Raw genomic sequence first — 60,948 nt, 5'->3', positions numbered from 1 at the left:
GCATTCCAATTCCAGACTGTAAAGTGTAGGAGCACAGAGCTAGTAGTATGGAACCATTAGAAAAAGGGCACAGAATAGAAATTTAATTGAACTTAGTAGGTCACTGCATCTAGTACCAAACACTGTGCTAAGAAGAATAAAACCAGACACAGTTATGTGATCAGTATCTTTTGCTTGAGAGAGAAAAATTCTACTTCACCTTTATTAGGACTAAACTTTAAGGCCTTAATTCACTATACATTATTCACGTTGTTACATTTTAATTCAATAGAGAGGTAATCAATCAGCTCATTAGCTCTGAAATGCATTTAACAATATACTTTTCTATGACTTCATATAAAAATAACTGAGCTGTTACATCCTTTAATTATCAGTTAAGAAGTAACAAATCTAAGACATTGTAACTGCTGCTTTTTCAAGAAAAACAAGAGCACTTCAAGCTTTGCCATTTTATACTGTTCTTTTGTGAACAATGCCCAGTAACAATTCTCCCTTAGACCAGTCTGTCAATATGCTTCTGGAATCACATCCAGCTACTAAAGGACTTCCTTTTTTGAGGACAGCAGCCCATGTCCAGTTTGGCACTGGTTTTCCTTTTTTAAGTTCACAGGTATAAGATACTTCCTTTGCCCTGCCACAGGAGGCTATCCAGACAAATACTGTGGCTGGATTTAGAACGAAAGACTCCATAACTTTATGGCCATCATTAATGATTCTAGCCATGGAAGTTGAGACACTATTATATTCAAAATTCATCCTTTAGGAGAGAGATGCCAAAAATGCCGCTCGGCAGCCAAATATGACTCTGCGAATCCTAAAATGCAGCTGTGGTCTTCCCTCTGCCACTTACTGCAGGGTGGGGGCAAAGCTGATCAACCACCGGTTTTTATTGCTGGTGAACTAAAAAACAAAAAGACTTCTCGTAATCAAACAGGAACAGTGCACACACAGGCAAATACTATGGTTGTGTTAATTTAATTTTGATTTAAAAATGTATACACAAGTGTAGCTCTTGAACTCCTGGCAAGTTGCCAAAGCTGATGGCATAAAGTTTGGGCAGCTTTGATTTAGGGCATTATGCCAACTGACCACCGGGAAGAGTCAAGAATGAATCTACCCATTTAGAATTGGGGAGGCACATTTTGGGAGGGGATTTGTTTTTCTCTGAAGCATCAGGTACTGATCACTGCTGGAAGCAGGATACTGGAGTGGCTGGTCTATTGATCCAAATAATTATGGCAACTTTTATGTTCATAAGCTTTCTTGTTCTCATGGCTTATTTAATATTTGTAACAGCCTGAAACATTAGAAAATAAACAACGTTAAAATGCACACTATTTAGAAAGTGGGTCTTGGCTTCTATATTTGCTCTTGCAAATACAATTCATCTTTACTTTTTAATTAGTTTTCCTCAAAGTCTCCCCAACAGTCCTTCCGAGTTTCTTGTTGGGATCTATGCTCCACCTCAAGTTTTCAGACAACATACAAACTTGGAAGTTAACAATTAAAAAATGAACCATTATGTGGCCTGATAGACCAGTAGTAAGTACAGATAACACCATGACACAAAATAAAAACAAACGGCCTCTGGAATCCGCCCTTTTTGGATAGGACTGAAGCTTCTGTCAAGTTAGACTCATTTTATGTGTATCACAAAAAACAGCATTAGCTCAGCACAACGATTAGAGAAGCCACAGAGCAGACTCTGGATGTCTTTTGCTTGTCTAGCGCATCATCGGTTTTTGGTCCTATGTCCGCCTCTAGTTTTCATAGCCCGTGAGAAACTCCACATTTCTTTTTATAAGCATCAGGTCCCCTTGCATTTCACAAAACTGGTATCTTTACGAAATGCTTTACAACATTTTACATTGCATTCTATTTGATGTTCTTTTATAGTCTAGTGGTTTCTTCCTCTTTTTCCTTGGGAAGAGGGGATAAGTACAGTATATATGTTGGATGAGACAGATTTAATTCACAATTGAAGATTGCAATGTCATATGTTGAAAACATGGTCAGTGGCTAACAGTTAGGAACCCCTAATTGTTCGTGTTACAAATATTCCACTGAAAAATGGAGCAACATCAAAAAACTAGAAAACAGTGGTACACTACTGTCAATCCCAGTTCTGTCAGTGCTTCAGCTGGTATTCATATGCTTTAGTTTAATCTGATAGACATGTCTTCACAGTTTCTAGACATCAGTTTAGCAAAAAATCTGGTTCCCGATATCCAAAGAGTTTAAAGTCTCCTTCAAAGCGAGTATATAGGCGTCTTATATCTCTCTTGCTAATTCCTGAGAAATAACGCTCTACCTTTGTTTTGTTGTATACCGTTATTCCTGGTGGAATTGTGGGATATGATACCAGATGGTCTATTCCTGCTTCTTTCAAAATATATGGAGCATCATCCTCCAGGGTTTCATGGTGTCCAATCACACTATAAGTTATTTCACATGGGGCACAAAGTTCCACGTATGTTACCCAATGAATTATGTGATCACCGAACTGAACATCTAGCCATCGGTGGTTAGGGTCCCCCAGATAGCGCACAAAGTCCTCAAACTGCAGCCCCTTGGTCTCTGTGCGATTCTTCCTGTATTTCCGAATAATGCCAGGAGCAATTTCATGCCTGTACCAAGGTTCAAATCGAGGATTGTGGACAAACTTGTCCTTAAATGCAGAAATAAGTCTTTCAAATGGATCTCTTACAATAAAAAACTTGAAGTATAAATTCAGTCTAAAGGCAAACAGAAATGGAAGGGATTAAACAGATAGAAAAAGTGAACTACGTACCGAAAAGCTACAAAACTGAGATAAAATACGACCTCTGAAACACCAAGAATATGACTTTTAAGGAGGAGCTCACTTTTCATCTCTCTCTCAGACACTGGCTCAAATGAGCTTTGGACCTGGCCTCAAATGAGATGTCACCTTTCTGTTATGGAACTATCCCTTCTCAAAACCAGTTCTTCAAGGTGGCTTATAAAAACCTTTAGTCTTATACTCAACAAAAAACTGTATTTTCATAACCATCTGGGCACAAGTCTCCTAAGTGACCACAATCATTTTGTTCCTATCCTCCCACTTCCGCAACCCTTCTCAGGGCCCAATTGATTTCAGTAGCATTACTTACGAAGTAAGGCACTTGTTGATGTGAATAAAGGTGGCACAATCTGACCTTAGATTATAAGTTTTTCTAAGAAAGGAATCTTCGTCTATCTTTTATTTAAAACACCCTGAGCACTTACCGTGTTATATAGGTAACAGATGAACCAGAGAAATCCTAAGCACATCTAAGCACAGCCTGGGTTTGATTCTCCACTCCATTTCATCAGTAATGTTGGTTTTACGCCTCTGAAGTCAACATGAGATGGTAACACCAACATCAACGGAATCAGCAGAGTTATACCAGTGGTAACACCTCCTAATTTTCCTCTTTGGTTCAGAAACCTATTTATCTCCTTGGGAAATCACATCTTACCGTTTTTGAATTTCAGAGTCACTGAAGGAGGATAAGCGTGGAAGTCCGTTCTTCTCATGGTCATGTACAATGTTCTCTGGAATCTCTTCTATGGAAGAAAATGCTCCTAGATAAAGAAGACAGACAGAAAAGGTTATCTTTAAAAGAGGTGGGGAAGGGTATTTGTGTCTCAGTGGTGTTTTTATTTATTTTTTCTCTCTTCTGTGGCATTAATATCTATGGTTACTAGGTACAAAAGCTGTTAAATAAGGGAAGATTCAGACTGCAACACTAACGGCTGTTCAACACTCAAAAGAATACAGATTTGGAGATTTGTAACATAACTCCTGTCTAAACCAAACAAGCGTTCAAGTTTCTTAATAATGCATGTTAAACAAGCATTATCTATCTGTCAGCCCTGCCCTCCCCTCCCTTCCCACAACTTTCCTCCCACATAACCCATCTGAAAAGCTTAGCATTACAGGAGGGATTGGCTTTTTTGGTTTAGTTTCCAGCAAACAGGGAACACTGTAAAGCGTCTACTTGAACCATGTTAACTCAAAAACACTTCACTGTCAAGCTCCTGGCAAGCTTTCTTTGCTTGGGTCCTTTTTTAATTAAACAAAAAACTATGCTGAAAACTACCAAACTTCAGATCCTTCTGTGTTGCATAAGAGAATAAAATACATAACACATTTAGAATGGTGAGAGTCCAGGTGTTAGTTTATCAGTCTTTCTGTAGGCATGTGAGGGTGCAGGAAAGAGTAACAGCTAGTTTAGGACCCCAGTCCTGCAGTGACGTGCCAATGTAGAGCGCCATGGAACTCAGTGGGAATCCATGTGGGCGGAAGGACAAGCGCAGTGTCATCAGACTAGCAAGTCTCCATGAAAGCCACCAGTGCCCATCTATACACAAGTGCTCCCACTGCTGGAGTCGCATTGGTGCCAGGAAACATGTTTCAGAAAAAAGCCTAGTGTCGATAAGGCTGCAGTGACTAATTCACACAGCTTGGAATCTTAATGTCCTCAGTCTTTCCTGTTTTATAATTAATGCTTTTTGTCCTCCCCTTTTCTTGTGTGAATTGAATGCTGGCAAAAGCCAGACTTGACAGCCTAGGACTTTTGGTCTTTGCTTACGTGTTGGTTGAGCAGTCACTCAGAAGAGCTGTGTCGTTAACACTATCTAGATCTTCTGTTGTACTGTTGTCGAGCCATGTGAGGCCTGTGTTGTATCCATCTACATTTTTTCTCAAATTGAACTCAGTGGCAATACCAAATAGGAGAGATGAGAGAATGCATCCTTGTTTGACATCAGTGATTACATTAAACCATTCACCCAAGTTTGCATTTACTTTTACTGTGCAAACTGCACCTTGAGATATAGCCTTGAAGAGGTTAATTATTTTTGTTCACAGACCATAACACTTCAGAGAGAGAGAGAGAGAGAGAGAGAGAGAGAACATGCACCTGTCAGAAATTTATTTTAACACAAATCACAACATTGTTCCTTTTCTCCTGTTTTAAGTCATTCTACAATTTATTTTCACTGACCAGGCTACAATTCTACACCCTTAAGTGTATGATTGATTCTTCATAACTCATGCCATGGCCCATTAATAATGTATATACAAAATCCCAGTGTTACAGACCTGCAGCAGCTGCCAAGCTGAAAACTGAGAACTGCTGTCAAGACAGAAATTCCAGCTTCATGCCACGGAAATCTTACAGTACTGCTGAAAAATTGAACTTTTTCTTATGGCTAGACACTTGAAATCACAACTGTTCCTTTTGTTGTTGGTTCAAGTCATAGGTTTTAAATTACCCTGGTTTAGGGGATTGTGATCCTTTATGATTCACTTGCTTAAAAATTCTACTCACAGGGTGTTCGGCCTGCAGTGAAAATAAATCCACCAAATAAATCCTCAATGGCTCAGATAAATCACTCTTAGGTAAGTTACAAAGATATTTATTCTAGCAGAAAGAAGGTAATTTTTAATTTTTCAGACAGGGACATTTAAAAAGGACTAAAAGGAACTGCAAGGAATGAATGAGTGGAATTAAGTATCTGTTTGTAAAGAAGAATGTTAAGAAATTAGTTTTAATGTTTCCCTCATTCTAGTGACTCAGCCCTTTCCCCCTCAAACAAAAACCTTACACTCATTAGAGTAAGTAGGTACCATTTAAAACAATCAAGACTTTTTTCCATTGAGTGTTGCCCACTTTTGGAGTCTGACAGAATAGGATCTTGTGCTTGTCACAAACAAATATTCGGTCCAAGACAAACTTGGAAACAGTAGTATGAGAGAGATTTCTCAACGCTGCATCTCTGCACACATTCCTGAGAAGCTCAATCCTTTTCACATGGACCAGGGGTTGGTGCATCGGATCTTCAGAAAAAACTCTTCCAGTCGGCTTATTAAAAAAAAACAAAAACAAGCAAAAGTTTAACTTCTAGATCAAATTTTAGAGAGTAAGAGACCAACCAGTCAAATTCAGTATCATAGTAAAGTATATATTATGTTCCGCCCTTGTCTGTATAAAAAATACTGTTAAATTTACATCATCCCAGTTGGTTTCTGTTGGCTTCCTCAGTGTTGCTACTACAGAGGCTGGTGATTTTCAATCACTATCTAGGAGGGTAAGAACTTTTCTATACAGCAATTTTTATCAAGTTTGGCCTTGTCTGTATAGAAAGGAACAAACCATGCTTTTACCAGAACTTAAAATTCCTTGTCTAAGTGCAGTGGCAAGTAGGAACTTTTCCAGGTGGTGGGAAGGCAGAGCTAAGCAATCAGTTTCAGCAGAAATGAAGTTTTCATTTGAAACATAAAAGATTTTTAGCCCTTATGGACAGGAAGATAACCTTCCAGATGCAAAGTGATGCTGTGCTGACTTCCCGTATCTGCACATGCAGACAGCCCTAATGCATCCGTTTCTCCAAGCTGCAGCAAAGTAAGGTTGACCAAATTCTGCTCAGTTTCACAAGTGCTCTTCAGAGCCCAACGGGCAGCAATGAAGCAAACATTAATGGTCCTTTCACTCTGCAGTTGCTTGGGAAAGTTTTGCACAGAGGCAGGCCCTAGCACAATTCTGGATGAGGAGGAGGAACTACTTAATCAAATAGCAACCCAATAATCAGAAAGAGAAGCAAAGATGATAGAGGAGCAGTAATATCTCAAGAACACATCACGGTAAACAGCTCAAGCTCTGTTTAATGGAAATGGTCATTGTGACGTTGCACCCCACAATGCTTTATGAGAAGATGCTTATGAATGTACATAGGACATGACTGGAATATGTTTTATGCTACATATGCCATGTAACAATCTTTGTAAAGGTTATGATCTACTGAATATATTCATCCTATTTGTATGCATGTGTCGTTGTTGTATTCGAAGTTATGAATATTGGCTGTATACTTGTTTGACTTTAAGTAGCCTTAGTAAGGCATTTGGTCAGCTTCTTTAGAAAGGAATGTGCAACTTAAGTGCCCAATCAAGAAACGCTTAACAGACAATGGATCTTGGAAAGCTCCAATCCACATAAGAAGTCTATCTGAGGACGTTCAAGGTAGCATGTGAACAATGGCTGCTACCTGTAAGGACATGTGACTTGCCCATGTGACTCCAAAACTCCATCTTGTAGCTGGGATTCTACACAGGGGGAGGGAGGGGTGTCCACCCACAAGAGAAAGTCTATTTAAACCCCTGGGAGACCCCTCCATTTTGTCTTCAGCTGGCTCAAGAGATGGCCTCTCCACCCCCAAAGGATACCTGAAAGAAACTGGAACAAAGGACAATAACCACGGGGGTGTGAGTGATTGCTGGACCCAGACTAGAAGGAGGCTAGTCTGTAAAAGAGGCTTATTGGAACATCTCTGAGGGTGAGATTTTATCAGTATTCAGCTTCTTACTGTATTAGGTTTAGACTTGCGTGTTTTATTTTATTTTGCTTGGTAATTGACTTTGTTCTGTCTGCTATTACTTGGAACCACATAAATCCTACTTTTTGTATTTAATAAAATCACTTTTTACTTATTAATTAACCCAGAGTATATACTAATATCTGGGGGGGCAAACAGCTGTGCATCTCTCTCTATCAATGTTATAGATGGCGAACGATTTATGAGTTTACCCTGCATAAGCTTTATACAGGGTAAAACGGATTTATTTGGGGTTTGGACCCCATTGGGAGCTGGGCATCTGAGTGTTAGAGACAGGAACACTTCTTAAGCCACTTTCAGTTAAGCCTGCAGCTGTTGGGGAACGTGGTTCAGACATGGGTCTGGGTTTGCAGCCGGCTAGCATGTCTGGCTCAAACCAGGCAAGCTCAAACCTGAAGTCCCAAGCTGCCAGGGACAACAGACTTAGAAGTAGTCTCAGCACATCAGCTGGCAGTTCCCAAGGGGTTTTCTGTGATCCAACCTGTCACAGTCATATCTACAATTATTTCATTCAGTGTTAGGTGTTGGCTTTCCAGAAAGCATACAGAGCATTCTGATTCTGTTAAAGTGAGACATTGGAATGCTTAGGGAAATTCCCTGAAAAAAGACCCACAGATTAACAGTTTAAAGTAAAGCAGCTTGGGTTTATGAGGCTGAAAGCTGCTACAGCCTTAAAGATCTTGCAGGGTAATAAAGCTTATGGCCTTTCTGCATTAGCCTCAGAACAAGGGTTACTCCATATAGAGACTTAAAGTCAGGCATGTGACAGACGATCTAAACTTAGGTGATTTGATCCTCTGAAGGAGGGCGTCTGCACAAGCACCTTAAATCTTTCAGAGAGTGGGTGACGTCTTGGTGAACAACCTACAGCTTACAGGGAAGGGGAAAGAAGAAACCTAAGGCTTGAAATACATTCTGGCCCCTTCTTCAGTGCTTCTTATGCTTTCCTTCTGCACTTCTGTTCTCCTACCCAACCTCCAGTTTTCCCCTGAGGGATACAACGTCCTCACTCTGCTACCCCTCTCCATGACCCACTTCCCCACTGAACCTCCACGCTCCATGCTCTCCTTACCCCACGCATCTCCACTGGGCCTCTTAAATCCACAGGAAGTGAGCACCTTAGGAGGTCTACTGAAGGGAGTACTGGGGTTAGCAGGGACTTGGCAGGGGCAGGAGGAAGAGGATCAACAGCAGAAGGTGGCAACATTCACCCTCCCCTTGAATAGATGAATTAGGATCCTTCCATTTTAATTGCCTCCCACTTTCTGGTCTCAAGCAAGGATCTGGCAGAACTGTGGTGACCACCAATCTTAAAAAGGGAGCTCTTTAGGTATAAACAGCTTGCTGGATTAACTTCATTTCTGGTGGGGGAAAAAATCTATTTTTTCTACTAACAGGCTTCCCCAGTAATTGGTTTACACGGTGAGGCCGGATTCTTCGAGGAAAAGGGCTAGAAGCTTTCATTTAAAAATGGGGAGGAGGGATTAAAAGAAAAAAGAAGAAGTGTGCTGACACCTCCAGCAGTCATTTTAAGGGAGTCTAAGCCAATGAGCTATCTTGATACTGCTATTTAAAATAACCTTTGAAGTTAGTGTTCAATCAAGTAATATTTGGTCCTGTGCACTAGATCTCATCTAGATGAGTCCAGCGAACTAAATTTTATATAGAGTGGTTAGATCATGAAGAAAAACACACATTTTCACAAACTAATTTTCAGTCAAATTTTCCTCTCGTTTTTCCTCCCTTTTCATATATATAATATCAGAGTTGGAAGGGACCTCAGGAGGTCATCTAGTCCAACCCCCTGCTCAAAGCAGGACCAATCCCCAATTTTTGCCCCAGATCCCTAAATGGCCCCCTCAAGGATTGAACTCACAACCCTAGGTTTAGCAGGCCAATGCTCAAACCACTGAGCTATCCCTCCCCCCTTCATATTGCCTCTTGGTGCAAAGTAGTAAAAAGTTGGAAAGCTTTGTCAACTCTGCTAAACACCTCCATTTCTAGGCCATCAGGCACCATTTATTTCAAATGAGGGAGAAAAATTTACCTTTTCCCCAGGCCTGACTACCAGCTTTTGGATTTTAGTAGAGGGATGGGCCAAAATCTGATTTATAAGGAAAATTCAGTTACAACCTTAACTATGGTGTGGCTACCGACAGCCCCGATCCCCCATGTTATTGGTTCCAGCTGCATTCTGTCCTTATAGATTTCTTATTGTCACTGCCGATCTCAGCACAAATGTTAGAAACATATTGTGAAAGAAGAGACCCTACTTCTCTTATTTTCTTGAATAAAGTCCGTTATTCACTTTGACCTCTCTATAACTCACTGTTACAAAGGTAAAGTTCAGAAGGATTTGATTAAGGGAGCTTGGAAACCCAAGCACTGTCATCCATGCATTCAAAATGTCAAAAGCTTCAAGCATGTGTCTGTGAAACATACGTAAGGAGGCTAATTAAAAGCCTTCTTGTTTTCCACCCCAATTCTCCATGGGAAAACAGTATCTTGCTTTCTACTGCTACTCCTCTCCAATCTCTCTTGGCCATAATGAAATCTGAAAAACCTAGCAGATTGCTTGTCTGACTATAAACATCACCTTTGCATGTATTCTGGATTAACGGCTCTCCTCAGCACTTCAAGCTGTCATAAAGTCATGGGGGAGATAGTACTGTATTCTGGCACTTCATTATTCTTTCCCTGATATGCAAGGGCAGATTTTATACACTTACAATATTGCCAGCCTTACATCAAAGTACTGTCCAAAACCCGGGGCTTTCTCAGTTTGAGCATTCTGGTAACGACTTCAATTTCAACCTCTACATGCAAAAAATCAGCCATAAAATGACTTGAGACAATGGGAAAAAGAGCTTCCCTCAGAACATCACCAAAACAGCCTCCCTCATCAATTCTTTATTCCATGACATGGGGTTATCGGCTTGTCTCTGTAAATTAGAGAGTAGCAGACTTGTTTTGCCTAATTTCCAGTCACTCAAAATTGCATGCTAGAAAGTTCAACTTGTAATGAAATCTATTGGGTTCATGTTCTGCTTAGGTGAAACCTTAAGATGTGGAGCAGAGAGTACACGATACATGCAGAAGGGGAGTGTGGGGGGATATGGAATGGAACAGGCAGAGCAAAAGACAAAAACAGAGAGACTGCACAGAGGACTAAAGGAACCAAAAGTGGGGAGACACAGTCTAATTACAAAAATAAATATAGTGGGCTGGAACCGGGAGTAGCGGCTGGGCCTGAGTTGCCCTACCGGCTACTGGGAAAGTGGCACAGACTTGGCAGTGGATCAGAAGACTGCCTGAAACAGCTTGTCCAGTGGGACTTTGATACCGTGGAAGGTGAGAACTAAATAGTGACTGGCCGGAAGGCTGAGACATGAAGAGGGAGCATCCTGACTCCAGAAAGAGACCACCGGGCAAGTCACAAAGAGGAAGTAACTTGAGCGGAGAGAGAGAAAGAGAGAAACCAGGGGCAAGCAACTTAAGAAGGGTATGTCAGACCAGTTCAGAACTAATTCCCAGGTGCAGCCACAAGGAGGCGCCCCAGCAGTGATTGAACCCCATGACAACTCCAAGAAGAACAGTATGATGTTCACCTAACTTATTCTAAATAAAAGGGCCAAGTACATATTTCTTGCCCAGCAATTCCTGATGCCCTAAAACAAGACCTTTCTTTCATTAACTCCATATTTTCACACATTTTTCAGCAAACTGAACAGTTATCTCAAAAGCAGGCACCTGGAATTCTTCAGGCAAACATTTCTCCTCTGGCACTTGTATCTTTTCAACTTTTGTCATAGCTGTCAGCATTAATGGCTCTTGCTTGACACCATATACTAGATAAGAATGAGAGAGGAGAAAATTATAGAAAAATGGACAATTATTTCTGCATTACAGCCAACTACTGGTATCAGTTCTTGAATCAACACACACATGTTAGGGCTTGCTTCAAAATGGAAGGTTACTGAAACAAACATGGCACAATATGGCTCACTAATATTTTAGAGGATGTCCCATTCTGGGATGTTGGTTGCTAAAGGCGTAATTCACCCCGGTATAATTTCAGTAGGATTACACAAGGGATTAATATTGTGCTATGTCTTTATTAGGCTTTTATTAACAGAAGAGCAAAGAAACATAAGAATTCATAAATCCAGCCTGTAAAAAAGATTCATCTAGTCATTTCACATATTGTTCGAGACATTAATGTATGATATTTAAATTATATTCAGTAGACAAATGAGCATAACTATATGGGTTTGACAGCAGGAGATTTTTACTTTCGGTAAGCTCAGCTAAGTATAGCCAAAAAGAAAATTAATCCATCAGTGTTTGCGCATCTTAGTATGCAGGTTTGTCCTGTTGTAAATGTCACCGTTCAGGGCAACCGCGCCTGTATTCCTCCTTATGGTTCATAAGGGCACCCACTCCAAGCTCCCAGCTCCTCAGCCATCACCTCTCTTGGGCTGACATCCACTTCTCTCTTCTTCCTGAACAGGGTTTTTCCAGGCTGCACAGTTCCCTGCCTACACCGTGATATTCCCAGCAAGCTAGACTGCCCAAAAGGCCAGTATCTGCACTTTGCTTTCTCTCCAGAGGCTAGAACCAGTGTATTATCTGTAGTTATAAGTTAACAACACAACTCTTTTTAAGCAAGCACATACTATTTTTAAGGTGAAAGCATTACATAGAAAACATATTAAAAATTAAAAAAAAACAAAAAACCTACACACATGCTAAAAATCTTCTCAGAGGTCACCCTAACTTCAACAAGGTGTCAATCCTTCAGAACTCAGAAATGGTTTTTCCCCGTGGCAACAAATTTGTGACAGTCTCACATTCAGACTCTGAACCACCATAAGCATTTCAGTCTTTCCTTTATACAGCTTCGGACTTTGCTCTTGGCCTTATGTAAAAGGTGATCAGCTCACAATGGCCCACTCCTCAGGGTGTACCTTCAAAAAGCTTTTGCATAACCAAGGGTGGGGAATTTGCATTTACCTTCCCCTAGACCCCGTGTACTCAGAGGAATATTTGGTCCAGGGCAGAAGGGAAAAAATGCCATACTCATAAAATATGGAAAACAAATAATTGATTTAAAGAACAATTGCTAAACAAAATAAAGTAAAATAAACAAGCCCCTTGTCAACTGAGTACAATATTTTTGAGGATAATCCTCACTATGAGTATTAATCGTAAAGGGTTGGGTCATACTGGTCCCCCCCCCCGCAGTTTAGCACTCTATATTTTTTTTCTTCTGTGAAGATAGTTACTTGTCTCCATTTGTCCTAGTACAAAGAGAAGCACCCACCAGCACTTGCTGCTTCATTCATGTGCCTGTAGTGCAAAGTGAAATTTAGAAGATCTTTTCACTTTAACTTTACTATTTGCACAGGGAGCAAAGTAGCAATCTGAAATTGGAGTAAAGAGGAAGTAATCAGATTTTGCCATTTCCCTTCATGGCAACAGCAAAATGAAATTTAGGGAAACCCCTCAATTTCCTGTCAATTCAACTCTGTTCATACATAGAACAAAGTAGCACAGGAGGGAGAGAGAAGGGGAAGTGAGCAGGAAGACAAAACGGGGAAAAAAGGAAGACTGTTCCCTTGTGTTCCCCATCTGCTGGCTGTCTTCACCTGGTCTCTCGTCTTATACTGCAGTAGCCTTTACTCCAAAGAGCTTACAGCCTTTTTGTTCTATGTTTGTCGTGCTATCGTGTCCTGATCCATGACTGGAGCTACTAGGCACAATCCACAGTACCAATGATAAATAAATGACAGTTGCAAAGATGCTTCTGGGACACACACACACGCCACACACGCAAAGCCTTCCCTCAAAAATAAAATTCTATTGTAGCTTTCAAACAAACAAAGATTCCCAACCCTCTGCCCTACGGCTTAAGATGTCTCCTACAATAATAATTCATCAAGACAGTATGTGGCACTTCATTACATTACTCTCACATTTTTACAGATACATAAAAAATACTTGAAAGAGCAAGCCACCCGCAATTTAAGGACAATCATGAATCTTGGTGAGAATTTATTATTGCTGAAACTAGAACAGAAGTGTCTCAAATTGCAAGCTAAGCCATCTTCCCTGCCAAGTAGGTTTATTCTTCTTCAAATTAGTTCAGGAGTAGTAATAGGAAAATTAAGTAGTGGTAGTGAAAAAAAGTTACGTAACTTAAGCATACTGAGGTGCAGGAGGATAATCAATGCTTGCTAAAAGCTTGTATATCATAGCAGGAGGAGATTAAACAAAATGGAAACTACCACTTCTATAAAGACAAGGGGAAGGAAGTCAGTTATTTATTTTTGAGGATACACGCAGATAAGACAGAAAAATCAAAGAGAAGGCAAAGCGAATCATGTCTCACTGGAGACCAGATTAGAACCCAAAGAATCAGTTCATCTCTAAGGCCCCAATCCTGCAATGAGCTCCTGTAAGCAGGAGCCAAACTGCAAAGGTGAGCCAAACTTCTGAGCCAAACTGCCAAGGTGAAGCAGTCTGTCCAAGCACAAATCATTGCAGGACCCGGACCCAAGTTGCAAAAACATGAGTAAAAATAAGCCAGGGAGTTGCCTACTTAATCACAGGAGCAAATAAAGACCTAAAAAGCTATCCATCAAAAGCAATTTGGACAAAACATACACCTTATGAAAACTGGTTGAGTTAACTCAAACAAATAGTATTTTCTACCTTTAAATTGTCTCACAAGAGTTGACAGCATGTCATTTAGGAGGGTCAGAATATTTTTTTATAAGTAATCAGTAATTAGACAGTTTTTCTATCACTATTAAATATTTCTGGGTCAAAACAGTTCGGGGCCAAAATTACTCTCGCTGTTCCCCCTCAGCCATCATTTTGATAAGTCATACACAAAACTAATGTTCATGATCCCTTTCCAGAAATCTTTAGCTAACAAACACTGTTCTTACAGCTGTCTACATTCTACACAATATCACTGGATGGCAGTTACTTAGCACAACAAATAAGGCTCTGATTCTGCAGAGGTATGTACATAACCTATGTGAATACTCCCAATAAAATCAATAGGGCTACTCGCAGTGTGTAAAGTTAACTATGCGCTTAAGTCTTTGCAGGATCGGAGCCTAAGGAATTACATTGTCTTTTGTTCCAATAGCAATTCTGGGAGGAAAGGAATCAGCTTCGACCCAAAAAACTGGCAGGTACAAAAAAGAAAAGGGGTGAGTGGGTATTCCAACAAAAAAGTTAAAAATAAATAATTACATCTGAATTCTCTTGACATTTCCTGATGGAAAGCTGTGGCATGCAGCCTCATGTATAAGATGCTTATAGCAATACATTGTTATTGTGGAAATCAGTGGTCACTTTTATTTCATTTACTGCTTCAAGAATAAGCATAGTACAAAATAATAAAAGTTATCTAACTAAAGTCAGATCAGCTCATCTGCAGCCATAACAGAGCACAGAAATAGCCTGCAGTGACAACAGCTACAAAGGGTTCACATCTGTAAGCCTTGCTGAATAAGACTGCAGACCCTACCAAGCATGCCATTTAAGTGAACTTAACTGTGCCATTTATCCATTGACAAGTCATTGAAAAGAACTGAACTGATGACCTTACTCTTTAAGTGTCTTTAAAAGATACAAGAATAGAGGTATCTTCTAACATCTCACACTCACACTCTCTCTCAAAAACACTATCTGCATGTCATGTCAGTGCTTTCATCACACGCTCCCTGCAGGTCTGCTTGTTAACAGCAACACATCAGTATATAGAGAATGCGCCATGCGGTGTAGTGTCATCAAGTGGCTTTAAACTCCTTATCAGTCTAATACCATCTGGGCTACTTAGGCTAAGCAAAAGCTATAAGCTATTTGTCAATCAAGCAGCAGAGGATAAAATTGAAAGTAAGGAGCAAGACAGGGGAGGTTAGGGTACGTGCACTGCTAATCAAACTTTATACAATGTCTCTTGAATGCTGTAACTGGATGGCAAGTATTTAAAATGGTGCAGAAAATAAAGACTATGTAGTTACTATTTAGTTACTGTGAAATCTTCCTTCTCTCTAATAAGGAACGAAACAATTCAGGGGATTGTTCTGCACTGCTTCAAACACGCACCATTTGTTTACTGACTAAGATGTTGAATTTGAATTGGTTCAAGAACTTCTTTATTAAAAGGCAGACTTTCAAAATGTAACCCCCCCTCTGTTCCCAAATGTATGAATCTGGTAGCAATGTCATTTTTTCAGATTGTTATAAACAAGAATGTAAACTGTAGACGTATTAGCATTGTCACTTGCTAGCAATTTATAAAATGCACTGCTCCAATCTCTAATCCTCTAAAATACACAAAGAGATAACAATGTGTTGGGATCTGCTTTGGGCACAATGATTACACTGTCACTTTTGGACAGAACATTGTTCAAAACTCTGTATTATATCAAATTTAATTAAAGGTGAACTTACCATCTGGGTCTTTAAAAGTCAGTGTGATGAACTTGCTAGCAACCATGAACATGAATATCACCCAAAAGCATGCAGCTAACAGCAGCCACTGATGGTGCATGTTGTCAGATGTGAGCCATATAAAACTTTTGTATCTTCCTGCTTAAAAAAAAAAAGTAAAAATTACAACATACGAAATATATTTTCTTCTATTTTATAAAACCAGTACTTTGTATAGCTGACATTAAAATACACATATTATATTTTTGCCTGAAATCAAATACACCTAGAGGAGTAAACTTTATAACAATATCGCCTTTAATATATATAATACTTCTACAGTTATGATATAATTTTATTACTAGTGTTCTAGTAGCTGCTAGAGACTCTAGCCTGGTCAAGGCTGCCATCATGCTCGGGTGCTGTATGAAAGGGAAGTAAAAGAATATTCCTGCCCCAAAGACATGACTATTTTGGGCCCCCATCCTGCAATCAGATCCACAGGGCAAGCCCTTTTTCTCTTACAGAGCCCCATCAAAGTCAACAGGGCTTCAGGAAAGTTAAAAGTTTCACCTGGAAAGATTGCAGGATCAAGTTATTGGTTTAAAAGCAAAGTACAACAGGTGGTGAACCAAAGAGGAATGGGAGAGAGGATGGAGTAACAGTGGTAGGCTACTTATGCATGCAGTTTGCAGATATGCTGGGGTAGGAAGGCTGCATGTCGGTTTTGTTTAGTTTTGATCAGCAGCTGACATCTTAGCAATTGACTTCCATGGGAGCAGCTAGGCCAATGTTGAGTGCTTTTGCAAATCCCACCCGTAAAGGTTAAGTCTATACAACTTTTTAAAATTCTAGTTCAATCTCCATTTACCTGCTAAGACCTGAGATCCCTCAGGTGTTGATGTTTCATTGCAAGAATGAAGCAGAAGCTGTATTCCTAACCCTGCTTTCAATATCAGTACTGCTTCAACTGGTGCTGGATAAACACAAGATACCCAAGGGCCTGAACTTGGGTATTTGCACTTCACCTCTAAGAGAACTCTTCTCCGTGAAGATAAATATGATAATGAAACTTTGATAGCTCTTAACGAGGATCTAACATACAAATGTCAAACATTAATATTACTTCACAATAACGTAGTGAGGCTTAGCTAAATTATTAGCTCCCCCACCCCTTCAATGTATCATTTTTAATTTGGCTGTTGAAAGACAGTTTCCTTCATTATCATACTATGAGTATGTCTACACTACGGAATAAGGTCGAATTTATAGAAGTCGGTTTTTTAGAAATCGGTTTTATATATTCGAGTGTGTGTGTCCCCACAGAAAATGCTCTAAGTGCATTAAGTGCATTAACTCGGCAGAGCGCTTCCACAGTACCGAGGCTAGAGTCGACTACCAGAGCGTTGCACTGTGGGTAGCTATCCCACAGTTCCCGCAGTCTCCGCTGCCCATTGGAATTCTGGGTTGAGATCCCAATGCCTGATGGGACTAAAACATTGTCGCGGGTGGTTCTGGGTACATATCGTCAGGCCCCCGTTCCCTCCCTCCCTCCGTGAAAGCAAGGGCAGACAATCGTTTCGCGCCTTTTTTCCTGAGTTACCTGTGCAGACGCCATACCACGGTAAGCATGGACCCCACTCAGGTAACCGTCACCATATGACTCCTGGGTGCTGGCAGACGCGGTACGGCATTGCTACACAGTAGCAGCAACCCCTTGCCTTGTGGTAGCAGACAGTACAGTACGACTGGTAGCCGTCATCGTCATGTCCGAGGTGCTCCTGGCCACGTCGGCTGGGAGCGCCTGGACAGACATGGGCGCAGGGACTAAATTTGGAGTGACTTGACCAGGTCATTCTCTTTAGTCCTGCAGTCAGTCCTATTGAACCGTCTTATGGTGAGCAGGCAGGCGATACGGACTGCTAGCAGTCGTACTGTACCATCTTCTGCCAGGCAGGCAAGAGATGAGGATGGCTAGCAGTCATACTGTACCATATTCTGCCGAGCAGCCATGAGATGTGGATGGCATGCAGTCCTTCTGCACCGTCTGCTGCCAGCCAAAGATGTAAAAGATAGATGGAGTGGGTCAAAACAAGAAATAGACCAGATCTGTTTTGTACTCATTTGCTTCCCCCCCTCCCCTGTCTAGGGGACTCATTCCTCTAGGTCACACTGCAGTCACTCACAGAGAAGGTGCAGCGAGGTAAATCTAGCCATGTATCAATCAGAAGCCAGGCTAACCTCCTTGTTCCAATAAGAACGATAACTTAGGTGCACCATTTCTTATTGGAACCCTCCGTGAAGTCCTGCCTGAAATACTCCTTGATGTAAAGACACCCCCTTTGTTGATTTTAGCTCCCTGAAGCCAACCCTGTAAGCCGTGTCGTCAGTCGCCCCTCCCTCCGTCAGAGCAACGGCAGACAATCGTTCCGCACCTTTTTTCTGTGCGGACGCCATACCAAGGCAAGCATGGAGGCCGCTCAGCTCACTTTGGCAATTAGGAGCACATTAAACACCACACGCATTATCCAGCAGTATATGCAGCACCGGAACCTGGCAAAGCGATACCGGGCGAGGAGGCGACGTCAGTGCGGTCACGTGAGTGATCATGACATGGACACAGATTTCTCTGAAAGCATGGGCCCTGCCAATGCATGCATCATGGTGCTAATGGGGCAGGTTCATGCTGTGGAACGCCGATTCTGGGCTCGGGAAACAAGCACAGACTGGTGGGACCGCATAGTGTTGCAGGTCTGGGACGATTCCCAGTGGCTGCGAAACTTTCGCATGCGTAAGGGCACTTTCATGGAACTTTGTGACTTGCTTTTCCCTGCCCTGAGGCGCATGAATACCAAGATGAGAGCAGCCCTCACAGTTGAGAAGCGAGTGGCGATAGCCCTGTGGAAGCTTGCAACGCCAGACCAGCTACCAGTCAGTTGGGAATCAATTTGGAGTGGGCAAATCTACTGTGGGGGCTGCTGTGATGCCAGTAGCCCACGCAATCAAAGATCTGCTGATATCTGATGGTAGTGACCCTGGGAAATGTGCAGGTCATAGTGGATGGCTTTGCTGCAATGGGATTCCCTAATGTGGTGGGGCTATAGACGGAACCCATATCCCTATCTTGGCACCGGAGCGCCAAGCCGGCGAGTACATAAACCACAAGGGGTACTTTTCGATAGTGCTGCAAGCTCTGGTGGATCACAAGGGACGTTTCACCAACATCAACGTGGGATGGCTGGGAAAGGAGCATGACGCTCGCATCTTCAGGAACTCTGGTCTGTTTCAAAAGCTGCAGGAAGGGACTTTATTCCCAGACCAGAAAATAACTGTTGGGGATGTTGAAATGCCTATATGTATCCTTGGGGACCCAGCCTACCCCTTAATGCCATGGCTCATGAAGCCGTACACAGGCAGCCTGGACAGTAGTGAGGAGCTGTTCAACTACAGGCTGAGCAAGTGCAGAATGGTGGTAGAATGTGCATTTGGACGTTTAAAGGCACGCTGGCGCAGTTTACTGACTTGCTTAGACCTCAGCGAAACCAATATTCCCACTGTTATTACTGCTTGCTGTGTGCTCCACAATATCTGTGAGAGTAAGGGGGAGACGTTTATGGCAGGGTGGGAGGTTGAGGCAAATCGCCTGGCTGCTGGTTACGCGCAGCCAGACACCAGAGCGGTTAGAAGAGCACAGGAGGGCGCGGTACGCATCAGAGAAGCTTTGAAAACCAGTTTCATGACTGGCCAGGCTACGGTGTGAAAGTTCTGTTTGTTTCTCCTTGATGAAACCCCCCGCCCCTTGGTTCACTCTACTTCCCTGTAAGCTAACCACCCGCCCCTCCTCCCTTCAATCACCGCTTGCAGAGGCAATACAGTCATTGTTGCTTCACATTCATGCATTCTTTATTCATTCATCACACAAATAGGGGGATGACTACCAAGGTAGCCCAGGAGGGGTGGTGGAGGAGGGAAGGAAAATGCCACACAGCACTTTAAGCACAGCACTTTAAAAGTTTACAACTTTAAAATTTATTGAATGACAGCCTTCTTTTTTTTGGGCAATCCTCTGGGGTGGAGTGGCTGGTTGGCCGGAGGCCCCCCCACCGCGTTCTTGGGCGTCTGGGTGTGGAGGCTATGGAACTTGGGGAGGAGGGCGGTTGGTTACAGAGGGGCTGCAGTGGCAGTCTGTGCTCCAGCTGCCTTTGCTGCAGCTCAACCATACACTGGAGCATACTGGTTTGGTCCTGCAGCAGCCTCAGCATTGAATCCTGCCTCCTCTCATCACGCTGCCGCCACATTTGAGCTTCAGCCCTGTCTTCAGCCCGCCACTTACTCTCTTCAGCCCGCCACCTCTCCTCCCGGTCATTTTGTGCTTTCCTGCACTCTGACATTATTTGCCTCCACGCATTCGTCTGTGCTCTGTCAGTGTGGGAGGACAGCATGAGCTCGGAGAACATTTCATCGCGAGTGCGTTTTTTTTTCTTTCTAAGCTTCACTAGCCTCTGGGAAGGAGAAGATCCTGTGATCCTTGAAACACATGCAGCTGGTGGAGAAAAAAAAAGGGACAGCGGTATTTAAAAAGACACATTTTATAAAACAGTGGCTACACTCTTTCAGGGTAAACCTTGCTGTTAACATTACATACATAGCACATGTGCTTTCGTTACAAGGTCGCATTTTGCCTCCTCCCACCGCGTGACTACCCCCTCAACCTTCCCCCCTCCCTGTGGCTAACAGCAGGGAACATTTCTGTTTAGCCACAGGCAAACAGCCCAGCAGGAACGGGCACCTCTGAGTGTCCCCTGAAGAAAAGCACTCTATTTCAACCAGGTGACCATGAATTATATCTCACTCTCCTGAGGATAACACAGAGAGATAAAGAACGGATGTTGTTTGAATGCCAGCAAACATACACTGCAATGCTTTGTTCTACAATGATTCCCGAGTACGTGTTACTGGCCTGGAGTGGTAAAGTGTCCTGCCATGAAGGACGCAATAAGGTTGCCCTCCCCAGAAACCTTTTGCAAAGGCTTTAGGACTACATCTAGGAGAACCGCGAATGCCAGGGCAAAGTAATCCTTTCACATGCTTGCTTTTAAACCATGTATAGTATTTTAAAAGGTACACTCACCAGAGGTCCCTTCTCCGCCTGCTGGGTCCAGGAGGCAGCCTTCGGTGGGTTCGGGGGGTACTGGCTCCAGGTCCAGGGTGAGAAACAGTTCCTGGCTGTCGGGAAAACCGGTTTCTCCGCTTGCTTGCTGTGAGCTATCTACAACCTCCTCCTCATCATCATCTTCTTCATCCCCAAAACCTGCTTCCGTATTGCCTCCATCTCCATTGAAGGAGTCAAACAACTCGGCTGGGGTAGTGGTGGCTGAACCCCCTAAAATGGCATGCAGCTCATCATAGAAGCGGCATGTTTGGGGCTCTGACCCGGAGCGGCTGTTCGCGCCTCTGGTTTTCTGGTAGGCTTGCCTCAGCTCCTTCAGTTTCACGCGGCACTGCTTCGGGTCCCTGTTATGGCCTCTGTCCTTCATGCCCTGGGAGATTTTGACAAAGATTTTGGCATTTCGAAAACTGGAACGGAGTTCTGATAGCACGGATTCCTCTCCCCAAACAGCGATCAGATCCCGTACCTCCCGTTCGGTCCATGCTGGAGCTCTTTTGCGATTCTGGGACTCCATCATGGTCACCTCTGCTGATGAGCTCTGCATGGTCACCTGCAGCTTGCCACGCTGGCCAAACAGGAAATGAGATTCAAAAGTTCGCGGTTCTTTTCCTGTCTACCTGGCCAGTGCATCTGAGTTGAGAGTGCAGTCCAGAGCGGTCATAATGGAGCACTCTGGGATAGCTCCCGGAGGCCAATACCATCGAATTGTGTCCACAGTACCCCAAATTCGAGCCGGCAACGTCGATTTAAGCGCTAATCCACTTGTCAGGGGTGGAGTAAGGAAATCGATTTTAAGAGCCCTTTAAGTCGAAATAAAGGGCTTCATTGTGTGGACCGGTGCAGGTTTACATCGATTTAACGCTGCTAAATTCGACTAGTGTAGACCAGGGCTTTAAGAGTTTTCTTCTTAAAAACCATGCTCAGTCGCATTCAAGTCAACTATCCTTTGGATTTTTATAGACACTGTAGAATATTCAACTCCGCTACCCTCACAGGAGGACAAATACCTTGTCTTCCATTTCTAGGTCAATTCCGATCTCCTAAGCACAACATTTCTGAATCAGGCTTTACTCCATTATGGAAAACTGGAGTCCAGAAAGGGCAAGTACTATGATTGGAATTCTAGAGCAAGTTCCCACTGATTTCTTTCCAGACTCAAATCAGCAATAGTTCAAAATAGGTTTCATTCTAGCACAATGTGTTACAGCCCTTTCCCTAAGATTCGTGCTAGAGTCTCAAGTCTCAGAGGTGACCTTTTCCAGTTTATCACAACACCCACGACAGCGACATCTTCTAGCAATTGAGCCAAAACTTTTACTCTTGTTTACAGACATCCTAGTAGTTCCACCAGCACTTGAAAAATTTATTAGACTCTTACTGATCAGAAGTAGATACAAAATATGAGCCAGGAGGCCCTTCACCAATTTAGCACCATTTTTTGGAATTCTTACTCATGTTTAATGGTACCTCATTCCTTGAGTAGCTCTTCAGAAAATAACAGGATTACTCAGAGTAAGGTCTACTAAACACAAATAAGGGAGGCAGAATTCATCCTTTAATATTCATAACATATCTGCTAGGAAGACAAGTTTTGTTATTGTGACGAATATGTGGGTGCTCAGTAAGGATTATTAACCTGTATCCCCAAATGTGATTTATGTATTCGATTTCTAAGATGGTGTGTTAGACTATTAGAGAGGAGCAGACAGTTTCAATGTACTGTACTCAGATCTGCAGGGTAGTAGCAGTTGGTATATATAGGAAACCACAGCCAGATCCTGTCTAAGGGTGGAAGAATGATTCCACCCCAAGATAGGAAAACACAAGAGGCCTATCACCTGAGGGGGTGCACTCAGAGACTAGAAAGGGGACAGAGATACAGCCAGCCCCGTAGCCATGACTATTATCATTCTCATTTTACACATGGAGAAGCTGTGGCAGAGAAGTTATGCGATTTTCATCTAATCTTTTGGTAGACACATTATCTACTTTCTGCAACCACAGATGTATATTGATCATATAGCTTTCACACAGGATTCACCGTAACTTATATATTAACAGTGGGCCCTGGAGTTTGCTCCCAGGCAGCTAACCAAGCTCCCTCAATATTAACCAGCTCTTTAACTATCTCAGGAACCACGACTACTCAGGATTCTAAATAAAAGTAACTAATTTCAAAAGTAAACCCTGTTTAGAGATTATGCTCATTCAAAATAATGCCCCTTAAGAACTTACAAAAAGCAACACCTTACATTTTCCTTCTCTCTAAATCCTTCTAGGGGGATGCTCTACTGCACTCCAAACCAGGGTTCCTGAATATCAAGATATTTCCAATCTCTCCTCTTCATCTTTGTTTTCCATCATGCTGCTAGTTCATTCATATATTTACCTGCTTCCTCCGTCTCTTTAATTTTGTTTGTTTCTGAAGTGCTTCTTTTATTTAGAGATATTTTTCCTTTTTAAGCTCTTCTGCTTCCTTCTGCATTTAGTTTTAATCCCGTTATTTTTTTCTTATCTGTAGTTTTAAGTTTCTTCTGAGTCTTCTCTTTCTGGAGCACATAGGGACTTTTCAGCCTCTTCCCTGTCTCTCACTTCAATACCACCAATTTGTTCTGTAGGGTGGTGAAATCAGAAAAGCTTCCTCACCATCTCTTTGGTTGCCTCCTGCTCCCTGTGCTCAACTATCTGCCCTAACTTCCAAGGAACCCTAAAGCCAGCCAGCTATAATATTCTGTCACCAGTTCTAAAAGTACTTATCACATTTTTGCTCTTTAATACATTTAATAAAGAGGGTGCAACAGGGGAGGCCTCCCGATTCATACTGAGAAAGTAGGACAATTGGCTTGTTATCTTAGATGCCTGTACATGAACGTAAGAAGCCTGGGAAACAAACAGAAGAATTGGAAGTCCTGGCACAGTCAAGGAACTATGATGTGATTGGAATAACAGAGACTTGGTGGGGTAACTCACATGACTGGAGCACTGTCATGGATGGGCATAAACTGTTCAGGAAGGACAGGAGTGGGAGAAAAGGTGGAGGAGGTGCACTGTATGTAAGAGAGCAGTATGATTGCTCAGAGCTCTAGTATGAAACTAGAGAAAAGCCTGTTGAGAGTCTTTGGGTTAAGTTTAGAGGCAAGAACAACAAAGGTTATGTCAAGGTGAGAGTCTGCTATAGACCACCAGACCAGGAGGATGAGGTAGATGAGGCTTTCTTTGGATAACAGAAGTTTCCAGATCGCAGGCCCTGGTTCTTATGGGGGACTTCAATCACCCTGACATCTGCTGGGAGAGCAATACAGAAGTACACAGACAATCTAGGAAGTTTTTGGAGAGTGTTGGGGACAACTTCCTGGTGCAAGTGCTGGAGGAACCAACTAGGGGTTGGTCACAAACAGGGAAGAATTGGTAGGAGAAGTAGAAGTGGGTGGCAACCTGGACAGCAGTGACCATGAGATGGTCGAGTTCAGGATCCTGACAAAAGGAAGAAAGGAGAGCAGCAGAATACAGATCCTGGACTTCAGAAAAGCAGACTTTGACTCCCTCAGGAAACTGATGGGAAAGGAGTCCAGGAGAGCTTGCTGTATGCATGCACCGCTACAGGCTGGGGACCGACTGGCTAAGCGGCAGTTCTGCAGAAAAGGACCTGGGGATTACAGTGGACGAGAAGCTGGATATAAGTCAACGGTGTGCCCTTGTTGCCAAGAAAGGCTAACGGCATATTGGGCTGCATTAGGAGGAACATTGCCAGCAGATCGAGGGAAGTGATTATTCCCCTCTATTCGGCACTGGTGAGGCCAAATCTGGAGTATTGTGTCCAGTTTTGGTCCCCCCCACTACAGAAGGGATGTGGACAAATTGGAGAGTGAAGGGCCAAAATCCATTTGTAAGATCTTAACTATAGTTTCTGCTAAGAACTTTTCATATAGGCCCGGATGAAGACTAGCTAACAAAGAACAATACATGGCTAAGAGAAAGCTGAGGTAAACATATAATTTTGTGTGTTTCTAGTCAGTGAGCAGAGTCAGCATAACTCCGAACGTAACTGGGCATCCTTATCGTGACTTATAGACACATGAAGCACTGAGAAAGGCCTCACGGTTACTCCTTAATGCAGGAAGGAGATAGTGGTATAATACCCCTCAGATCCCAGACAGAGTTCGGGTAGAGGCCTAATATGATCAACATGAGTTATGACACCCTCCCCTCACAGATGTATGCCAATCCTAGCCCACAGAAATGCAAGGGTAAACTTAAAACGATTGTTATTCTTAAGTACTAATTACTGCTTTTTTGCTTTAAATCTCCAGTAATGTACCTGTTGGTCAACTGGGAGAGCTGCTACCTCACTCCCCTGGACCCCAAAATTAGGATTTAACCTATATACTTTAATAGACATAGTTTGGGGGTAATTACCTGTGTGTCAGTAATATGTTAATTTGGTCCTTGGGCAGAACCATTATGTAATCTTTTAGACCATTGGCTTATTGTGCTTATCTTGTCTTGCTGCTGGAACCTATCCAGGGGTTTGGGAAAACCCATCCCCGTCGCGTCTCTCCGTCCAATGAGCACCATATATAATCTATTGTAACTAATTGTTTTGCAGCGTCTCTGAGCCCAATAAGCAAAGTGACACTCCGCCAGCGCTGTGCATAATAAACTCCTGTGCTTGACTCTACACGGTGTGGATTATTGTTCCTTCAGAGAGAGTCCTGCTGAATTGGAATTAATTTGCAAACTGGATACAATTAACTTAGGCTTGAATAAAGACTGGGAGTGGATGGGTCATTACACAAAGTAAAACTATTTCCCCATGTTTATTCCCCACCCCACACCGTTCCTCAGACATTCTTGTCAGCTGCTGGAAATGGCCCACCTTGATTATCACTACAAAAGATCCCCTCCCACCCCCCCGCTCTCCTGCTGGTAATAGCTCACCTTAAGTGATCACTCTCGTTACAGTGTGTATGGTAACACCCATTGTTTCATGTTCTCTATGCATATAAATCTCCCCACTGTATTTTCCACTGAATGCATCCGATGAAGTGAGCTGTAGCTCACGAAAGCTTATGTTCAAATAAATTTGTTAGTCTCTAAGGTGCCACAAGTACTCCTTTTCTTTTTGCGAATACAGACTAACACGGCTGCTACTCTGAAACCTGAAAATTATTAGGGGGCTGGGGCACATGACTTATGATGAGAGGCTGAGTGAACTGGTCTTATTTAGTCTGCAGAAGAGAAGAGTGAGGGGGGATTTGATAGCAGCCTTCAACTACCTGAAGGGGGGTTCCAAAGAGGATGGAGGTACGCTGTTCTCAGTGGTGGCAGATGACAGAACAAAGAGCAATGGTCTCAAGTTGCACTAGGTCTACGTTGGCTATTAGGAAAAACTATTTCACTAGGAGGGTGGAGAAGCACTGGAATGGGTTACCTAGGGAGGTGGTGGAATCTTGTATATCACAGCAGGCAAAGGTTTGTCTGCTGCATGTAGCCGACATGATCAGTTGAGCAGTTACACTTAACAATGGACAGTTGCTAGGTGTGCTCGCCAAGCCAGGCAACCAGGAAAAGGAATTTCAAAAATTTGTGGGACTTTAAAGGGGAGGGGCAGCTTTCTATCTGCCTGACCAGAGAAATTCACAACAGTGACCAGAGCCATCAGTGTGGGGCATTGTGGGACAGGTGCTGGAGTCCAGTAACAGTTTATGTAAGCATAGGGTGACCAGACAGCAACTGGGATGGGGCGGAGGGTAATAGGTGCTTATATAAGATAAAGCCCCAAATATCAGGACTGTCCCTATAAAATCAGGACATCTGGTCACACTACTTAAGTAGCAAAGTGTCTACACTCTGACTGCATTGATCTAACTACATCAACTGTGACTCTACACTGCTCGGGGAGGTGGTGTTATTAAATCAGTGTAGTGGGGTGCTTACACTGGCAGAAGCCAAATTTAACTGAAGATGTGTCCACAGTTAGGTCAATATAAGCTGCCTTGTGTCGACCTAACCATGTAGTGTAAATTAGGCCTATATTTTTTCCATTCTTAGAACGTTTATTGAGGGGGCCCACAATATCCACCGACACTCAGGCAAACACCTATTTAATAATGGGCGGAGGTTGCAAAAGTTGTTTGCAGGGTCCCTTTGACCTCTTATGCTTCTGACATAAGGCACAACTCGCACAGTATCTATTACTGTCTCAAACAGCTGAGGCCAATAGAAAGGCATTTTGGGACGTATAAGTAGGGGCATTGCCAGCAGATCGAGGGAGGTGATCGTTCCCCTCTATTCGACATTGGTGAGGCCTCATCTGGAGTACTGTGTCCAGTTTTGGGCCCCATGCTACAAGAAGGATGTGGAAAAATTGGAAAGAGTCCAGCGTAGGGCAACAAAAATGATTAGGGGACTGGAACACATGACTTATGAGGAGAGGCTGAGGGAACTGGGGATGTTCAGTCTTCAGAAGAGAAGACTGAGAGGGGATTTGATAGCTGCTTTCAACTACCTGAAAGGGGGTTCCAAAGAGGATGGCTCTAGACTGTTCTCAGTGGTAGCAGATGACAGAACAAGGAGTAATGGTCTCAAGCTGTAGTGGGGGAGATTTAGGTTGGATATTAGGAAAAACTTTTTTACTAGGAGGGTGGTGAAACACTGGAATGTGTTACCTAGGGAGGTGGCGGAATCTCCTTCCCTAGAAGTTTTTAAGGTCAGGCTTGACAAAGCCCTGGCTGGGATGATTTAGTCGGGGATCAGTCCTGCTTTGAGCAGGGGGTTGGACTAGATGACCTCCTGAGGTCCCTTCCAACCCTGATATTCTATGATTCTATGATTCCCAAGACAGAGCCCTAACATTATTCACTGTGCTATGCACTTCCTCTGCTGTTCCCTCTGGGGCCACTGTAGTAGCATTGGGGGTGCAGGTCATGGGATGACCTTAAGTTTGGGACAATTTGGCTTTATATGGCCAGGAGATCCGCAGTGATGGCAGACTACCTGCCCTCCCTTAGGGCAAGGGCTTTTAGAACCTGGGGTCCCTTGAGGTGTTTTTTTTAATCAAAGTTGAGATTAGGTTTCTTCCTAGACCCCTTTTTTCTCTTAAACTGGTTAACAGAGAGATTACCCTTCCCCTGAGGTTTGCACCCCCGATGAACCCTTGACTCAATATATTCATCAGCAATTTCTCCTGTCTCCAAAATAGTGGAAGGTTTTTCCCCCACACAGATGGTTGCTTTTGTTTCATCAGTCACCATTCACAATAGTTCTTGCACCATCAGAACAAACTGTTTTTCATAGTTACCTTTAGGCTCATATTCAACATGTGTGATATTGTCAGACATTTTAAGATTTCTACACTTCAATCAATAGGACTCAGGGGTAATCTTAAACCCTTTCAAAATATTCTCTTTAAATCTCTTATACACCTTTAGCACCATCTTGCTCCATATCATTAAAAACTTGTCTTGCCTTCCCAGGTAATCTGGTCAAAAGGACTGGCATCCACTTATCCTCTGGAATCTTGTGGATCCCAGTCTGTCAAAGGTGGACAGGAATTCCTCAATAGTCAGTCTCTTGAGTGGGCTTTCTCCCCTGGAGTAATGCTTTGGGTGGGGTACTCACTGGCTGAGGCTGCTGCTTTTTGCTGCTCCAGTACTTTGAGCTGCAAGGTGTGGGCTTCCATCTGTGTCTGGTGTGCTCTCTCCTTAGCTTGTAGTTGTTTCATGCATCTGCAGTGAGCTTCTATCCCAATTTCAGCATTGGTTTTGCATCTTTCATAGGCTCTCTCCTCCACCTCCCCAGTTTCTTCCTTCTCCTTGATCTGGAGTTCCACCATCAGTACCTGGTGCTCACATTCTTCCTGGGCTGCCTGGTGCTTCAGTTGAACCAGTTCCACTGCAGCAGTCTCTGTGGCATCTGGAATAGGAGGGTGCTCAGACCCTGCTCCTTAGTCAAAGTCTATGAGTGCAGCTCTCAGTTCTTGATCTGAGGCTTTCTTTTGGGGATATTCCCCTATTTTTTGCATAATTTTTCAATGTTGTTTGTTTCAAGTTCCTCATCTGACTGTGATTCACTCTGACTGTCATTCAATCTGTGACTAATCTTTAAATACTTAAATACTCAATATAAAATTTAAACTTTTAATAGCAGTGGGGTTGTGAGCTATAAACCCAATTGACCAGTGGAATGTGAATCTTGCCAAGACTACACCAATTGTCACGCTGTCTGGAGTGACTCATGACCGCAAGCGTCAACTTCAGGACAGACTGTAAAAAACTGGGCAGACATCTCAAACTGGTGGTGTGTTCTATACTTAGACTTTACCAACCCAGTAACAAATGTGAACTCCTGGATCACTATAACAGCCTTACCATGGAGTACAACATAGTCCCACTAGGCTCTGCAGTCTATCTTATCACCCAGGCAAGTTGGGAAATGGTCACTTACACCAAAAATCAAAAAATATTCAGGTTGCTTCCAGTCCCAAAAGATCAGTCACTTACCCCAGATCAATTGGTATCCTAGATCTTACACAAAGACAACACATGTAGCCAATTCTGTAATAAACTAACTAAAGGTTTATTTCTTTTTCCTAGTTAATAAGAGTTATTTATAGGTTAAAGCAAGCCAACATATACACACACAAATGAGTTGCAATCTAAATCCTAAGGGAAAGTGGTAATGATCTGTCAGTTCAAGATGTCTCTTTCAAGGCAAACCAAGGGATAAACCTCCTGGAACTCCTGCCTCAGTTTAGAGTTTCTGGCCCTGTGAGAGTTCAAGCAGCAAAGAGATGAAAAATTCTCTTGTGACTCCCCGTTTTATCTTTTACATTTAGTCTTCAGGTCTGTGAGATGAATGCAGCATTTCCAAGGTGTGATAGGGACAATCACCAATCCTTTGTGTCACAATGTTCGTTAATGGCTCGTTTAATCTCGATAGGCAAACATTTTCCAAGTTATAAAGCAAAACTTACATATTTCCTTATAGCGTGGAATACAGCATTACAAGTGAGATTAATGCATGCAGCAACTTACAAGCATTTCATAGAGACTAAATGCTAAATACACTCTTATAAGACTAATACCTATTTTGAACAAAACTAACATACAGTGAGCTGGTTTGGTTCCAGCTATGAATTTGTCAGTTCTTAGTTAATCTCTATGGCCTGGCACTTGGTTCACCAGCGTCATACATTGATTCCCAGATGTATGTCTACCCACCCTTTTAGAGCTCTCTCACTTATTCTTATAAAGGGAAGAAAACCTCACAAAGCTCAGCAAATTTCCTTCATTTTGCTTGCTAGACAAGTCTCTACGGAGTATACCTCTCAATTCTGACAGTGACCCTTGACTGTCAACAAGAGAACTGAATGTACTGACATTACTTTTAACCTCCAGGCATTCTTAATAGAACTAGTAGGCATGGAAAAACTCTCCCACCATGCATTTTAATCTTGATTACTCATTCATAAGAAGTTACAGATATTCAGGATATTTTTGCTTTGGATCCCTTCTTTGGGATGGATGGGCTCACTCTCTCGCTCACCAAAATCTTATAAGGGAACCAACCCTCAGCAAAAAAGGATACATGAATTTCAAATAAGGAACTTGAAGAAGAGCTCTCTGTTGTTCGAAAGCTTGTCTCTCTCACCAACAGAAGTTGGTCCAACAGAAGATATTACATCATCCACCTTGTTTCTCAAATAAGTGAGTATAAGTGATCTCCTGGATTCTAACCCTTTTTAGGGACTCCTCACTCTCCCCGACTGTCCTTTGCATTGCATGTGTCTAAGGGTAGGTCTACACTAAGGCTACATCTACACTACAACCGGATTGACGCGCCGGTGATCGATGCACTGGGGGTCGATTTAACGGGTCTAGTGAAGACCCACCAAATTGACCACAGATTGCTCTCCAGTGGACCTAGGTACTCCACCCCGAACAAGAAGAATAAGGTAAGTCGTCAGCCCAGCACGGTGTAGACACTGCACTAAGTCTACCTAAGCTACCTCGACTCCAGCTATGTTATTTACGTAGCTGGAGTAGCGTAACTTAGATCGACTTATCGCGGTAGAGTAGACATAGCCTCAAAACGCTACATCGCCGCAGGCCGCTGGAGCACTTAAATGAAAATGCTCCTACACCCACAGGAGAGAGCTTTCCCATCGGCACAGTTAATCCACCTTCCTATGAGGCGAAAGCTATGTCAATGGGAGAAGCTCTCCCGCCAACATAACGCTGTCTACACGGGGGTGGGTTGGTATAACTACGTCACTGAGGGGTGTGGATTTTTCACACCCCTGAACCAGAGAGTTATACCGACATAGCTCTGTAGTGCAGACCTGGCCTGAGTTAGCCTATGTCTGCGCTGTCAGGGAGACGCTCTCCCACCGACATAGTGCTGTCCATACTGGCACTTTTGTCGGTGAAACTTATGTCTGTCGGGAAAGCGGGGTTCACAACCCTGACAGACAAAAGTTTTCCCAGCAAAAGTGCTCGTGTGGACACAGCACTACAGCAGCCTGCAGGCTGTAGTGTCTTTAGTGTAGACCTACCCTTGCTCCCTGGACTTTTCTGGGTTTGGAAAGCCCCAGGCATGGCTCTGGCCGCTGGGCTGAGAAGTGCCAGTGGGTTATTGGTCTTTAGTACCTAGGAGTTTTGCATTAATCCAGGAGCGGGGGGCTTTTTCGCAATCCCTCATCATCCAACGCCCCAGGAGGCTGGAGGGGCCAAGCGGGAAGCGCAGCCACAGCTCCGGCCCTCGCGGGAGATGGACCGTCTGCCCTGCCTGCGGCATCCGGGCTGCAGGGACGAGTCTCCGGCGGCGCAGCATCCCGCCCTGCTCGCCGGCCCCGCAGCCGGGCCTCCCCCCGCCCCGGGCGGGCTCGGCAGCGGCGGCACCGCCTCCGCGGGGTGGGCGCTGCGCACGGAGCCCCGCCGCGCCCGCGCCAGCCCCGCCTCCACCTACCGGGCCCTGCAGCGCCGCTCACCGCAGCCTCGGTCTCCCCGGGCGGAGTGGCAGCTTCGCGGCCTCCCTCAGTCGGCGGCGCAGGCGGCCCGGGGAAGCGGCTCTAGCGGCTGCATCGCGCCCCGCCCCGGCTCCTCCCCGCCCCGGCTCAGCGGCTGCCCTGTCCGGCCCGGCTGCCTCCTCCACATACCGCCGGGCCCCGCGGAGCTCGCTTCCCGCCGCCTCGGGGTGGGGAGGCCGGCCCGGCCCCGCAGGCGGCCCCCGCCGCGCTGGAGCAGCCCCTCTCCCTGCCGGGGCGCGGGAGGAGGCAGCGGGGCTCAGGCGAGACCCCACCTCCAGGGCGCAGCAGCGCCTCCCCTGGCAGCCTCTCCGGCCAGCTCCCTTCCGGGGCCCGACTCTGTCCCCAAGGGGGCGGGCGACACCAGCACAGCCCCCACCCCAGAGCCGCCGCCTGCCCTCCCGCCCTCCCTGGCCCTGGGGAGCGCGCTCCTCGGGCAGTCGGGGGGAGGCATCCTAAGGCCGGGCTTCGCGCCCCGCTGGGGTTTGAGGATAGCCGAGGATGTGGCCGGGGATCCTGTTTCAGTGAGACCTTCTAATTGCAGCCCTTTTCGTTTAAATCCCCACGTTCAGGCTCTCCAACCTGGTTAGCATTTATCTAATAATAACATCATAACCAAGCCCCAGTCCTACGCCCCTGGACACCCACTTCCATAGGATTATGGACCAGTTCAGGAATCTGCCCATGGATCACATTGAAGAATCCAGGCCTGAGTGCAGGGCTGCTAATTCTCACCAGTTTATTGTGAGTCTGACAATGTTTGTTAGAGCCCAGCTGCTGGGGTCATCTTCCTGATTACATGAGAGTCTCAGCTTTCTTTCTTAAAGTTTCTAGCCCTCCCAGTTGCAGGGAAAAGCTTGAAACTGTGATCTTGTGCCCCAGAGGCTGAAACACACAAAAGTCATATAAAACAGCCCCAAATGTATTACCTTTTAAAATCTCATGATTTTAAATGACAGGTTTCAGAGTAGCAGCTGTGTTAGTCTGTATCCGCAAAAAAGAACAGGAGTACTTGTGGCACCTTAGAGACTAACATTTTTTACACTTGGGATTGGCAATAAATCTAGTAAGACATGGTTCCCAAACTGCACTCCACACTGTCCACAATGCCCTTGCTAGGGGTTCCTGGAGAACGACTCGGAGAGCTAAGCATAGCGGGACTGCGATGCTGGAAAAGGAGGTGTGTATGTGAGACAAGTTCTTTCTTATGAAGTGGCCAAACAGAATTTAAAATTTTTTGGAAAACCTCTGCAATACAAATGATTAGAGTGCATGGTCATGTGTGGTACGAAAATAGAGATGATAATTATTAATGTTTGAAGACATAAATGGAGATTTTCAAAGACATCTGAAAGAATTTAGCCAGACAATTCCCATTAATTTCAGGGGTACTTCTGTGGCTAAATCCACTAGTATACATTGAAAATCTCAGCCACAATCTTATAAGAAATATAAAGAAAAAAATTACAATCTAGAAAGACAAAGAGTGTCTGCAATGAGGCCAGACACTGTGCCTCCAGAGAACCCTAGTGAAGTCATTGGGACTCTGCTCAGGGACAGGAGTCCTTCTCCACAAAGTTCACTGCAGGACTCACATTTTAATGGGATACAGGAAGGCCCGTCCCTAGGGGGCTGCGGGGCCCAGGACAACCCCCCTTACCTCTGGCCCAGGCCCCGCCCCATTCCACCCCTTCCCCCAAGCCCCTGACCCGCCTCTTTCCGGCTTCCGCCCCCTCCCCCAAGCGACACCTGGAGCCAGCGGGGCGGGTTGCTTGCTGCTGCCGGCGCCAGGCCCCCCATTAACCCCCCAGGCTGCCCTGGACCCCACATCCCGAAGCTCTGGATACAGGGATAGTGGAGGAAGGGACCATGGTTGTATAGTGCCCAATACTGGGGCATAATAAGTATTGCAAATATCCATTCAAGGAACATGGGTATTAAGAATGCACACATTGTTACATAATAGAGAATAGAACCACAGCATTTAATTATATAAATGTAATTGTGTTGGGCTGCAAAATCTAATCCCTTTACAAAATGCACATGACCCTTTAAACTGATCCACATGGGCAGAATCCTATTCCTCTGACATCTTTGGGAGTGAGAGTGCAGGTCTCTGCCGACAGGGATCACCTTACAGGATCAGGGCTAGAGTGATTGTTCCAGACAAAGGTTCAGATTCAGAGAGAACAGAGCTGTAAAAAGAGGTTTTCAAAACTATCTATAGGATTTGGATGTCCAATTCCCAATAAAATCAATTAGAGTTAAGTCTCTAAATCCTATAGAAGGCTTTGAAAAAGTCAGCTGTAAATTACGTGTTAGTAGGTGAGTTCAGTTTGGTGTAATTTCTACTGTGATGGAGCAAAAGAAAGTATAAATTAGAGCAGGGCAAGCCTATTTTAACTTAAACCTATTACCGACTTCTGTTATTCCTGCTACAACCTTTCCAGCCTCTCATCATATGGATTAAACCAGTTTAGGGAGTTTGCATCCAAGGCCTGGTCTACACTATGAGTTTATGTTGGATTTAGCAGCATTAAATCAAATTAACCCTGCACCCGTCCACACAACAAAGCCATTTTTTTCGACATAAAGGGCTCTTAAAACCGATTTCTGTACTCCTCCCCAACAAGGGGATTAGCACTGAAATCGACATCGCCATTTCGAATTAGGGTTAGTGTGGACGCAATTCGAAGGTATTGGCCTCTGGGAGCTATTCCACAGTGTATCATTGTGACCGCTCTGGACAGCACTCTGAACTCGGATTCACTCACAGTCACAGTCACTAACTTGTAATGTGTATCATCTCTTATTCGAAGCCCCAGGAAGTAGTACTTAGTGTACTAAATTAAATGGATTCTTCCCTCACTAGCTAGCCAGAAGGCAACACCCCTATCTGTTAGATGAGGATTTAGTCACTATAATCCATGTCTTTTCAGGCTTGACTATTGTACTGTAATGCGCTATATTGGAGGTTGACCAAAAAGGCCACATGGAAACTGTAGCTGGTGCAGATGCTGTACCCAGCTTACTAAGCAGATCAGGCCAATGAAAGTACATCACACCACTGCTTCACATGCTACCTTGATTATAGTTAACTATACAGTGAAAAATTCATTTAAAGGAGCTGGCCCTCATCAGTTTGACCTAGTGGCTAGAGTAGTGAAGTGGGGTGATGACTTTAGGCAAGTCACTTTATCTCTTTGTGCCTCCATTTCCACTTCTAGGAAATGGAGATGATGATACTCCTTTGCAAACTGCTTTGAGATCTACTGATGGAAAGCACTATGTCTAGGTATTACTATTTTTTATTATCTACAAAGGCTTGAATGGACCAGGACTCAACTACCTTGGAAGTTACTTCTCTCTTCAGGCAATGAGAATGGCAACTGCAACTACATGGGCACTAAAGTTAACAGTCATGGGCCACAGGCAACTTTACTGATAAAGAGCCTGTGGCTGTGGAACCTGTTTCCTCAGTTACCAGGCTGGACCCAAGTACTTTGAGCTTCTGAATATACTGCTATAGGCATAGGTATAATAACTGAATCCAATACAGAACCAACATATTCAAACTTAGCAGGTGAGAGGCTATGTATTCTCTGCGTGGTCATGAAAGGGTCTGTGGAAGTTGAAGAAATGGTTGTAGGCAGATTCAAATTTAGATTAAACAATTGCTGTTAATTGCAATTAAACAGCACAAACCTCGGCTACCCTCTTCTTAGTGCATGTATAATCCACACACCTTCTGGGTGTGGTGTTCTGTCCCTTCTAGTGGCACCGAGACCACTTAAAGAGAAAGAGTTAAATGAGTCTGCTCTACAGCCTTGGCTAAGAGGCAGTTGGCTTTTAGCTCATGTGGTAGAGGCTCATGCACTAAGCTCCAGAGATCCCCAGTTTGATCCTGCCCGCTGCTGACCGGGGTCTGTTGGTGTTACAAGTGCGGGCTCATCCGGGATTTCAACTGGGAAGACTCTGAAGCTCAGGATGCACTTCGTCAGCTAGGAGAAGTATGTAACCCACACACCTTCTGGGTGTGGTGTTCTGCCCATTTTCCCTGCCAGCTTGGGACTCCAGAACCCTGCCTTGTTGAGCCAGACATGCTAGCCTGCTGCAACACAGACCGAGGTCTGGTCCATGGCCCCAAAGCTGCAGACTTTAACCAAATACTGCTCAGCAGGTCACCTATTTCCAGCACCCAGTTCCCAATGGGATCCAAACCCCCAGATAAATCCGTTTTACTCAGTATAAAGCTTATACAGGGTAAACTTATAAATTGTCCACCCTCTATAACACTGATAGAGAGATATGCACAGCTGTTTGCTCCCCCAGGTATTAATCACTTACTCTGGGTCTACTAATAAACAAAAGTGATTTTATTAAGTATAAAAAGGATTTAAGTGGTTCCAAGTAATAATAGACAGAGCAAAATAAGTCATAAAGCAAAAACATGCAAGTCTAAGCCTAATACATTAAGAAACTGTTTACAGGTAAAATCTCACCTCTTTAGCCCCAGGCTCCTTCCATCCCACAGGATCCCAGCTCTGGGATTCTAACCTATGATGGTGGTGAGAGAGAGACATTTCTGCCTGAGAAGCCGAAGGGTTGTGCTTGGGTAAGAGAACACTCTGCACCTGAGAGCCCAGCACTTGAGCAAGGGAGAGAGGATATCCCTACTTGGTGAGCCCAATCCACTGATTGGGGGAAAGTTGAACCTTCCAGCAGAGATGCCCACCTCTTTAGCCTTATGCCATTAGGCGGAATTTCCTCCAACCTCTGGGAAACCACACCAAATATAGACAGGATTTCCCTTCTCCCTCCCTGGGGCTGTGTTCTCCAGGCTGGTGTCTCCTCCTATATTGTCTGCCTACAGGTTGAACTTCTCAGACAAGACTCTCCTCTTCCTTCTTCAGTTCTAGAAATGGGCTCCCCAGTCCTTTTCATTTCCAGAATGGAAGGTTCTTCTTTCCTGGTGTTCTCCTTCCCATCATGGTTTGTTTATGGGGCCCAGCCAACACTAGAAAAAAAAGACATTTCTGATGATGGTTGCCAGCCATGGGTTCAGCTGTCATGCCTCCATTTCTGAAATGGTGCTGGAAGCTGTTTGTCTGCCAAACACTTGCAGCTAAGCCATGTTCAGCACCAGTTCAGCTGCACCTTGTCCTGATACTTGTCAACAACAGATCATTTTTCTAGCATAGAACAGACCACTACATGTGTGCTTGGGTTCTTCCTGGAGCTCTGAGTTAGGTCTTTGAGTAGGGGGTTGGACTAGATGACCTCCTGAGGTCTCTTCCAACCCTAATCTTCTATATTTCTATATTCCAATTCTCCAGGTAGCCCTCCAGAGATTGGTTCATTACCACCTGTGATGACTACCTCAGGAAAGTTCAATTTGCATACCCCCACCAAACAATCCTCCCAGGTTTGCACCAGTATAAGCAAAATGTTTTTCTACTATACATACATCTGTATTTTTTTTAACTAAAATTCTTGTGGTTCCAAGGGATAAAGCCATAGGGTTGTTTTTGTTTTTTTAGTTTGGGCACATTTAATGGAAATAAGGAAGGATTTTGAAAAATCTTTTTCTACATGGCAGAATGTATTTGAGGTCAACAAAAATCTTGTCTGATGTTCAAAGTTCCATTATTTTCATACTATTACAGGACTTGCTGAGTGATGGCGCATTAAGATAATTGTTTATTCTTGCCATCAGACAAACGTAACAAGAGAGTCTGTATTGTTCTGTACAAGTGCTGTAACAAAACACAGCTTCACATGCACTGAACTATGAGAACTAAGGCTGCTGTATATGTAGACACCAGGGATTACATTTGTGCACTGAAATGGACAAAAATGTTTGCTGCCTTTCCAATTTTAAAGTCCCATTCCATTAATTTATGTTAAAATGTTGTATTGCATTGCCTGTTGTTTTGTGCACATCGTTTTTCTGCACTGGTGTTGCCACTCAATATATTTCTATTGTTGGAGAGTAAAATTATCTTTATTAGTTCAAAACACATTTCAGAATGCATAGTGGTACTGAAAACACACAGTCCTTGTAAATGTACAGCAAACACCATAGCTTCAGGAAAACATGCAGTCATATTTAGAAGTGTACAGCAAGTACTACCCAATTCCCAGCAGCACCCAAAGCTCCAGGGCCAGAGAACAGTGCAGCACAGAATGCTACTCTGTTGCTGGCCATAGTGCTCTTTCAAAGCCTCCCTCAACCTCATGACTCCATACTGGGATCTTCTAATAGTCCTTGGGTCTGTCAGTTCAAACTCAGCTGATTTACCTCTACCCTTCACCCTAGCAGCAATTTTTCCCCTTTTGCCCTCACAGATATTATGCAGGCCCAACAGGCAGCTACAACCATTGGAATATTTTTCTCACTGAGATCCAATCCAGTGAGTAAACAACACCAGCGTCCCTTCAATCTACCAAGAGTACATTCAACAATTGTGTGCACCTGCTGAGCAGGTAGTTGAATGTTCCCTTGGGGCTCTAGAGCTTCATGGGGAAGAGGTAGGCTGGGTTCCCCAGAATCACTGTTGGCATTTCAATGTTGCCAGAAGTAATCCACTGGTTGGGAAAGAATGTCCCTGCTTGCAGCTTTCTGAACTGTCTTGTGTTCTTAAACCTGCCAGTGTCTTGCCCTTTCCCTGATCAGACCACATTGATATTGGTGAAGCATCCACGGTGATGCACCAGCGCTTGCATAACCATAGAAAAGTAGCCCTTTCTACTGATGCACTCTGTGGCAAGGTGGGCGGGTGCCAAAATAGGGATGTGCATGCTGTCTATCACCCCACAACAGTTTGGGAACCTGATTGCTGCAAATCCATCCACTATGCCTCACATGTTGCCCAGAGTCACAGCTCTGCATAGTAGGAGATGATTAATGGCTCTACATACTTTCATGATAGTGGTCCCACTGTGGATTTACAACTCCAAAATGATTTCCTACTGATTGGTGGCAATCTGGTGATGCCCCATTCAGTTTTTCACTGCAATGCAGCTCTCATTCTAGTGTCCCTGTGCTGGGGGGGGGGGGGGGAACTCAGCACATAACTCCAGGAATGTCGCCTTTGCATCCAAAAGTTCTGCAGCCACTGTTCGTCATCCCAAATCTGCTTTTCAATGCAATCCCACCTGTTAGTGCTCATTTCTTGAGCCAGAAGTTGTGCTCCACCATCTGCAGCTGGTCTTCAAACACCACCAACTTGAATTGTTTTTTTGCAGTGTCCCTCAGCAAGCCATCCTCAAATAAATCTTCACGTCCCCTATTGTTGCAGTACTTCCTGTGGGTTTGCAAATACAGAAGAATTGTGTGTCCTGTATTTGCAATGTTTCAGAGTAACAGCCGTGTTAGTCTGTATTCGCAAAAAGAAAAGGAGTACTTGTGGCACCTTAGAGACTAACCAATTTATTTGAGCATAAATAAAGCTTATGCTCAAATAAATTGGTTAGTCTCTAAGGTGCCACAAGTACTCCTTTTCTTTTTGTATTTGCAATGTTCATAAAAATAGTGCAGAGGTCTGCAGACTCCATGCTTCTGCTAGAGATGGCAAACACTGAAAAGTGCCACACAGGTTTGTGGGATTTTTTTTTAAAAGTGAAAAAATTATGGGATGGAGAAAATTGCATGCTGAGAATTTGACTCTTAGCTCCCAGAGATCCCTGAGTGAGTCATTTCTACCCAACATATTGTGGAAAGTTTGGAAAAGACATCGTACCAGATGACAGCGTGTGGCACACTGGGATACCTACCTGGGGTGCACCTCACTTTGCATCAACACAAGCACTTCTGCTGAGTACAAGGAGCCCCAATGCAAGCAGTCAAATATGCAAGAGCATAAATGATATACACAGTTTGGCAGCTGTACACCGGCCTAACTTGCATCGAGCAAAGTTTGTAGTGTACACATCACCTGTCATAAAAGTGGGCCTCTTTAAGCCTCCTCTCTGCAAAAGAAAGACCTTTAGTCTTAAACGCACACAAAGAATTCTAGAAATATCCTTATTGAAACAAATTTTTTATTAACTCTCTAAAGTATTCATTCTTCACATTTTAAGGAGAACATTTATGGCTGGTATCACAGAGTGCGATATGTCTGTATCAAACTGTGAATGCCATTTTGTATTGTGTGCAGAACATATATCTAACTTAGCCCAAGGCAAGCCTATTGAAATGCATTCCAGATAGCTGCCCTGCTTGACACCTCATTGAGGGCTTATCATGGAGAAACTATCAAGACTACAATCTGTGGCTATCAGCTTTGAATGACTCTCATGAGAACATAGAAATGGCCATACTGGGTCAATGGTCCATCTAGCTCAGTCGCCAATGCCAGATGATTCAGAGGGAATGAACAGAACAGACACAATTATCGAGTTATCGATCCCGTCATCCACTCCCAGCTTCTGACAATCAGAAGTTAGGGACACTCAGAGCATGGGGTTGCATCTCTGACCTTCTTGGCTAATAGCTATTGATGGACCTGGTCTTACATGAACTTATTTGGTTCTTTCTTGATCTTTACAACATCCCCTAGCAACATCTAGTTTTGGCCTTCACAACATCCCCTGGCAAGGAGTTCCACAGGTGGACTGTGCATTGGTGTAAAGAAGTTTTCCTTTTTGTTTATTTTAAACCTGCTGCCTATTAAGTTCATTGGGTGACCCCTGGTTCTTATTTTATGTGAAGGAGTAAATAACACTTCCTTATTCACTTTCTCCACAGTAGTCACAGTTTTATATAACTCTATCATATTCCCCCGTTTGCTAACTTGAAGAATCCCAGTCTTTTTAATCTCTCCTGTTCCATACACTTAATCATTTTTGTGGTCCTTCTCTGTACCTTTTCCAATTCTAATACATATTTTTTGAGATGGGGTGACCAGAATTGCATTCAGTATTCAAAGTGTGAGTGTGCCATGGATTTATATAGTGGCATTATGATATTTTCTGTCTTATTAGCTATCCCTATCCTATTGATTTCCAGCATTCTGTTAGCTTTTTTGACTGCTGCTGCACATTGAGCAGATGTTTTCAGAGAATGATCCACAGTGACTCCAAGATCTCTTTCTTGAGTGGTAACAGCTAAATTAGACCCCCTCATTTGCATGTATAGTTGGGATTATGTTTTTCAACGTGCATTATTTTGCATTTATCAACATTGAATTTCATCTGCCATTTTGTTGCCCAGTCACCCAGTTTTGTGAGATCCCACTGTAACTCTTCACAGTCTGCTTTGGACTGAACAGCTTCAATAATTTTGTATTGTCTGCAAATGTTGCCATATCACCGTTTACCCCCTTTTCCAGATAATTTATAAACATGTTGAACATCATGTTTCCAGTATGTATCCCTGGGGGACACCACTATTTACCACTCTCCATTCTGAAAACTGACCATTTATTCCTATCCTTTGTTTTCTGTCTTTTAGCCAGTTACTAAACCCTGAGAGGACCTTCCCTCTTATCCCATGACTGCTTAGTTTGCTTAAGAGCCTTTGGTGAGGAACCTTGTTAAAGGCTTTCTGAAAGTCCAAGTGCACTATATCCACTGGATCACCTTTGTCCACATGTTTGGTGGCCGCCCCAAAGAATTCTAATAGACCAGTGAAAGCTCCAGCAAGAAGGAGTCAGAACCCTCTCTCAGTACAGCAATGAAGCCCATAGTACAAATGGCTCTGCTAGAGAAGTTTGATTTTGGCAACCCGGGCAGCTTCTGGTTTAACATACAAAGCACAAGAATCGCAGGTAAATGCCCTGATATTTGCCTTGGATAATGCTGCTGCTCATATTCTATGTGCCCTACACCTCACTGATGGGGAAAAGAAAAAAAATACCAAAATCCCCCTTGCTGCAACATCTATATTATTAACTACATTCATCACCCCATTTTGAAGGTACTGTTTCAATCAGCTTCCATTCCTCATATCTTCAGCACTAAACATTTCCAGAAAAGAATTTCTCAGGTCATAACAGGTTTACCTGTTGTCCTTTGCCATGCAGATGATATGTTGGTATATGGCAGAGATAGAAATGAGCAGGATGCGCACCTTCATGCAGTTTTGAGATGCTTCCAACAAGCCAGTCTCACTCTTAAAGAGAAATGTGAATTTGGACAGGAACAGATGAAATATAGGACACATAATTGAGAAAACAGGGAATTCAGCTGGATTCAGACAAACTGAAGGCATTACTTGCCTTACCCGAACCCAAAGATGTTTATGCTGTGAGAAGATTGCTGGGCATGACAAATCACTTTGGAAAATTCTTACCACATCTAGCTCATCAAACAAAACCTTTAAGAGATCTTAAAATGGTCACAATATGTGGATCTGGGCAAGTCTACAATAAAACACATTTAATAAAGTAAAAAAACTACTGATATCTCCATCTGGTTTGGTATGACACTCAGAAAACAGTAGCAATAGATGCATTTTCAACTGGTGTAGGAGTGGCGCTCACACAAAAGGAAGAGGAGACCAGAGCTCTGTTGCATTCTTATCAAGAAGCATCACAGAAACCGAGCAGCAGTACACTCAAATGGAAAAGGAAGCTCTATCAGTCACTTGGGCCTGCCAATGGTTCAGGGCATATCTGTTTGGCTTAGATTTTAACAAGGAAACCGACCACAAGCCTTAGTGTGCAAAACCAATGGATGAACTTCATCTAAGATTTGAAGATCCTACCTAGTGGAGACTCTAAAAGGACTTCTTCATTGGAATTGGGTTCATCTTCAATATTTCCCGCCACAACAAAGAGAGAATCTGGGCTCTTCAGGTACTCTGTCAGGAAACAAGTAAATCTTTTTAAGGAATTTGAATTTATTTTGAATCATTGTGTGTATATACATTGGTTCATAATTCAAGTTTTAATCTTTTATTATAAAGAAAGGGAGTCAAGGAGTGGTTATAGATGGTTGGAAGGATTAGATTTTATTCCATAAATGTTGATTTTATAGTACACACAACAATCTATGAAAAAATATTTCTATTGATAGTTATCAACATTGATAGATAAAGTAAGAAAAATGCTCCTTGAAAGATTGTTAGAGTTTGATTTAAGTATATTTTGTATATTTTGGCATGTGATATTGACAATTTGTGTTTTGAAAGTTATAAAGATTTATCTTTTTGAATCTCAGCGCCTGTCATTTTATTACTATCTGACTTCTTTCATTGTCTGGCCCCACCATAATTTCCTGCAACTGTGAACATTCAAATAGATAAAAATAAAAATAAACACTTCAAATCCATAATTTTTCGTGAAAATGTAAGTTGATTAACATCCAAAAAATGCTTAAAAATAAACAGTGATAGTCTGTCAAAATGATCAAAAAATAAAAATAAAATTCTGCCAAACTTAGTTATAGTTTCTGGTCCTCCCAAGTTACCAGAAAGGACCAGAGTGTGTTGCAGGGGGAGCTTAATAAACATAGGAACTTCCTAATCAAGGAATTCTCTAGTTACTGCCTAAAGCGTGGTTCTCTGAGTTAACACCATTGCACTACACCTAACCTCTAATTTTGAATCAGTTGAAACCCATGTCAGTTTTCCTATTATTTTCCCCTAGATTGGTATCAGGCTAACTGGCTTACAGTTACCTGCATCATTCCTCTTTCCCTTTTGGAATATTGACACAACATAAGTAGTCTTTTAGTCTTCTGGAATTTCTTTGATATTCCAAGGTTTATTATAATTAACCAGGCTAGAGATCTCCTCAGCCAACTCTTTTAGGACTTTTAGATGCAAGTTACCAAGCCTGCTCATTTAAAAATGTTTATCCCAAGTATACGTTATTCAACATTCTCCTTAGTTACTAGTAGACTGGAAAGTACTTCATCATCCTCATGTGATACAAGTACATCATTCTGCTTCTTTCCCAATACAGAACAGTCATATCTATTGAACAGTTCTGCCAATTCTGCATCCTTATCAACAGTTTTATCATCTCCAGCTAGTAATGGGCTTATACCATTGCTGGGATTTCTTTTGTTCCTAATATACTTTAAAAGCCTCCTTTTTACTGTGTGACCCCTTTGTCAGCAGAGGGTGCCATCGTAGTTCATCAACCATCATGACTACATCAATGAAGCCAACTAACAACTCTCCAGCACCACCTACAACAAAGAACTCAAAGAAGATCCCACACCACAATTCATCCATGAATTTGAGGATATCATCAATAAGACTACAATTATCTCATGGAGTCACAGAAGTCACAGAATCAGTGACTTCCGTTGACCTCTGTGACATTTTCTGCCCTGGGACTGGAGTTCCCAGCCAGCCCTGCTCTCGCAGCTCCCAGCCCCCAACCTGGTGGGGGAACTGCCCAGCCATGGAGGGCAGCTGGCAGACCCTGCAACTGCCCAGTGGTGGCGAGCAGCCAGGGGACCTAGCACATCCGCCCAGCCATGGCGGGTGGCCAGCGGACCCTACACAGCTGCTCAGCTGCAGCAGGAGGGCAGGTGGGGGGACCCCATGCAGTTGCCCAGCCACAGTGGCCAGCCGGGAAATCCCGCACAGCTGTCCAGTAGCAGCAGGTAGCGGGGACTCCCCAGAGCTCCCCAGCTGAAGCTGCAGCCAGGGCCAGTGGTTGGGGGATCTGCAGCTACCAGCTGCCTGGGCAAGGGGACCCCACAGCAGCCCAGCCCCAGGGGCAGAGGGACCCTGGAGCTCCCAAGCACCCAATTGGTGGGTGGGAGCCCCAGCAGCAGTGGGCACTGCACCCATCTATCCCTTTTGTCAGGGATATTTTTAGTGAAAGTTGGGGACAGGTCACAGGCTGCCGAGAATTTTTGTTTATTTCCAGTGACCTGTCAATGACTTTTACTAAAAATATCCATGACAAAAACTTGGCCTTAATCATCAAATCCTTCCCCACATAACTCCAGAAGAAACTCTACAACCTCACTTCCCACGAGCCCACCTCAGGGACCTTATATATGTTTCCCAAGATACACAAAGAAGGGAACCCAGGTAGACTCCATCATATCTGTCCATGGCATTCTTACTGGAGAAATTTCAGGACCCATAGAAACCATCCTCAAACCACTCACCACACAAAGTGGCAGCTTCCTCCAGGGCACAACCAACTTCCTCCAGAAACTGTCCAACATTAATAATCTCCCTCAGAACACCACCCTTGCCACCATGAATGTCACCTCTCTTTACACCAACATTCCTCACAATGACAGCATTGCTGCCTGTCTCAGCTATCTACAAGACAATGCACAACACTCAGATATCTACCCCAAATGCTTTGCCAAACTCATCCATTTCGTCCTCACCCATAACAATTTTACATTCAACAACCATCACGGGATTGTCCAAATCATGGGAACTGCCATGGGTAATAGGATGGCTCCCCAATATACCAGTCTTTTCATGGGCCACCTTGAAGAAGAATTTCAGGACAGATGCACCATGAAACCATCAGATACCTGAGATACATTTGTGATATTTTCATCCTCTAGACATGTGACCTAATCTCCCTCGAAGATTTCCATTGTAACTTTAACAACTACTACCCATCCATCAAACTCTCTCTAGAACATTCCTGCACCAGCATCAACTTCCTGGACACCATGATCAGCTTCAGCAATGGAGCCCTAAAGACAACTGTATATAAGAAACCCACATATCACCACACTTACCTTTACAGATTCAGTAAGCATCCTAAACACACCAAGAAATCTATTATCTACAGCCAGGCACTCAGATTCCACAGAATATGCTTGAGGAGACAGTCTGGAATACACATTTTAACACACTTAAAACTGCCTTCACTAAACAAGGACACTCCACCAGAGAAGTAGAGCGCATCAGGGAATGGGCCACGCAAATACCCCATGAGAGCTTGCTTCAATACAGAAAAAAAAAAAATCTCCCACTGCATACCCCTTCTTGTAATCTCCCAACCCACACTGGAATCCATATGGGGTATCATTAAACAATTACAACCCATACTTGATGGGGATAACGCCCTGAAAGAAATCCCAGCCCCCCCTCTTCTGGCCTTCAAACAATCCCCACAACCTCTCTAAGCTCATCAGAAGCAAGCTCCCCACAGACCAGAACACACCAACTCAAAGCAGCGTTGGACCCTGTTATAACATGATGCAAAACCTGCAGACATATCCCCACTGCTACACTGATCAATACCCACCCCCCAATATACCTTACAAAATCCCTGGGTCTTACATATGCCTATCACAATATGTGGTGTACGTCATCCAGTGCACTAAATGCCCCAGTAACTCCCATGTGGGTGAAACCAGACAATCACTATGGTCTCAGATGAACTCACACACAAAAATGATAAAAGATAAAAACACCATACGATTTGTGGGTGAACATTTTTCACAATGTGATCCCGCTATATCTGACCTCTCAGTCCTCATTCTCAAAGGAAACTTGCATACCACCTTCAAAAGATGAGCCTGGGAGCTTAAATTCATAACTTTGCTAAACACAAAAAATAATGGCCTTAATAAAGACCCTAGATTTATGGCTTATTACAACAATCTGGAACCCACTAACCCCCTTTTTTTGTCCTATGACTGCAGGGGTATTAATGGGCCTTTTCATCTTGAATGGTCTCTTAGAATATATGTTAACTATGTATGCTAAACAATTTGTTCCATCTTGTGTTTAGCTGCGATACTCTGGTTACATTTTGCAGTCCTGAAAAAGCGCTTTGTGTAGCTCAAACCATATCTCCTTCACCAGCCGAAGTTGATCCAATAAAAGATCTTACCTCACTCACCTTGTCTTACCTTCTGTCCACCTGAAGGGTGAAATTCATGACCACCATGAACATGAGCTACCCCTCTAGCAGTGAGCAGAACAGCTGCAGGGCCCCCCAATAGTGCTGTGCCAGCCTCAGGGCTGAAACAGTGGCCCTTGAACTCTGAGCACCATATGCAGAGGTGTGAAGAACTGGGTCTATGCAAATACAGAGCACACCCCATCCCCATTTGATCACAAACTCCTAGCCTAGTTGGAGATGGGATGTGCTATGTTCAGGGGATGCGGCATTCTTGGTGACTGCTCTGGAGCTACCCTTTCTGCAGCCCAAGCAGAACCGCAGTCCCACTGTAATGGGAGCCTTCCACAGCCCCTACACCGCTGGGCAAATGTCACATAAAATTAAGTGAAGTTGCAGTTGCAAATTGCTCCAGTGGATTTCAGGAGACTTTCACTCCCATTACAGAGAATTTTTAGTCCATTGTAATCTGTTTCCACTGTGCTAATTTCCTTGGAATGCAGCAATTAACCTAGGAGGTGTAAATGGCTGCATTCCACTGGGATTATCATTTTTCTGCCTCTAGTTGAACAGAAGAGAAAAAAAAGGTCTTTACCCAAGGGAAGGCACACACAGAAAACCCAAACTCCCTGTCTGGCTACAAGTGCTCTTAGCGCTATTTGCTATTTACACTCATATGATGGACTCCTGCATTTTTTATGCTCCGTATTAATGTAGTGTATGTTGCACTGATCTATTAGGCGCTGGATAGGTACCAGATATGTTGTGTAAACGTTTGTAAGACAAACATTCCTATTTACATTGGCATCTGAGTGAATTAAGGCAGAACTTCCTAGTGCGGGATTTGCTTTTATCCCAGGTTTTTGGTTTTTTTTTTCAGTTCTTAAAATTATTTGTAAAACATCTAATCTCTATACATACTCATCAGGGGGTGTAGTTTGATTATAAAAGTTCATTTGGGATTGAAACTTGGCATACACAAGATACAGCCTGGGAGGAAGTGCTGTTTTGTATTCATCATATATTGCTCAGATGCATTCAGCATATGAACATAGAATATTTGTTACATAGAATATCAGGGTTGGAAGGGACCTCAGGAGGTCATCTAGTCCAACCCCCTGCTCAAAGCAGGACCAATCCCCAATTTTTTCCCCAGATCCCTAAATGGCCCCCTCAAGGATTGAACTTACAACCCTGGGTTTAGCAGGCCAATGCTCAAACCACTGAACAGTTATGAATGTATGAGAATAAGGCACAAGATATGACTATATTTTAAATGAGTGCCTTGACAAGAAGACAGCATGGTGAAGTGGTAAGGCTATTAGACGGGGTGAAAAGAGACATGGCTCTATTCCCAGCTCAACCACAGATCTTGTGTATGACTGTAGGTATGTCACTTTGCCCTTGTTTATCCTCTCACTCTTTATCTGTCTTCCCTATTTAGACTGCAAACTCTTTTGGACAGAGTATATCTTATGTTTGCACACACTGTGTTATTTCATACATATTACAGTAGTGCCTAGCCCCATTGTGCAAGTGTGATACAAATAATAAATATTAATAATTGTCCTGTAGAAAGCAACCCCAAACATATAGCTTTTCAAAAGGACCACTTCCTACACTGACATTGTGACCAATTAGAGCTGGTCAAAACCAGGGAAGCATGTTTCTTGAAAATTGTTGAAAGAAACATTTTGTTTGTTTCTTCAACATGTTTCATGATATTTTTCATTTTTTGAAACTTTTTCTGTTTTTTTTTAAATGTGTTTTGGTGGGGGAAAACCTACTCACTTTCTTTATTTACACACACACACACACACACTTTTTCCCCAGTATAAAGAGTGTGTGTGTGTGTATACACACAAATAGATAGATAGATAGATAGATAATATGTGAGAGAAAGTGGAATTTTCCCACCCTCCCCTTATAATTTTTGTTTAGGAATTTTGTCAAAACATGAACGTTTCACCAAAATTCAAGTTTTCCTGCAAAATTTTTTGCTTTAGTCAAAATGTCATTTTTCATCTAAAAAACTTTAGCAAAATTTTGACTGACTCTACTTTAAAAAAAGCTATAAGTTAGAATAGGAAAGACTGAAACAAATAGGAAAGTGACTATTCAGTCTCTCCATAAATAAGTCTGTACTCCGGTGCTTATCTGAAAAATTGTAGTTTCAATTTAATGAATGTTAGTAATAGTTATAAAGCTGTGTGGATGGATATGGAAGGGATGTGGTGATCTATCAGGATCACGCCTTTAGAAGGAACTCCCCATATATCCTTCTTAACAGCATCCTAGGTCCTTTCTCCAAGGGAGGGATTTAAGTCCATGCTTAAGTCCTGGCCTACATTAGAAAATGTTACCAGCATAGTTATGTTGGTTAGAGCTGTGAAAAAAAAATCACACCCCTAAATTGATATAGTTATGCTGGCAAAAGCCCTGGTGTAAACTCAGTTATACTAGCATAAAAGTGCTTTGTGGCATAATTTATTCTGTCTCGTGACCTGGTGGCAGACATGATGGTAAAACTCGCACGTTCGGTCCTCTCGGTTTTCAGCTGGCAGTTGTTGTCAGACAGGTTGGTGCCATTGTCCCCCCCTCCACATCCCCAAAGTCTTTTCTTTTAAGGCACCACAAAAGGAATGATCAGTTTACTAGCACATCCTCTTGTTATTTAGTCCCCCAATTTCTGACACGCCAATTTTGGTACATTGATTTCTCATCCCACACATCTCTTGTTCACTTGACATGATCATATAAAACAGTCCTTGAGTTCTATTCATGATGCTGGGGGCTTAGGCAAACTCTAGGCCTATATATCAAGTAAGAGTCTGTCAGGCTTAATGCCGGTTGAACATTATTACAATTAAGTTGCAAAAATTGCAGTAAAAACTGTATTGTTTTTCATATCTGTACATTTGTGCTACATAACTTTCATGTGGCTGGGACAGACCCCATGACAACAAGAGCCATTAATCATTGCTGAGTTTCGCTGATAGAGATGGTTACACCCCTTAAGGGAGAGAGTGATCAGCTAATACCCAGTAAAAAGCAACATGTCCAGAGGAAACTCCTTGTTTCTCAATACAACAGCTAGGAACCAGTTTACGAGACAATGGAGAAGGGGCCACTCCCACCCAAGGATGAGTTACAAAGGATTACATCATGGACCCTCCTCCCCCTTACCGTTGAATCCATGAGCCCTAGGGTCAGAACAGTCACATGGCCGGGTTTTCGGATAAAAGCTGCCTACTGAAAGGAAATAAGGTTCTTGTTACCAGACTGGATCCTAAGAGATGAGGACTTTGCCAGGTAAAGGACCCAGAGCTGTCACAGCCAGGATAAGCCTCAGAAGCTGAACCTATAAGATTTTGTGGCTTTGAAGTTTTATGAGATAATAAGCTAAGTTTATGTCTTTATCTGTATTCTTAGCATTGAGCAAATCTCTCTTGCTTCATTTTCATTTAATTAATAAAGCCTACAAAAGTTTATTATAGGATCAGACTGGGTGGGTAAAGGAGGGAGATCTAAGGAGGAACTGACCTGTGGTATGAATCTGGTCCTTTTGGAACAGAGGAAGTTGGATTTTCTGGGATGTCATGGTAAAAGGTCCTAATATCACAGGCTCCACTTACTTGGTGTCAAGAGAGAGTGGAGATCCCAAGGGGACTGTTTAAACTCTATATTGAGGCTGGCAAAAGCCTAGGGGGTTAATAAGCAATGTGGTTAGCTGCCATGTCTAAGGAGCTTGACCCACAGCTGGCACTGGATTAACTTGACTCTTACTGAACAGTCTGCCCTTAAGTGGAGCCCACGATCTTGAGATACAATATCAACAGGCTTTTTTGTTTGGATTAATTTAGTCTTTTCTGTCTCCTTTTGCACCTTCTCCCATCAGCATTTATTGTTACAGGTCAGAGTCCATGCTTTACCCTGAACTTCTACACTGCTATTTTTACCCCCTTAGCACAAACCCAAGTTAGTTGACCCAGGCTCTGAGACTTGCTGCTGCGGGTCCTTTTTTGCAGCGTAGACATACCTATGAACTTTCACTCACTTTTTGCAATCAAGCACACAATTAGGACAAATTTGTAGCCCCAATTATTACAACTTCACTCTGTTTCTCTCTGTCCCTCCCTCCATGAATTGTCCTCACTCACTGACCCCCAATTAATCCTATTTCCTCTCCTCTATCTTCCTAGTTCAGCCCTGCTTTCTGTCCTCTACACATAGTTGGGCTCAATTCCTCCCTTATTCTCTGGCTACGTTTATCTGTCTACCTCCCCTCATGGTTTTTCTCCCCCTCAGACTGGGCCAGGTTCACTCCTGGTGTAGTCAAGTCAATGGAATTACACCAGGGATTAATTTGGATTGCTATGTATCTCTCTTACATTATGCCCCCCACACTAGGTTCTCCCTCTCTCCATTCCCATTCCATCCTATTCACACATTAGCTTTGCCTCCTGTGTGGAGCACTGCCCATGTAAAAACAAAATGAGGTAATAACCTTCATTTTTAGGTCCCTGAATAGAGGAGGGGCTTGTCTGATCTATTGGGCTGGTCTGCAATGGAAAAATCCATTGTGTTAGAACATGAACATTGTTAACTAACACAACATCAGTTATAACCTAGCACACAGTGTAAACAGGGACTGTCACATTTAACATCACATCACTGGTCAGCACTTGCAAGATGCCTGTAGGACTCAATGGACTTGGTTCTCCACCACCTTGTGCCTCATATAGTTACCTTGCACATGGAGTGCAGGATGGGTGTAAACCACTACTACATCAGAATGGTAGCATTTTATACCCACTTGTAAAGGACTACTACACTCCCTTAAAATAGAAGAGACTGTTGTACACTCTGATTTAATAATCCCTGGAAAATATTTCTACTTGTGACACCCTGGAAAATAAAGTCTGCTTTTTCATTTAAAAGAATGGGAAATTTTATATAAGACAATTATTGTCTTGTCAGTTTTATTAAGGAGGCCATCACTGGCATCCATAGCTATTTCATGCCTAGGTTTTATGAAATTTTTAAAGTCTTATTAAAAAATTAATCAAAGAACTGCAGAATGATTGTAGTTTACTTTTCCTAGCAAACTTTCACTGAACTCTGATTCTGCAGTAGACAGGCCAGTTTGCATGTAATGATGAGAAGATGTTTGTGATGCAGCAGTAATGTATGTAACACAGCCTGTTTGCATGAGAGCAGTTTTCCTATAAAGCCTCCTTTATACAGAGGGGGGCAATGCGGATTCCAGATTTCTTAATTCTGTGTTCTTGGAGCCTTGACTACTGGCTGAGGTCGCGTTGCAGAGAGCTTTGATTTGAGAGATATTGCTGCATAAATAAAAGCACAGCGTGACACCTATGACTGAGAAAACAAGGCCCATGCAAAGTGCTGATTGGCTCCCCTTGCAATGGGATACAACTTGTCACAAATACACCTCTCCAGTTTGGGCCAGTAGTCCACAGGCTGAGCATCCTCCCTGCCATCTGAAGTCTGATGTGAAATGCTCAGGTCCTGGGAAAACAACCAAAGTCTGTCCCCAGCTCGAAGGAACAGGTGGCTGAAAATGAAACAGCGCCCTTCTCCCTTCCCTTGGATCTTCGCTCTCTACTGCTTCTGTGCTCTACAGTTCACCCCAGGTAAGACCCGATCTCTCCCCATAACTGCCTCCTACGTACCTGATCGATGTGGATAAAGAATAGTCACTCGATCAGGGACTAATACAGAAAGCGTAACTCATTCCTCTCTCCCTCCCTCACACCCCCGGCTCTGCTTTGCAGTTGGGAGAAGCGAGGCTCGCTTCAGACTGGGAGAGCAGTTGTTGCAGACTGCCCTGAACCTGGTCTCTAACATCAAGCGCTTGTAAGGAGCTGAACGTGCAGGGCTGAAGGCGGCAGATAGTTTAAACAAAGGACATGGCTATCGGCGTCCTTCCTCCAAAACCAGCAGCAGCAAAAGACCGGAGCGGGTTTTTAAGTTCTCGTTTGAAGTGGGCAGGGCAGGAGGGGGCTGGGTGGCATGCCCCTTACCAGGGAGAGACAGGGGATGCTTGATGAACGGGGGGGCACTGTTAGTAGGTGCACAATAGGTTCTTATAAAAGCGACTTGAACATGAGAAAGGGACATTTTCACTAAGCCCCGAGGGAATAGTGGGCAAAGAGGGAATGAATATAGCTCTGGGACCAGAGCCTCAGCTGGAGTACGCCCCAGCTCAGCGGAGCTGCCCCCATTGACACCAGCTGTCCGTGCCAGGGCTGGGCAAGAGGCGAAAGCGAGCAGGGAAAGTTTGGGGAAGAGAAGGCTGGGGACTGCCTCCTCCGCCGGCGCCTCTGTCCAGGGTGCTGAAGGGGGGGGACCCGCTCTCGGCTGCCAGCCCGGGACCCCGCCGGTGTGGCCGGCCCAGAGGACCGGGGGACTCGGCCGCACAGCACATCCCGGGAGCGGGTCGGGGCGCCCGAGTGTGTGTGTACGCTGCCGATAGGCGTGGGGGCTGCCCAGCCCGACATCCAGATCGGCAATGTCAGAGGCCGGGCCAGGCGAGGGGGGGGGGGGTGTTGGGTTATTTTTGTGCTCTAGGGTTTCACATTGGAAGGATACTTTTTTTTTTTTTTTGTGCAAAAATATTTTTAAAGAGGACGAAGCTAAGCATCTCTGCTAAACCCGCTGGCTCAGTGTTTTAACCCTGGTCAGGTTTCATTTGTACCCGAGCTGTTGGCCGGTTATAGCTTCCTCGTGGTCTTGGAGAACCCGCTCCCTGAATTTGTACTGAGGTAGCTTTCAAACGCAGGGCACAGTCACCCCCTTCTAGTGGAGATTATATCTGTGAATGCTTTATCTCAATAGGGTTTCCTCAGCCTGTCTCCCGTTCTATGGATGCGCCAGAGGTTCCTAAAAGTGAGGTAGGAAACGTTTTCATTACATGGCAGTCATAAACTGGAAGCATGTTCATAACAGTGCAGGGCGCACTGAAACGGGGCTGAATTACCATTAGGGGATGAGAAACCCCGATAGGCGCCATCGTTTTCCGGTTAGTCAGTGGCTAAGGATGCATTATTAAAAACCCTTTGCTCCCATTCTAACAACACACACACATAAATATGCAGAGTGGAAGACTAATGGGGGTCAATTCAGGAGTGGTTCTAGGGGCTCACCTGTGCCTTTTGTAGGTCATGGCTATGCTGCAATTCTCAGAGAGAAACAAGTTTGGTAGCACTTACATGGGTTTTACTAAGAGAATAAACAAGCAAATAGGACACTAAACAAATCTACTGCTGACTAATTTACTTACAATTTCCCTAAACTAATTGAAAATATAAGACAATGCAATGATCAAGTCTAGGTTACAGTTGAGGTTGAATTGATAAACCAGTGAATTAACAGTAACATGAAATGCGGGAAAGTCCACTTGATCACCTCCCGGTTAGTGTATGTCCCTAAAGCAACCTTTTGCTGCCCATTTTAACAAAATATACACATTAAGAGTAAGATATCTGAGCCGGGAAAGGCCTTGATAGAATATTACCAAAGCTAAAGTTTCTCAGGCTAAAACACGGGTTTAAGTGTATAACTGACCTTAATGTCTAATCTTTATTTTTAAGCTGGCACTGTGTTTCAGTCAGTGGACAGAACTGTCTAATCAACCCCAGGTAAACTGATTTAACAATTTATTGAAGTGACTCTACTCTTCCAGGTACATTGGCTATTCCATAACAATTAAACTTAGTTCAAATTAAAATGATCTGAAAAGATAAAAAGAAATGTCTCTTCCATCTCCTCCAAGGAGTTGAATACTCAGCTGTAATGAGGTAGTGGTTCTGCTGGCTTATGTTCTATTTTCTCATGCAATCGAATTTCACTAAATGATACTATTTGTTTTGTATGCAGCATAGGATTATGCTGACATAATTAATATACTATCAACTTTTTCCTGATAGAAAATATAATGTAAAATATATAGAAAATATAATTTTTTATATCTGGTAGCTGCAGTAAGATTTACTCGGGAATAATGCCATTGGCTTCAGTAGAATTACTCCTGGTTTAAGCTGTTGTGAGATGAAAATCAGGCTTCTTACCTCAAAAGTCATGTACAAAACATACCATAAATGAATGTATGTTTAAAAAACTATTTTTCTTTTAGATCTCCAGTAAAGCAATGGATCTTTGTAATGCTATTTTTAATAGCATGCAGATAGATGAGGTAAGGTCTAAAGATTTTCTTTCCTTGAAGAAAACTTTCCCAACATTTTGTCTAACCAAACAGAGTTTGACTATCATCATTATCTTTACTAGGAAAACAACGAGGACATATATAAAAGAGTAAGTATTTCTCCATCTTAGTAATATATGCATAACTTCAACTCTTAGATTTGATAAGACTATATACTAAAATTGCTCTTTTTATGCAGTTTTTATTTCACTACTCCAGAGTTCAAGAACCAACATATCCACTTAAAACCGGGGTCAGTATTTTAACATAATCATCACTTTTGCATAGCGTAAATGTGTGAACAAGATGCTTACTAAGTCTATGATTCAGCAATGTACTTACGCAGATGCCTAACTTTAAGCATGTGAGTAGACTCATTCATTTCAGTGGGGGTGTCTCACATGCTTAAGTACCTTATTCAATTATCTATAAAAGTTCAGGCCTGTGAGATACTGAGGCCCTCAACTCATGTTGATTACAGCCAACGTAAGAATCAGCTCCAAAGCCATTTTTTCCTAGTGCACTTTTTTGGTTAATGCTAGCTATTCAAGAGCTTTACTCACAAAAATTACAGAGCTCTTTGAACCCTGTTTATATCTGAATTGCGTTAGTCAGAAAAGGATAAAATGCACCATGATTATCGAGTTTCAGACAATCAGTTTACTCAGATCACGTGCAATGACTTTAAAATAATTACAGGAAGTGTTTTAAAAAGGTGCTTCTCTATCTTTTCTATACTTGTCAGTTTCTTTAGCTTCTAATTCTGAGCACATTTGTTTGAAACATTTGAATAAAAAAGCAGTACAATATTTACATTGTATTCTAATTGTACAGCCCTCCCCCCAAACAAAAGCAAAACAAAATAAAATCCAAACAAACACCTTTTAGACCTTGACTGTGTAGTAAATATATTCAATACAATGTTAGCTAAACCACAAACCCGCAAAATGCTGATTAGGGGTTTTCCAAAGTCAGCTAGAAATTATGGGTGGAATCCTGATCCCATTGAAGTCAATGGTAGTTTTGCAGTTGACTTCAGTGGATCCAAGATTTCACCCTATCTGATCATTCTTGAGGCCTGGAAGATGACCCACATTGCAGCGTTCCAAGCGATGTAACTGACCTTTGCCACATAGCAGTTTGTGGCCAGGTTTCCAAAATGTGGTCTATTTGGGGCCTTATCAGAATCTATAAGAATGGCTCAGCACCAGGATTAGGTCCAGCTCTGAGGTGTGGAGGAGAGATTCTTGCAAACTCTAAACTTTTGTCCAGCTTCACAGATCTATTATGATATGAATCTCCCTGTCTCTGGCCCACCTGAACTTTCCCCAACACCCTGGGAACTATGGGCTAAGTTCAGCCTTAGGATAAAATGCCATTTCTTATTGCATAGATCCTCCTTTTACATGGTCCTATGAATTTGTGGGGTATCATGTGGATTAGAGTTTGATTAAGGCATTAAGATTATATCTTAACACAAGGGATGACATCTTTGCCCACTGAAGTCAATGGCAAAATGCCCAGGATTTCACCCAAAATGTGTAGCGTTTCTTAAAGTCACCTGAAAGAGCTGGGTAGAGAGTTTAGTTTCTCCCTCCAATTTTTGTGTAAACTTTACAGCTGGGGTTTTCAAAGGAGCCCAAGGGAGCACGCACATCTCATTGAATTTAGGTCCCTCTCTCGACTAGATTCCTTTGAAAAATTCAACATATGATTATTACAAAGCTCTGTCAAGAAGCTCATGTTTTGCAGTGATTCTGCACTAAAATTAATTAACTTGTATTATAAATAAGTCTGATTTTTGAATCTGCAGGCTATCAAAAACTTTTAGTCAGTGACTATGTTTGAATGTTTTGTGTCTCATTGATCATCTTAATATAAAACTAGTGTTCACAATCTCTCTTTGTTGTAGTCTTCCCCTGTGCATCCTTTAATGCGCCTTGCTTCAAAGCTCTCTGAGAGAAGAATGAAAAGATTCCTTGATCCCGTATGCACTTGTTTCTTCCATAGTATTTTATGGCACTAAATGTTAATTTCAGTTGTTTTATAAATCATTGTCTTACTATTCGAACCTTGAACATCTAACAAAGGAAAATCCCCTTGCTTTATATCCTGTCCCTAGCACTCCTCTTTCCTTCTCTATTTTTTCCTTTTTTAAATTTAAATTCCTTCCCTTTTCAACCTCTTCTTCCCCTTTCTTCCTCTCACTGTCTGTTCCCCATTTTCCGGCCCCTCTCCTCCTTTATTTTTACACCTTTGCTCTCATCTTCCATTTTACTTACTCATCTTTAAATCTTGTGCCTGATAATTAAATCCAATCACTGGTGCAGCTGCTGCTGTCACTGATCTCTGCTGATGCTATTAAAAGGGTCTTTTCCATTTAAGGTCCAGTCAAAGCCAGTGGGGCTGTACAAGGGGTTGTCCTTGCAGATCAGATTGAAGAATCAGAGCCTTCATCAACACCGGGCTTGACCTTGCTGCTGCTAAAGTCAATGGCAAAACTTGCATTGACTTCAGTGGTGCAAGATTGGTCCCACAATGAGCTACCTTCTGAAAAATAAGTACAGCACGAGCTGAGTTTAGCAACAGCAACCCAGACTGGATTTAAAATAAAATCAGTGGCAATCTTAATGATGGGGAACCAACCTCATTTCAACAAGGCAAGAAAAATCAATATTACTTTGAATCCTGGTGAATGCTGTTCCTTATGTTCCCTTCAGTTCAAGCACTGCATTGTTCTCAAGAGCATGAGTGTCTAATTTCAATTTCAGTGATAAGAATGTATTTACCTTGAAATCAGTTAAAGTAATACTTAAAATAAAGGCAGAAAATTTTAAGTTGCTTCTAGATTTCCTGTAACTATCTGATTTGTGTTTAAAATTCTCACTTCCAAAAAAACAAATGGATTGGAGCGATGTACTTAACCTGTACTAGAGGATTATGAAAATCCCATGACCAGGCGGATATGTTAAAACTGATACGCGCTATCACCTTACAGGAATCACAAATTGCTGCTGCAGAGTTTATAAAGAAGGTACGTTAACTTAATTTCGATTTTTTTAAAAATCGGAGACCACAGTTGCTCTGAGCTAGCTCACAAGCTGCTTCTGAGAGATAATCAATCACTTCTAAACCGGCCTTCAAGCTATTTTCTAGAGCCCATGCAACATCATATTTAATTATGGTATTTTCATATATTTACATCAGACAGAATGGATGGTTCTTGACAATGCCCTCTGGCTGTTAATGTTTAATCGGTAGTTCAGGTGAAAGGCACTGGGGACTATTAGTATCTAGTTATTTGCACACTGCTGAAAAGGCTCCTGCATTACTGATGACAACAGCTCTGACAATGACACAGAGACTGGTCAATATAGCCATACGATAGTTTACAAATATTTTATTAATGGGTTGTGTTTTATTTTACAGGATAGTGCTGGTACCATGGGACGGCCTTTTTTTCTTTTCAGGGTATCAGATTTGTCTTTTCCTTTTTACAATTTTGAATCATATACAATTTCATGTATCCATAGAAAACAATATAAACCTGTTTACATCTAAAAATTCTTGCCTGGTATTCTATAGACGCTGCCGTCTAAAGTCATTGCTTGAAAAGCTTAGGGAGTCAATGTGGTGCTGGGGTTAGAATAAAAGGTCTATACAACTGTGAAATCCTGGGCAGTAATGGATTAAAACTTTCTGTTGCACAGGGGTGACCAGTAAAATGTTAGGCCTTGAGCTGTTCTACCTAGACATAGGGTTGGGGCCAAGTGTTTATTTCCTATTAGACTGACTAGTGCACCGGCCCTAAATTCAGCAGAAAAACATAAGTGTTAGCAGTGCTCTGACTAAATGATCCGATTACCACACTCTGTGCACAACGGAGAAAAAAAAATAGAAATTATGAAAATAATCTGTGGTTAATTTATTTCTCATTGTGACTGTTGGATCTTTGCCCCAAGTAAGTATCTTGCTGATCCTGTTCTAACCCAGATTCAGCTAGTGACACACTATGTTGACCTGGGCAAAATATTTTTCACATGCCTCTAGCAACACAGCCAGAAAAATCAGTTAAAAAGAGGCCCTGACTATAACCTGGGCCCTAGTTTATCAGGATACTTAAAAATGTGCCTAGCTTCTAACCAGGTCAGTATTCCAAGTGATGCCAGTGGAATGACGCACATGATCAGAGTTAGGCATATGCTTATGTATCTTGTTGATTGGGGCCAAGTTGCTGCATGAAAAATTAATCAGATTCTTCAGCTGTTGGTCCAGAGGCTGACTGAAGACGTTACAGGCTGTAGGAATTCACCCACCCCATAGATAAGCCCTATTTCCACTCAAGACCTATCACCCATGTGTGGTAAATTTGGAACAAGATTTTATGAGTTTCCTAAATGCACTATGGGAGTCATCCCTTGCTGCGTTTACTTGTCTGACCTCAATATGATTATTTAATTACATTTTCAGCCTAGAAATGGAAGAACTATCGAAGACAGTGGTGAGTAGGCCTCTGAAAGGTGATTTTAAAAGGCTTCATTCTGTTTACTCAACAAATAATAATCTTTGACAGAGAAAGTGTTATTTAGAAATAATTTGTTACATGCCTAAGCCCCTTTACTGCTAACTGCTCTGCACAGGGACAGGTGTCTGTCTGCACAGAACCACTTGAAGGATCAGGGGGTCTTATATATATACTGTAAACAAGCTAATTAAGTTGAATTTTTTTTATAAAGTGGGCTCATTATAACTTTAATGCTCTGTCAAAGAGGTAGTAATACAAGCATAAAACATTTGTTTTATGCTTGTATTACTACCTCTTTGACAGAGCATTAAAGTTATAATGAGCCCACTTTATAAAAAACTTGGAAATACTGTTATTTACAGTACTGTTATTTACAAGTACAATACTATTCCAAACTTGGAAATACTGTTATTTACACAACACCCAAAAGCATGTGAGGCGCTCCACAGAGATAAATATAAAGACAAGATCTCGGTCCTGAAATGCTTATAATCCAGAACCACCTGATCCTACATCAGAACCCACTAACATGGATCCTTGCACTCATATGGAGTTTCATTGACATCAGGATTGGGACCTAATTTTAGATGAAAAACAACAAACAATAGGGGTGTGTGTGTGATGAAAGATAATGGGTTATAATAATATGTGCTCACTCAGCTTCAGTGTGTTCACATCTTGATTGTTCTATTAAAGTCATGATTAGGTTTTAATGGTAAATTAAGTAGATATTTGTCTATACAGGAAACCACATGCTCTTTTCCCCTCCCCCATCCTCTCCCAACCCTTCTGAACTTTTCAAAAGAAAGGGTCACTATTTTCTGTTTGTGAATTATCTGCTTCCACTGCAAGGGATAAAGCTCGTGATAGGAAAGGATGGTGACTAGAATGACAGCAACAACAAAAAAAAATCTACAAAAATATATTTTTGATATTAAACCATTTAAGAAGGAACAAGCCATGAATATGCTAGTGGTTCCCAAACTAGGGGTGCCACTTGTTCGGGAAAGCCCCTGGCAGGCCGGGCCATTTTTACCTGCCACGTTCGCAGGTTTGGCCGATCACAGCTCCCACTGGCCACAATTCACCACTCCAGGCCAATGGGGAGCTGCGGGAAGAGCAGCCAGCATGTCCCTCGGCCAATGGGAGCTGCGGGAAGCAGTGCAGGCCGAGGGACATGCTGGCTGCCCTTCCCGCAGCTCCCCATTGGCCTGAACAGAGAACCGCGGCCACTGGGAGCTGTGATCGGCTGAACCTGCGGATACGGCAGGTAAACAAACCGGCCCGGCCCACCAAGAGCTTTCCCTGAACAAGCAGTGCCCCTAGTTTGGGAACCACTGCACTAGCCGATCAATGGAGAGA

General features: G+C 43.0%; 2 protein-coding genes across 2 annotated transcripts in view; one reads left to right on the top strand and one right to left on the bottom strand.

Annotated features, from left to right (window-relative positions):
* Positions 1–1,077: 1,077 nt before the first annotated feature.
* Positions 1,078–32,102, bottom strand: CHST10 (carbohydrate sulfotransferase 10). Its single transcript, XM_077807111.1, has 6 exons — positions 31,991–32,102; positions 15,874–16,011; positions 11,152–11,249; positions 5,636–5,870; positions 3,480–3,585; positions 1,078–2,735 (listed from the first exon to the last, which is right to left on the bottom strand). Exons 2-6 carry the CDS (start codon positions 15,971–15,973, stop codon positions 2,198–2,200), a joined length of 1,077 nt encoding a protein of 358 aa, XP_077663237.1. The 5' UTR covers positions 15,974–16,011; positions 31,991–32,102; the 3' UTR covers positions 1,078–2,197.
* A 20,316-nt stretch (positions 32,103–52,418) lies between these two features.
* Positions 52,419–60,948, top strand: part of NMS (neuromedin S) — a 9,624-nt gene continuing 1,094 nt past the window's right edge. The window contains exons 1-10 of the mRNA XM_077810241.1: positions 52,419–52,491; positions 53,696–53,751; positions 54,451–54,498; positions 54,993–55,052; positions 55,145–55,171; positions 55,261–55,314; positions 56,974–57,048; positions 58,060–58,095; positions 58,491–58,532; positions 59,532–59,562. Of these exons, the coding sequence (XP_077666367.1) occupies positions 52,419–52,491; positions 53,696–53,751; positions 54,451–54,498; positions 54,993–55,052; positions 55,145–55,171; positions 55,261–55,314; positions 56,974–57,048; positions 58,060–58,095; positions 58,491–58,532; positions 59,532–59,562 (502 nt within the window). The remainder of the gene's footprint in view (positions 52,492–53,695; positions 53,752–54,450; positions 54,499–54,992; positions 55,053–55,144; positions 55,172–55,260; positions 55,315–56,973; positions 57,049–58,059; positions 58,096–58,490; positions 58,533–59,531; positions 59,563–60,948) is intronic.

The sequence above is a fragment of the Eretmochelys imbricata genome, chromosome 1, assembly GCF_965152235.1.
Source record: "Eretmochelys imbricata isolate rEreImb1 chromosome 1, rEreImb1.hap1, whole genome shotgun sequence".
In the NCBI taxonomy this organism is placed as follows: domain Eukaryota; kingdom Metazoa; phylum Chordata; order Testudines; family Cheloniidae; genus Eretmochelys; species Eretmochelys imbricata.
The sequence above is the reverse complement of the archived record's forward strand: the minus strand, read 5'-3'. Positions and strand labels throughout refer to the sequence as shown.

Bases quoted from the DNA above. Each gene is read 5' to 3' on its own strand.
- CHST10 (XM_077807111.1), bottom strand. From the start codon at position 15,973: ATGCACCATCAGTGGCTGCTGTTAGCTGCATGCTTTTGGGTGATATTC. The intron at 5,871-11,151 runs GTGCCTGCTTTT...TTTTTTAATAAG, and splicing joins GTTTGCCTGAAGAATTCCAG to CCGACTGGAAGAGTTTTTTC. The intron at 2,736-3,479 runs GTAAGATGTGAT...GTTTGCCTTTAG, and splicing joins GACTCTGAAATTCAAAAACG to ACTGAATTTATACTTCAAGT.